The sequence below is a fragment of the Melopsittacus undulatus genome, chromosome 2 (assembly GCF_012275295.1).
Source record: "Melopsittacus undulatus isolate bMelUnd1 chromosome 2, bMelUnd1.mat.Z, whole genome shotgun sequence".
In the NCBI taxonomy this organism is placed as follows: domain Eukaryota; kingdom Metazoa; phylum Chordata; class Aves; order Psittaciformes; family Psittaculidae; genus Melopsittacus; species Melopsittacus undulatus.
Genome location: NC_047528.1, coordinates 113,174,392 through 113,243,984, shown reverse-complemented (window position 1 = coordinate 113,243,984; position 69,593 = coordinate 113,174,392). Strand labels below are relative to the sequence as shown.

At 46.3% G+C, this 69,593-nt stretch overlaps 3 protein-coding genes across 18 annotated transcripts in view; all 3 read left to right on the top strand.

Annotated features, from left to right (window-relative positions):
- The window catches only part of ZNF384 (zinc finger protein 384), a 24,650-nt gene extending 2,410 nt beyond the window's left edge, over nt 1-22,240 (top strand). For 5 of the 12 annotated variants that reach the window (XM_034060219.1, XM_034060213.1, XM_034060218.1 and 2 more), the window contains 8 exons: nt 2,168-2,234; nt 2,364-2,604; nt 2,956-3,286; nt 15,168-15,392; nt 16,040-16,222; nt 17,028-17,106; nt 17,908-18,066; nt 18,233-22,240. In XM_034060219.1, the coding sequence (XP_033916110.1) occupies nt 2,169-2,234; nt 2,364-2,604; nt 2,956-3,286; nt 15,168-15,392; nt 16,040-16,222; nt 17,028-17,106; nt 17,908-18,066; nt 18,233-18,508 (1,560 nt within the window). In that variant the 5' untranslated portion in view covers nt 2,168 and the 3' untranslated portion in view covers nt 18,509-22,240. Of the gene's footprint in view, nt 1-2,163; nt 2,235-2,363; nt 2,605-2,955; nt 3,287-15,167; nt 15,393-16,039; nt 16,223-17,027; nt 17,107-17,907; nt 18,067-18,232 lie in introns of all 12 variants that reach the window. The other 7 variants (XM_034060217.1, XM_034060216.1, XM_034060215.1 and 4 more) reach the window with 3 other exon arrangements.
- Nucleotides 22,241-27,633: 5,393 nt separating this feature from the next.
- On the top strand, nt 27,634-42,188 carry ING4 (inhibitor of growth family member 4). Of its 5 annotated transcripts, none has more exons than XM_034073828.1 (10): nt 27,643-27,709; nt 30,892-31,005; nt 33,375-33,475; nt 39,030-39,101; nt 39,306-39,472; nt 39,664-39,778; nt 40,103-40,211; nt 40,513-40,660; nt 41,044-41,105; nt 41,275-42,188. In XM_034073828.1, the coding sequence occupies exons 3-10, from the start codon at nt 33,436-33,438 to the stop codon at nt 41,312-41,314; spliced, it is 753 nt and encodes a 250-aa protein (XP_033929719.1). In that variant the 5' UTR covers nt 27,643-27,709; nt 30,892-31,005; nt 33,375-33,435; the 3' UTR covers nt 41,315-42,188. The 5 variants fall into 5 exon arrangements, with proteins under 5 accessions (XP_033929722.1, XP_033929710.1, XP_033929719.1 ...); XM_034073806.1 differs by having other exon boundaries at nt 30,892-31,087; XM_031046873.2 differs by lacking the exon at nt 27,643-27,709 and adding an exon at nt 30,031-30,049 and having other exon boundaries at nt 30,892-31,087.
- Nucleotides 42,189-52,999: 10,811 nt separating this feature from the next.
- ACRBP (acrosin binding protein) lies at nt 53,000-66,539 on the top strand. The gene is made up of 9 exons (XM_005146688.2): nt 53,000-53,195; nt 56,539-56,633; nt 56,752-56,833; nt 56,953-57,358; nt 64,903-65,035; nt 65,254-65,433; nt 65,537-65,704; nt 65,779-65,865; nt 66,426-66,539. Exons 1-9 carry the CDS (start codon nt 53,000-53,002, stop codon nt 66,537-66,539), a joined length of 1,461 nt encoding a protein of 486 aa, XP_005146745.2.
- The last annotated feature ends 3,054 nt before the right edge of the window (nt 66,540-69,593 follow it).

Sequence of the window (69,593 nt, the reverse complement as noted above, 5' to 3'; positions counted from 1 at the left end):
TTGTGAGATTTGTGTTTGAATTGGCATCTTTGTTTTGTGCCTGAAGTTTGCAGTTGAATCCAAGGGAGTCTTGGAGAAGTTTATTTGGAAAATGCATCTGATTATTATATGAGACTTTATGTTTTTACAGCATCAGGTTTGCTTTGATGTTTTTGACATGGAAGTAAAGGAAGTAAGGGCTTGTTTATTTCAATAACAAACCCAAACAAACAAAACCCATAAAACCCCCAAACCCAAACATGACATTCCACACAAAACCCCCCTCTTGATTCAGGGGGTGCTCGATTGCCAAGAATGTGTTATCTCTTCATGTGTGCCCATCCTGTGGAAGAAAAAAGTCATGTAATTAAGTGTTACATACACAGGGCCTTGCTGTGGGCAGCGTACTTAATAATTAATTTGGCTCAGAAAAGAAAGCAGAGGAAGGAAGGTAAGAGTCTTGCCCCATCAAGTTCTGATTGAATCACAGCAGTGTAAATCCAGCGTAATTCAGGCAGGCAGCTAGCAGTCTGACTGCATGCCACCGATGGAAGGTAAATAATTCATCCTCAAGTGTGTTTATGGGTTGATTTGGAGTGAGTGAGTGAGGCAGGAATACTTGGCTTTGCTGTTGCATGAGCAATTCATAAAAACAAAATTATCAGGTAATTTGGTTCATTTAAATACTGCTTCACATAGAGGAAAATTACCTTTGCATTTTGGCTCACCCACAGCAATTCCACATGTATTTATTCTGCCCTAATATACTTCTGGAAAGTAAGTGTTTCATGCTACTCGGGGCATGCTTCTCAGCTTATCTGATGATTGAAATGGGCCCTTCAGAAACAATATTTACTCATTAATTAGACTTCTGCCACATCAGAGCAGGAATAGAAGTGGGACAATTTGCAGGTAGCTGCATGAGAAACCTACAGTGGTTGCTTTCTCTAAGCAGCTTGCTCTGCCAGATGTTCTCTGAGCATAGTTTTTTATCATACATCTTGTACCTACCAGGTTTGCCATGCTTGCTCAGGAATAGGTGTGTCTTCTGCTTCAGGAAATATTCATCTTTCTTTCATTTCTTTAGGTTTTGAATAGCGTTTTCATGAGTGTAACAAACTTTTCTGCTAATACTATTACAGAGAGGAATGTAAGGATTAGGGATTAAAAGGCTTCTTCAGCTAGGTGCTCCTAAAGAGATTATGCCTCTGTGTTCAGAGGGCTAACTTTTGGTGTCTAACTGGTCTTCTGGCTGCATAAAGAGTTGTGATGAAGCAGTGGGCACTTGACTGAGGACAGAATTCTACAGAATCCTGTCCAAAGAAGGGAATGGAAATGAGCTATAGAGAGCTGTGATGTGAAGATGCCCTCTTCTCACTTGGGAAGAGGGTATCTTAGGAGCAGGGTAGCCAGGTTATTTTCCCACTGCCTCATCTCATCTAGTTGGATGAGAGTGGAGGATCTTGCCTGTCAGGAGTATTAAGTGATATTTCTGGGCTGCTTTTGAGAGTGGGGCTGGGGTGGGCAATGCGGTGGGCAGCTGGAAGTTAGGAGCCCTAAGTTTGACTTCTTGTTCTGCTGTGGCTGTTTGTTATCTTGGGCAAGTCTGTTTCCCTCTCTCTGCCTGTCTTTCTTCCTGTATAACATAACGCTAATGTCCCCTTGCTGCATCTGGGCCCTTAGTGTTGAGCTGGGGTTGGAAGGACAGGCAAAGTCCACACTTTTCACTGCTTTGGGCTCAGGCTGTCTGTGACAGTGAAAAATGGTTTTCAGCTGTATTTGCCTGGTTGCAGATGCACAGACTTCATCATTGATGCCATGTACTTGGGTGGATGATAATCGGGGAATTCTGGAGATGTTCTGGGTTTGTAGTGAGTCCCTTTTTTGCATGGAGGACTATTGGGCAAGAGGTGTTTGAGGTGGACCCAAGCCTGTGGGAATAGCAGACATCATTTTCCCTTGAAAATTATTTTTGGATTTGGGCAGATAGCTCAAAAGTGGGGAGAAGTTGCTCAAGTAAGACAGGGGAGATTAAGGAACTGTCACAGCATTAGACTGAGTCAGTTCCATATTGGAGTCTCTTTGGGTTTAATGTTCTTTTTGTGTGTCTGTCTGTCTGTCCGTCCGTCTTCCTTCTCCTCCATTCCTCTTCCCTTCCCCCTTCCTCTTCCCCTCTGTGCCCAGCTAGGATGGAAGAATCTCATTTCAACTCCTCCCCGTACTTCTGGCCAGCAGTGCCCACCGTCTCGGGACAGGTAAGTTCTTTGTCTTCCAGCCTCTGTTGCTGGTCTTGCTTCCTGTTAGAAGTTCATGCATGCTACGCATTTCTGTTGTATTTCTTGCTCAGCCAGGTATACTAAAAGCTGTCCTTCCCCCCTGTTTAGATTGAGAACACCATGTTTATTAACAAGATGAAGGAGCAGCTGTTGCCCACAGAGAAGGGCTGCAGCCTGGCTCCCCCCCACTACCCTGCCTTGCTGACAGTACCCACCTCTGTGGCCCTGCCCACTGGTATCTCCATGGACTCAGACACCAAGCCGGAGCAGCTGACGCCACACAGCCAAGCCCCTGTGACTCAGAACATCACCGTGGTACCAGTGCAGTCTGCTGGGCTCATGACAGCAGGTAGGGGACTCCAAGGACTCTGACAGCATAAAAAGGAGACTCTGGGATGGGGGGGACAGGGTCCCAGGGAATCTTTTTGGGCTGTAGATTATTCCTAACCTTACTGATGGTGTGGACTGCCTTGGCATGGTTTCATCATGATTCATGGTGAATCTTTAGGCACTCAGCCACCTTCTTTATGGAAGTTTGACTTCCAGCATTGGAGACTGAGAATGTGTTGGGGAGGGTAAGCTACTCTTCTGTTTGCACTGTAGTCAAAAGTAGGTGTATAAACCTTGCTTCTGTGGGATAATGAGGTTGGGCATAAATAGAAATGTAATAACTGACTTCCTCCATCTTCCTTTGTTGCAGGTCCTGGTCTGGTGATAACTTCCCCATCAGGTTCCCTAGTGACCACAGCCGCCTCTGCCCAAACCTTTCCCATCTCAGCTCCCATGATTGTCTCTGCGCTACCCCCTGGCTCCCAGGCAGCCCTCCAGGTGGTTCCTGACCTGTCCAAGAAAGGGACAACCACCCTCTCTGAAGGTGGTGGGGGTGGCGGGGGTGGGGGAGTTGCCCCCAAACCGCCTCGGGGCCGGAAGAAGAAACGATTGCAGGAGTCAGGGCTGCCAGAGATGAGCGACCCCTTTGTGCTGTCAAACGAGGATGATGAGGACCAGCACAAGGATGGCAAGACATACAGGTGGGAGCAGGTTTAAACCTTGACAGTAGCATTGCATGGGGATGGGGGTGTATTTTACCCTTCAGAAGCTTACATGGGGAGGAAGAGAGAGCTGCTTTTGCCCCATAGTGTCCTTGAGTAGAGAATCTTTCAGCTGTAGAAGGAGTTGAGGTTTTTCTTTCTGATCAGGAGTGTTTGCAGGCTGGTGGGTTGATCCAAAACTAAAGATCTCCTTAGTGAACAGCCTTGATGTCCTGACTATCCAGATGTTAATGTTACCAGGTTAATTAATGACCAGGATGTTATGGAGGTTAAACCATATCCTTGAGGCCACAGCCAGGTAGTATGGCTGGTGTACTGCAGAATGCAGTACTGAACAAGACCCTTAGCATCCCTGGGTGATCCTGAAAGAGGACTCCAGTCTCTCCAGTGTAAAGACTACAAACTGGAGGCACACAGAGCAGGAAGTGAACTGTGATGCTTCTGTGTGCATTGTGATCTCCTATTTCAGCATTCCCAACAGAACAGGGGGGAAAAAAAGTGTATTTCTGAATTTGGTATAAGAGTGTTTGTGAGCCCTGAGGTATCAGGTAACAGGGGGGAGAGTTCTGAGCCCTGAGGCTGGGTTTCTGAGCTTGGAGGGATGTGGCTTGAGTTTACAGATGAGTGGTAGAGGAGGGAGAGATTAACCAAGAGGGAATACTTAAACCAGAGCATGTGGAGTGTAAGTGTTTTAGGGAAGATGGGAGCTGGGCAGAGCAGACAAGTGCTAGGGATGGAATGCAATGGTATGTCTTAGCTGGGAAGCAGGAGCATGAATGGGTGATTTAGTAATGGGTGTTCAGTGTTTAGTGAGGGATGATTAAGATCAGGAAGAGGCAAAGTAGTAGCCATTCTGTAGATGGAAACAGAAATAGAAGATGATCCCTAGCTCTTCTCACTTCTCTGCTGTGTGCCCATGATCCTGTTTCAATTTCCCTTTTACCATCCTAGACCCTCTTTTTTCATACAGATATAGTAACTTTCTGGAATTAAATCATAACAATAGGACAGCATCTACCCAGGATCAGTGCATCTACCCAAGGCACTGTTTCATTTTTAACTATAGCATTTTTTTCAATGTTTACATTTTCAAATCAATACAGTTAAATGAGTACAAACCCAGAGCTTGTCTCATCCTTTTTATTCTCTTAGCCAATGTCCCAGTTCTCCCACTTTGAAAATATAATCAGCGTATGGTGAGGAGGGGTGGGAGTGTTAGGTAGCTTGCTATTTGTAATCCCACCATTTATTTTGGGCTTTAGCCACAATTCCACACTACTCAAGCTGCTTACAGTCTGGGTTGCTAATTAGGTTGTTAAATATGTATTTACAGGGGACACAATTGGCAGTGAACACTAGAATTAAAGCTGAACCAAAGCTTTAATTATAGCTCCTTGTTTACTTGTAAGTTTGGGGAGGAAAAATGCCCAAGACCAGGTGGAGTGACTCAGCAGAAACTTTATGAACATGCTTCATCTGTGTAAGAGCTCATGAAAAAGGGAAAAACCAAATGAGTTTATATGTAGGAACATGTAATCAGGAAGATTTCCTGTGTTCATGTTTAGTTTGAGTGTGATACCTCTGCCTCTTTCTCCAGCCGTCATCCTCAGCAAGCCTTTGAGCAGTGCTGAGGTGCAAGATAGCTAAACTGAGATTTATGAAAGACCACTTTTGTCCTCCTTGGGATCTCTCCTTTAGCTGATGCTTTCTATGTGCAAGTTTGGAACAAAAAATGAGTGTTGAAAAAATAAAGGAAGATGCTATCTCCTCTTGGAGCTGTGGCAGAGAAAAAACCTTTGTGAAATACAGGAGAATTGTATCTCCATAATAGGTGTATGAATAGACTTGCAAGTTAGAACTTTGAGAACTCCCGTGTTTCTGCTGTATTCTAGAGGATGATTTGGGCAGTTCCCGTTACTACAGTATGCAGGCATATCCGAGCTAAATTAAGACTGGGTGAGGTTTATCTACTCCTGCTTCCTTCTCAGGCTGGAGGTGGAGTTGCTTGTGGTATTTATACATCTACATTGGTGCGATTTCACTGATTCTTATGATGATGCACCGAGGACAAGCTAGTAACATGCCTGAAGGAGTTGTACTACATCAATCAATATGAGTTGGCTTTTCTCTTTTTTTTAATGCCCAATTGCTAAAGCCAAGATTATTTTGTCAAATTTAATCATTTGTTGCTTGTTAATTTCTTTTTGAGCTCTGTGAACTCTCCTGTCCTGAGTGCCTGAGCAAATGCTTGGTTGCCATAATTTCTGACTCCTAGTGTGTTGGTGAAGACAGAGCAAGGTCGTGAATGGGCAGCACAGCAAGGCAGACTTGGAAGGAATTGGAGCACAGAGGTGGTATATGTATCGCAGCCCATCCCATTCTCTACTGAACATAGAGATTCCTGCTCCTGTGAATGGCAGCTGTTTTGTTGCTGTGTCATCTCTAGAAATGAATCAGTAGTCTGCTGTGAAAGTGATGCAAGAATCTTTGTAACCAGGTTTCTTGTAAGAAAAGGTGCAAAGCTGTTGCCTTACCAGTGGTGGTGTTGCTTGCAAATCATGGACATCTAGCCTTAGGATTGGTCTAGCAGAGTCCTCAGTGCTTTGCTTCATGCTATTAATGCTTTGCACCTCCAGGGAACAGCATCTAATCCAATCCTGGGAAGTGTTTTCCTTCATAAATAATGTTACTTTAGCTGTGTTCTGGATTCATTGTCAGCCCTTTGTTAATCTTCCCTGACATCTTTGTAGAATTCACTTTTTCTGTGGAAAATGAGCTCGGCATCAAGAGCCTTTCTGGTAAGATGCTGGCAGTGTGAAGCACATGGCTTCTCCTCAGTACTTTAAAAGATGCTGAGGAAGAGCGAGCGAGTGTAGGTCCTGGAGACAGTGTTTTTGTTCTTGGTACCTGTTCCTGTGCTCTTTTAGAAGTTTGTGGTGTGGTGTGAACAGTGGACTTCAAGGCTGATGAAGTGGTTCAGCCTTTTTGGTCCAGATCACCAGTTCTCTCTCTCTGACAAGCGGTTCTCTAAGTAGTTTCTTCTTTGCAAGAGGAAGAGAGCTGTCTTCATGCATTGCTTGGTTCCAGTATTAAGGTTGTAAAGACCTGAATACCAGTTTATAGTCTGGCATAGTTTTGTAAACAGCACTTTAGAGCCTAGGATACCAACAGAAAGGTTGTAGGCTTGAGAAGGGCTTTGCCATCTCATTGTAACCAATCAGCTGTGTTCCCCACCCCTGGTTCTGCATTTCCCTACTTTCACTAGGTTGTGGGAACAGCAGGGGATGTGGGAGACAATAAGCAGCTGAGGACATAGGAAGCTTCTGAGATGAGTATAGGGTACAAAAGTGTACAGAAGTCCTAGCAAGAAGCAGAGCTGAGCTGCAGAAGGTGAAGAAGCGGATGGAGGCCTGCTTTATGAGGAAATTAGACACACAAGGGGAACAGGTGGTTTGAACACAGCAGGTGGGCATGTTCTCATACATATCTCATTTGAAGCCTGTTTTTTCTGCCCTGTATAGGATTTAGCATTGCTGTTGGCTGAACTTCCCATAGTTATGAATAGATTTGAAATCTGGTGCTATGGCTTTTGTAAGCCACATATATCTATGAAATGTGGTCAAATTCGGCCAAGTTGTAAGCTTGGAAAGTATCTGTTAAGTGTGTTCTTTGATGCTTTGTGGCTTGGCAGTTGAAATATGCAAAGATTGTATCCTCCTTGACATTTCTTGAGGCTTGTAGAACTCCAGGCACTGACCAGACTATACAGAAGAGATAAACACACTCTAAACTCTCTCAGCTTCTGTATGAGGCTGAACTACATGTATACTTTCTCTGCAGCAATAAGCGTCATCTAGACTAGTGCTGAAGGGCCAAGCATGCCTTTCCTTCAGTCACAAGTGCTCCTCCTTCTGCTTCAGAACAGAGTCTTTTGCGCCCAGTGTTGACAGTAAGCTCCCCCACCAATGGGCAGAAAGGCAAGGTGGGAGAAGACACTGTTTGTTTCAGATGTAGTAGGGATGAGATTGAGATAACCCTGGAGCTGATTGAGTCCAGAAGTCTGGAAACTGGGTAGAGCAGAGATGGGAATCAGAAGGGAGGAGGGAGAAAAGATAAGAGCCTACAAAGTAGAGAATGGAGCAGAGGATGTGATGGGGAACGTATTTGCAAGGGAGGGATGACACAAAGATAAGCTAGAAGGGGCCAAGAGTGATTGAAGGGAGAGCCAGATCTGCCAGGGGATGAAAAGTGAGGAGATGCCTAGAATTAGCAAAACAGATAGGGGCAAGAGTATGGGATATGGGCAGATAAATAGAAGCGTGGGGCAGAGGAGACATGTTAGGTAATTAAGGGAATGAAACAGGCAAGAGCTACTGCAGTAGAGGATGAAGAGAGTGGTGCATGTGAGTAAAGAGTTTGGGCCTGGGTGTCAGTGCAGGAGGGAGAAGGGATTGCAGCAGGCTGGAAGGCTAAGGGCAAAGGGGGAATTAAGTTTGAAATATCAAGCAGAAAGTTTGACCACATTCCCTCCAAAGCCTAGAATTATTAAACCCAAATTTTGCCATGTTGCTGATGTCAGCACAAGAATGTGACCTCCTCTGGCAAAGAACCTCATCCCCTTCGTAAGGCTAGCAAAAGGTGACACACACTCCTGTTGCTATTATTTATCATCCTAGCTGCAGTGGCAGAGGTCTGTGCAGTGGATCTTAGGATTGCTGATGACCAACGTGGGTGTCAGTACGATGCCACATGTTGGAATTTCTGTTTGCTTTTTTTAACAAGTAGTTCCGTGAGCAGCGGAACTAATGAAGCCTGGTTTCCAGCGGCTCTCTCCTGTGTGGATTCTCTGATGTCTAATCAAGGGTGAGCTTACTAGCCTTTCCCTCAGCAGGGGGCTCCACGAGGGTCTCTCTTCTTTCCTCAGCTGTATGTTTATATGAGACTTGTAGTGACTCTAAGATCCTTACCCCTTTCCCAGATTTGGTTGAAATTGGCTTTAAGGAGCACAGGTGCATATGCGCATCCATATACACACATGCAGTTTGTACCTATATGCTTTGCTTTGTATATGAATGCTGTGCTTGGAGGTTAGAAAATGTCAGAATTAAGACTGACCACATGCCTGAGAGTACAATGAGTTAAAAGCTTGTGTTACGGTAAGTTATCTCCCTTCTGCTGGGATGTTGTAGCTGTGTGTGTGCACGTACTCTCAGTTCATCATGGTGCCAAGCAGAAGGAATTAACAGCAAAGGTTCTGCAGTCACGTGTTTTAATTTTAGCAAATGTCAATGGAATGAGTGTGTGCAATGGAATGAGGGAGACCATTACAGTTTCAACAGGGAGGGAGAACTTCAAAACTCTAGTCATACATCCGATCACACTTTCATTTGGCGTTATTGAGTCAAGGTACTTGATACCATCCTTGATGGTGTGATCATGGTAGTTAGTGTGCACATGGAGGCCTGTCAGTCCTGCATATTTACTCAGAGAAGCTGAAATGAGTGGTTTATTAAAAAAAACAACCACCACAACACAACCATTACCATGGGGTTGCACAATTGAGGAGGATGATTTTGGGGAGGGCATTTACTGGACTCCTAGTCTGAAGGACTGTAGATTCCGCTTGCCTCTGCTGCAGCTGTACTGTGGTATCCTACAGTCATGGGGTTCAGGCCTGCAGATAATCTTGCCTTGCAGTGTGTGCAAATATGAGTTAGGTCTAGTCTTCAGTGGATTTGCATTTGCCACAAGCTAAAAATGACCACAGTTATCCTGAAATAATTAACATTTGGTGTTCCCAAAACTCTAATCTCTCCTCAAATATTGTTGAACAGTCATGTGTTACATCAGACCCTGTTTTGCTTCACACAAGCATTGCATCTCATAGCTGTAGCATAGAAATCTATAGGAGCTGTGATGTGAATGTATATAATAGGCATTTTACTTTAAAGGAAAGGAAATAGTCAGAGGTATCAGTTTGGTCACTCAGAATTAGTGGTTGTGTCAGTGTTTCATTCCTGCCTTTCATCAATCCCAGGGTCATTGTGGAGGTACATGAGTGCTTATGGAGCACTGATACTTCTGTGGTGGGTACAATTCTGCTTCATGAGGTTGGGATTGCATGTGGTCGATGAGGCTTGAGGCTGTACACAGTGGAGATTAAGGAACCTGAATGCTTGCTTGTTAAATATCTGTGCAACACAGTAAGGATGCAGTTCTGTGGAAACAGTCAATAAGGGTATATTATAATGCATCTGCATTGCGGAGCCGAATTATGGTGCCATAGGTGACCTTAATTCTGGCATTTCCAAATTTGCTAGTGCTTTCTTATGGCCTTTTGTATTCTTTTAGGTTGAGCTTTTGCACGTTATCACTCTACTAGAAAACACCTTATTGTGTTTTGTTGTTTCATTGGTCTTTTATGCTAATGGTGACTGATTTCTAAAATTGGTATACAAGGGTTTAGGCTTGATGTTGTTCAATGAATTGGAGGTCAACAGAAAGTCATGGCTGATAATTTACAGATGGAAGCAACGGTGGTGCATAGCTGTAAAAACGTGGAAGCTTTATGTGGTTGCTAAACTGGAACTATTCAAGCAAAATGTATTTTAATACAGCCCAATGGAAGACTCAGCCTTTTGGATAATACTTTGTGCCTTCTCCAGCAGTCAGGGCTGGAGGCCTAGGTGTTTGGACGCAGTGCAGTGTCAGACAGAAGTGGCCTGTTGGATGCAATTGAATGTCTTTGATATAAAGATAAGGAATGTGGGGAAACAGTATCCTGGAAAGCAATGACTGTGAAAGACTTTTAGGAATGGGGTGACATCATATGAGCTCCCAGAGCAAGACTGACAGAAGGGGGTAAATGCATCTGTTAAAAGCATAGATGGAGTCATAAAAAGAAGACAGGCAACTTGTGAGGCATGCTGAAATATCATAACATTCTGGGTCTGGTATTTTTAAGATCATTTGAACAAAAGGACAAAATGCAGGAATGCCCTCAAATCTGAGAACTGGAAAAGCGCTGTATGGTGAGAGCATTTAAAAGCACTTGCTGCCTTGCCGGAAGGGTATGCTTTTCTGTAGCCTTAGCAAGCCATCAAGCAACTGAAGGACTGTGGAAGCAAGTTGACTAAGATCTCTGAGCAAAGCTGATAGATTTGACAGTATATATGCCAGTAGTGTAAAATGGTAAAAGGAAGCACATGTTAACTTCTGAATAGGAATTGATGCTGGGTGGAGAAGTGTGGAAGCAGAGGTACAATTCATGTGCTTGCATTTGGCATCTCATTTTTCTAGCTGTGTGTAGTTCTGTCTCCTCTACCCCTGTCTTTGAAAATACTAGCAATACTAGCAAGAAAATGTTTAACTTAAGCTTTAAGCAAAATAAATAGGGGAATGTGAGGGTTAAAATAGCATTTGTCATGAACTGTGCATCCATTATTATGCTCTGCTTGCATCAGTTACTTCATTAACTCTGCATTGCAAAGGTAGTACATTTCTTTCCTTGCTAAATGAACTGCTGACTTCTACAGCCTAAATTTACTCTTATCATCTAGTTTAAATTCAGACCTTCCTGATTTGTTTCTTTTTTTTTTTAACTTGCAAGTTAAAAAAATACAAACTTGTATTTATAGCCTAAGAGAAGGAGCAGGGGCTCAATTAACTTCTAAGACTAAGCAGATACTAGGAATTTGAATTCTCAAAGCCATGTAAAAGCCTATATAGTTTTCACAACTGTGATACTGATTCATTAAGCACTTGATTGAAGAATGCTGTTAATCCACTTTGGGCAAATTTTACTATGAGTTGGTATTTCAGATGGTATTTTATCTCATAACAGTATCTGATGAATGAAGCAGAACATTCCATGAAAAGTGGAAAAAAATATGGCACTGTGGGCCACAGAATTGTAGTCTGGTTGCTATAAGCATCATTTTGTTTATGAGTCATCATGATGACTTTCATATGGGAGCAGAATTAGAATTGTACATCCACCTTTTACTGGCATTTCATGTTTTTTTGAGGGTGTTTCTGTCTAACATGAACATTCTCTGAATATCTCACTTTATTTCCCTGCAGATTCCCTGTAAAAAGGAAGGATTATCAACATTGGAAGGGGTTACTTTTGATCTCTGGCATATGGCTGGGTACTAAATTAACTATTTGTATGAACCTCTGTGTTATTAAGACTGTGTTCTCCTAGGCTGTCTGAATTTGCAGAGCCATAACTAGCAGGTGTAAGGATGTTGTATCCCACTGTTGATGGGAACGCTGCAGTCATTTCTATTACTTGCTCTCAGAAAAAATATAGTGAAAGTAGTGGTAGTTCAGAGGCACAATGGGGAGAAAACATTAAAAATGGATATTAAACAGAGGGGAAAAAATCAATTATTTCATATAGTATTTTGCTTATTCTTAGCAAGGAGCATTCCCAACTTCTCTTCCCAGCCAGGAGGATTTCACTGGAGTAGAATACCAAAATGCTGCTTAGTATCAGCTGCAATGTTCTCATTATCCGTATGGATTTAACATTTTTTGAATCCATATTTGCCCACTAGAGGGCTGATTGCATCTTCCCCTTTAATATTTGATGTTGTCTGAGGCAGAATGCGAAGCCCTTAATTAAATGGATCATTTGTTCCTTTGAAAATGCCTGATGCCACACAATACGAAACTCTCTGAAATGCAGCTTTCTGCTGTATTCCAAGGCTTTTTTAAATTATAAGGCTCATGAATTTGTTAATGCTACATGATGGTTCTTGCCCTCTCAGGGCTGATGCTAATGAGATGATTGGAAAATGAGTCCTTGCAAGATTTTCTTGTTAAATGTTGTTTGAAAAACAGTACTAGAATGTCAGTAGTGGCTGAATTCAGCCTAGAGGAGTTCGGGTTTGGGGAGCTGGGGGAGGGTGTTTTTGCTAACAGGCAGATTTATCTTTCTTTTTTGTGCAAGTGCAGGAGAGGTTTTGAGCTACCTTCTTTATCCTTTTATTCTGAAAATGGAAAAGGACATTCGGTCTATTTCTCTTCATTAATTTTGGGGAGTTTCTGACCTGAAGGTGGATACCTGACAAAGCAAATAAGTAAAGGAAGGGACGCACAAGAAGTTATGGACCATAAAGTAGATGGCTTTATTACACTACAGGTTTCATGCATGGGACTATTTAGACTTGATGACATAGTAAAGTTCATGAATTTTTCAGACCAGAACAGACTGTTTAAAATATAGTCATGTGTACAGCACAGGAGAGATAAGTGCCCAGCATTGTATTTAAACTACAGCAAAACATTCAGAGAGGTATTTCAGAAAGGTCATTGTATTTTCAAACTACTGATTGTAGGGGCCAGGCGATTAAGACCATACTATAGCCTCTGAGCATTGTTCCAAAGATGCATTATTCTCATGGTTGGAAAGATCCTGTTTCCTCTTGGATTTTTTAGCTTCTAGTGTCAGTTATTGTTTCTCATTATATCTTTTGTGGCTCATAAAACAAGCCCTTAGTAATTGATATTTTTCTCCCTACATAGATTTATATGGGTATTGACTGTGCTATCTTTCAAGCTTTTCTCCAAACCTAGATAGGCTGGGCTCAGTGAATCTTCACTGTGAAGTCGATTTTCCACATGCCAGCATCCTTCAAGTTTACTGCATTTGTCTGAGTTTTTCAATACTTGTCACTTAGATGGACTTCAGAATTAGACACATCGTTGCAAGAATAATCACACTAGTCCTGTTTACAACAACATCCCTGCTATTCCCCTTTGGTTTAGTATGGTTAGCCATGTTAGCACAGCATCCCACTGGGAGCTTATTCTCAATTGAATGTTTCCTTACCAGAGGACTAATATTGTGCAACAGAGTTCAACTGAGAGTAATTGAAGTAAGAATCTGCTGAGGAGCTTGATAGAAATCATGGATGGGGTTATGCCATAATTGCTTGCATTAGCAAGGAACTGGACTTGGGCACTCAGATGTGTTTTTCAGTTCAGTATTCACCTCAAAGTTCTATCTAATGTTGCTGCTTTCAAGGGTACAATCCTCTCACCCTGTAAGTACGACTTGATAACTGCAAAATGTATATGCTGTATTCAAGTCTAGCTTTAAAGATGTCAGAAAGTATGGAACAAACTGCACACCTGTTTAAAGATAGCTCCTTATGATTCTGGTGTTCCTTTTTACTCCTTGCATCTCACATAGACCGAAACAGCCAAATTGCTTCTTGTTGATTCCAGAAGGGATTGTTGTGTGTGTGAGGTGGGATCTAAATAAGGATGCATTTAGCTTGCATATTCTGTTAAGGTTTGCCATTGAAAGTGGATTATGAGAAAGATGAAGGTAGGAAACATGAGAACAACTCTTAGCAATGATAATGAATGTAAAAGAACAGTGATGGATGGGAAGAAAGCGTTATGGCAAGTGTGTGGTAGCATGCTTGCTTGGAAGACATGGCTTCCGCCTAAATGGCTTAAAATCAAGCTGTGGCTTGGAAGGGCCTGTGGAAGTTTAAAGTAGGTGCTGGATAAATACTGCCTACATTACACATGCTAATCAGACTGCACACTTCCTAAAGCTTCTGGCTCTGGTGTAAATAGTCACAATAGCAGATGTAATAAAGTATCTTCCTGGGAGGAGATGGATATGGGGAAGAGCAGGATAATCCTCTGTGGCTTGTAATACCTGCAGGGACTTCTGTCATTGAGCAGTTTTGTAAAGACTTGAAAGCCTGAGGAAATTCCCAGACAAAAACTGAAGTTGACCTGCTGTGAAGGTTGAATTCATGCTAGCCAGACTCTCAGTTGTGGCCCTGGAAGTTCCAAGTGCAGGTTCAGTTTTGTCTTATTTAATTGAAAAGTCTGCAAATGGTAAAACTAAGTTCAGAGAAACCTTTAACTCTGCCCATTGGTTGGCACACATATGGGTAGTGGGGAGGAAGGGGATAAGAAAAAGTCCAGTAACTTGGCTACTGCTTCTATCTGTTATACTGTCAACCACAGAAGCTTTTACTATCTTGAATTGTAAAACAGTGCAAGCTTCTCTTAACAGCATGGTATAATGATGGAGGAACAGTTTTTTACAGCAGCATCCGTAGCAGATAGATGCCAACTGCTTCTTCCTGTTCAAAGAGTCTGTGTGTTACCAAATACACTTCTGATCATTATGGGAACAGATGGATCTTAACTCCTAGACAAAACATTTTGCATCACATCAGTAAGGTTGAAATTATGAAAGCCCATTAGACCAGTGAAATACCACATTTGATACCCAGAGTGTCTTTGTGAGATCCACTAGGAAAGCAGCACTGTTGTTAGTGTCAGCATTTTGTGTTCTAAAGATTCACGTGTTTTCTCCAAAAATGGGAGCAGAGTTAAGTGGATTTGGTTATAACTGCTTTTGCAGACTTTGCAGTACATGGAGTTAATTTTTATGATGAAAATGAACCTTAACCTGGGATTTCCAGGTTTTCCAACCTTTTTTTTACTGAAATAAATCATAGATGAACAAAAAGTGATTTTTGTCTGGGAATTATTATTCTGTCCCCTTCAGACTGCTGTTGGAAGTGCTGCCCTGTCTCCCTTGTAGGTCTAATAAATTAACCTCTTTGATTCTTCTAAGACCTTTACTTGTCTGGCTGTAAGGTATGTTTGGTTTCTTCTGCCAGTTCCTAGCTTAAGTTTGTCCCCTTGGGACTGGAGTACTTGCAGCCAAGCACAGTGTCCCGGGTGAAACCTCCCCAGAGCTACATATAGCAAGAAAACATCCCTTCACTCAGTGTGGAAGACCCTGTCCAGTTAGGGTTGATAGATAGCAGGGCTCGCCCCCATGTGACACTGTCTCTTCCCCTCGCCCCGGTCCCAGGTGCCGGATGTGTTCGCTGACCTTCTACTCCAAGTCGGAGATGCAGATCCACTCCAAGTCCCACACGGAGACAAAGCCACACAAGTGTCCTCACTGCTCCAAGAGCTTCGCCAACAGCTCCTACCTGGCCCAGCACATTCGCATCCACTCAGGGGCCAAGCCCTACACGTGCAGCTACTGCCAGAAGGCCTTCCGCCAGCTCTCCCACCTGCAGCAGCACACACGGTAAGGGCCAGAGAAGGCTGGGGGCCCTCCACACTGCATGTTGCCGTCATCCCAGCATGCTGTGAGCACCCTCAGTGGGCGACTGCCTGGGGAGACCACGCTTGTGGTCCACAGGGTGGTCAGGTCTCGTACACAACAAACGGGCTGTAGTGGTATCTGACATGTGAGACTTGTCACTTGCTGTGAGGGGCTGGGTATGCACAGAGGTTAACACTGCTCACCCTAAGGGGCATCTGCAACGGAGTGATGCTTTCTGATGGAGGGTAGGGCTGGTTGTGTCGAAGCGAGAGTGGGTGTAAGAGGACTGTTTCCTGTCACCCCAGCCTAGTTCTACCAAACGTCTCAGTCCAGGCTTGCAGCCCCCCTGCTATTACAGCTGTAGGCTTCCCACACACAGCTCTGCCAATGCCCCTCAGTCCAAACTCTATAGTTCCTCTCTCTGGATCCTCCCCCGGTGCAGACAGACCATGGTCTCTTGAATCCAAGTGGAGCACGGTTTGAAACCGAGTGAGCTCATGCCGTGTTTGGAGTTCCTCCATGTAGCAGATAGAGTGGTGCTGTCCCACCCCCTTTATGCCCTCATTCCATCAGCACTAGCCAGATGGCGGTCATGTCCAACTGCTGCTGCTCCTCCTCCTCTTCGGCAGGATCCACTCCAAGCTCCACACAGCGATTGTCAAGCCGCACAAGTGTCCTCACTGCTCCAAGAGCTTCGCCAACACATCCTACCTGGCCCAGCACCTCCGCATCCACTCGGGGGCCAAGCCCTACACCTGCCGCTACTGCCAGAAGGCCTTCCGCCAGCTCTCCCACCTGCAGCAGCACACACGGTAAGGGCCAGAGGAGGCTGGGGGCCTGGCCCTGGCCCCCCCGCGCTGCCGGCATGCACCAGTGGAGCACGCGCGCCAAGCATGCGGGGGGCGGGCGGGGAACGCGGCCGGCTGAGCCCTCGCAAGGAGGTGACCCCCAGAGTGGACGGAGTGGAGGCTGCGCAGGAGACATTGACCACGTCAGGGCGGAGGTGGGCACATGCTGGCCCTGGGGATCCTTGGTCTTGCACCGTGGGGGGCACAGAGAGAGAGGCCATAGAGAAGAGAGGCATTGGCCGTAGGGCATCCCAGCCTGGCACCACGGGGGTTGGACTGAGTGTGTGGAAGCTTCTCCTGGCATTGCAGGGGACAGGGACAGATGAATGCTGTACGTGATCTCAGCTTGATAATGTAAAGGGAAAAGCATTGGAGTGTCTATTCCTGAGAAGGAACAGAGCTGCTTTCTTGGCCTTGCAGAAGCAAAAGAACAGACTCTTCTTGGCCATATGGGCCTCCTGAGCTTGGAGCAGGGAGCCTGCACCTCCAGACCCTTTCCCAACCTATTTTCAGGTGGCACATAACACAAAGCTGGCCAGGCATTCATAAGCTTTTGCTCCTCAGTCCTAGTCACTGTCTGAAATCTGCTTGACTGCCTATCTTCTCTAACTTCTAGCTGGACACAGGAGCTGGGCAGAGCTCTTTGTCCAGATAGAACAGCATCTGGAGACAACATGATCCCATTCTCTGCTTTCTTGAGTGACTGAGATTTGATCCTGCTCTACCTGCCTGCTCACTGCCTCCCTTTTGTGCTCTTCCTTCTCAACAGTATCCACACAGGGGACCGGCCCTACAAATGTGCTCACCCTGGGTGTGAAAAGGCTTTCACCCAGCTTTCCAACCTGCAGGTAAGGGGCTGGGCTAGTCCTGCTCACCAGTGTGGGTGGCAAGGGTAGCTGTCAAGTGGTAGGGGAGGCTACTTGCCTGTGGTAGAGTGGATGGAGCAATGGGGACAGCTGGGGAGGAGTGTAAGAATACAGAAAAGCTGTTGAAGCCCTAAGCAGGGGAGAGATTCCTGGCTTTTGTAGCACTAGTGACCCAAAGAAGTCACAAACTTGACTTGAAGGCAATGAGACCTTGGTAAAGTTCCTCCCATCTGTTCTGCAGGGTTTTGTAACTTAGCTGGAGCAAGACTTTTGCTAAATGTCATTCTGAATAAAATCTGGGTATCTGATTGGGTTTTCAGTTTGTTTTACAATGAAATGCAAGACATTCAGGGATTTAGGGAAGCAGAGGTGGTGTGTCTTGTTGCAGTATCCTGGAGGAGGGGAATTGTAGCATGTGCCAAATGGCAAAGAGCTGTAAACTGTGAGCAATTAAAGCAGATCCTGCCCTAAAGGGCAGTGACAGATGCTGGGAACAAATGTGTAGTGGGGCAGAAGAGAGAAATGGAACAGGCTGAGAAAGTTGGGGGGGGGTGAGAAGATGGGGGCTGTGGGGAGTTGGGAGAATCTGATCTTCAAATGCCTAATATGCCTGAGAAAAAAGGGCATCTGTGGGGAAGATGTGGTGGGCTGGAGGGAGAAGCTCTGTCCCCTGCAGTAAGAGCCAGGCAGGAGACCTGGGTATTGGAGGTAAAGCCTTCTACAGTACTAATACTTGCTTCCTCCCCTGCGCTTGCTTTCTTCCACCCTGCTGCTGGTCCCCAGTCCCACAGACGGCAGCACAACAAAGACAAACCTTTCAAGTGCCACAACTGCCACCGTGCATACACGGATGCTGCCTCGTTGGAGGTACACCTGGCTACGCACACAGTGAAACACGCCAAGGTCTACACCTGCTCCATCTGCAGCCGGGCCTACACCTCGGTGAGTGTTTGCTGCTCTGGGGAGTAGCAGGAGTGAATGCACTTCCCAGGGAGTAGCTTTTCCAGATCCAATGGGAGCAGCTGCCTGGGCTGTCGTGTGCCTTCCCATTGGGTTTGGCTTCGGTGAACACTCTCCCCTTCTGTGACCACCATTATTCCTATTGCAGGAGACATACCTGATGAAGCACATGCGGAAACACAACATCCCTGACCCACAGCAGCAGGTGGTTCAGGCGCAAGCCCAAGCCTCTCAGCAGCAGCAGCACTTCCAGCCACAGGGTGGGGGGGCAGCAGGGGGCCCTTCTGGAGACACTAACCAACCCAACCCTCCCCCCCAGTGCTCCTTTGACCTGACTCCTTACAAGACTTCAGAGCATCACAAGGACATCTGCCTCACTGTCAGCACCAGCGCCATCCAAGTGGAGCACCTCTCCAGCTCCTAGAGAGACCTCAACCCAGGGAGCAGAAAGCCTCTTGTGCATAGCCTGCGCCCAGGGGCACTGCTTGTGCAGCGGCCCTCCTTGTGCAACAGTCTCCGGCCTCTCCTCCTGCAACAGCCGTTTCTGGCCGTGTAACCCTGTTCATGGTACCCCCTTGAACAACAGCCTGTCTCAAGGGGGTGCTCCTTCTGTGCAACAGCCTGCCTGGTAGGAGGATGCTTCCTTGTGCAAGAGCCCCTTTCCTGTGCTGGGATCACTTCCTCATGCAAAAGCCCCTCCTTTCAAACCCAAAGAAAGGCCCCTGTTTTGCCTTCTCTCTCACTGTAGGATGTGTATGAAGGGGGGGTGCCTGTTGAGACATGCATGGTGAATGGGATGGAGAGAGGGTCCTTGTATGTACAGGGGCTCGGACACATGTTTTCAGCAGGCCACAGAAGAATGTAGAAGGGTTCATAGCTGGATGGCGTTCTTTGAGGATTTCCTCGAGTGTCTAAGAGAGAAATATCCATTCCTGTCCCTCCTGCTTGTGAAAGGGAGGAGGGGTTGCTCGTCCTGCCCCAAGGACTGGATGGGAGAAAGCTTCTCCCCAGAGGAAGGTGAGACCAGTGTGGGGGGAGAGATGAGGCATGTTCTGTGGGCTGGACCATGCCTACGCTGCCCAAGGGCTGTGGAGTATTGCACTCTTTCTCCTCCCGTGGTGGAGAGCAATAGAGAGGAGTGTGTCTGAACTGGCTGCTGCCTCTCTCTCCCAGCTGTCCGAGCAGCATGGTGGCCAAGGCCCTGTAGGAAGGTGGATTCCTGCTCATTGCTCTTCCTGCCCATTGTGGATGATGTCCTAGCAGCTTGTACTCCTCCTCCTCTCCCTCCTGCCTGCCTCCCCACACCCCCCCCCCCTCAGAAAAGCCTGCAGGCATCAACAACAAACCAAAAAGCAACTGGAGGGAGGGTAAGAGACTGCCAAAATAATCATCACCCATCTCTCTACTCCCTTTCCTGAAAGGCAGAACGACAGCAGTTCTGACTCTCATACCCCCGTCCTGGCCCTAGTTCCCAAAGGGGAGGAGGAGGAGGAGGAATAGCTCAGTCTTTTCAAGGAGCCGGCAGGAGGCAGGGAAAGGCTAGCTTCTCCTGCTCACCTCCCAGCGGAGCGCTCTCCCAGGCTCCCTCTTGCCAAGACGGGCTGGACTCACATGGCAGTGGTGGCCTCTTCTGGACCCTGGTCATGGGAGAGAATCCCCAAAAGGTGGACAGTGGAGAGAAGGGGGTGAAGATCCCCACAGAGAGACCAATCTAATGAGAAGGGGGAGCCAACAAGAATAAACTGAAGGCCCCTTGAATTTATATATATATATATATATATAAATATCTATTCCCCACCCCTGGCCCGCTCTGTCCTTGCTGTAACTGTTTCTATCTCTGTGTTTATAAAACGCATTATCCTGATGAATTTTTATTTTCAATCTTTGTTTGTTTTTCCCTTTCTCTTCATCTTCAATTCTTCTCCCCCCACACCTTTTTTTTATATATATAACTGGTCCACATGACTACTAGTCTTGTGTGTCACTTGTTAGTTCCTTTGGATCATGGAGGCTGACTCGGAAGAGAATGAGAAAGCAAGGGAAAAAAAGCATGTGTTGTTGGGATTTAAAATCAATCGCCCACCCAGAGCCTACAGAATCCCAGACTTGTGTATGAACAACCAATAGGGGCTTTTTTTAACCATCTGTATAGAAATAAATTGGTGTAAAAGGCTCCTGGAAGGTGCTGCTGCGAGCAGCCTGCCCCTGTGACGTGTGTTCCTTCCCCCTGTACCAGACCACTGCACGAGCATCTTGCTGCTGTGTGTCCCAAGTGGGCAGCCTGCCTTTGGGCAGCCTCACTGTTCACACAAGGAAAGTGAGGAGCTCTGTGCTCTGCACCTCTGGAGCCTGTGGCAGAAACCTTTTTCTCTGCATTTAGTCACCAGGGTTGGCTGCAAGTGGTTGTTTTGCTAGATCAATAGGTTTGGCCAGAAGAAGCTGCCTGATTTGGCTTCTGCATTTCACAGGTGACATTTCAACCTGTTCATCCTGTACCGAGCCCCAAGAACTAATGTATATTTGAAGTATGTGTTGACAAATTGCAGTATCTTGATTCTGAGGCACTGGGACACAGAGAATCCCTTCCATTGGTAGCCTACTGCAGGCTTTGTGTTCTCGCTGTGGAAATATTTAAGCCCAGTTTCTCCTTTGGATCTGTTTGGCTTTGGTTTCCTGTAGCTAGTTCTGGATACATCCATCCCATGGATTCAGAGAGCCTTAAAGCACAGTGGGGCTTTTTCCCTTGGACTGGTATTTAAACACTATAATGTCACTTCTCAATCCACTTTTTAGGCAGGCTAAATAGATTAAATTCCTGAAGTCTTCCACTGTAAGGGATTTCCTCCTGCCCATGAATTATTCTTGTCTTTTCTTTCTACATCTTGTCAGATTTTTTCACTATCTTGTAAAAATGTCCCTTTCAGAATGGGGTGTTCAAGCCCCAGTGCCATGGCCAGGGCCCCCCTGCCCCTTTGCCTTAAGTCCGCAGAGGATTATGTTTTGCCCTTTTCTCGCAGCATTATATGGGAGCTCACATTAGCTGCTTGTGTGGTGTGATCCCTGGATCATCCAAAGTCTCATCTTTCTGTTGATAGCATTTCCCCCTTTCTACAGGTATGGTCTGAGTTTTTATTTCTTAGATACTTAACATGAGGCTGTTAACAAAGGCCAGTCTGTGTGAATGGACCTGGCTTACTGATGGACCATGTTACTCGCTGCTCTCCCACTTTTGTCACCTACAAACTGTATCAGTTGTTTCTTGCTTTCAGATCCAGGTTGCAAATGCTATATTGCATCTGACCTACCTTAATTTGAAAAGCATCATTCAGTGCAACTTTTTATTAGCTTCTTTATGAGACTTGCAGGCTAGGCAATTCTTAATCCTCTTAGTATGTGATTATGTACAGTAAATCTTTCTGACTTATGGTGCTAGGTCAATGCCTTACAAAAATTTAAGTATGTTGCACCTATGCAGTCCCCTTTGTTAAACCAAATGTGTAATGATGTCACCTAAGGATGAAATTAGGGTTTGGGGTTTTTTTTTCTATACAAAATCTATATTTCATAAAACCTTTGGGTCAAAGGTTTTCTTTTTCATTCATTAATTCTTCATCTCAACAGCTTTTCAGTAAGTTTGACATGGAGTCATTTCATTTGCCTTTTGGGAGCGTTGTCATGATTGTCTGAAGGTGTTTCTCTAATATCCCAAATTTAATTAAAATCAGAACCAATGGGCTAGAGAGCTTGCTAGTGATCTCTTTTAGGATTCCTGTTTCTTTGCTGACTTAAAAATATGCATCCCTAGTAGATGCTGTCTGATCTCCTACTTTGATACTAAGGTACTGGATAGAAGTTGCTGTTTTCATGTGACTGCCACATCCTGTTTCTTTCTGAATATGGAACTGGAAGTGTTTGTTGACCAGATTTCTCCTGTTAAGTGTCACTAGCATTTTTATTCAGCATGGCTCAGTACGATTAGTAAGATTTCTTTGTTTATTTTTTATTTAAAAAATAATTGAAAGATCCAGAATCCCTTTGCTATTACCAGTGGGTTTCCTAGCCACAAAGCTTTCCTTGAACAGTTTTCTTTATTCTCATAATGGCTTATTTCTGTCGGGTACTGTCTTGGGCTTCTCTTTTTCCATCTATTACGTTTCAGGTTCCTTCTTGCCCACAGACTCTCTTGCTGAACCCAGGATGAGCTTTTACCAAAAGTTTTCCTCTTTGATTGTGGAATTAGGGCTTCTTTGGCCACATAAAACTTTTTTTTTTACAGAAGAGTTTCAGCTTTTTCCTACCTTATTTCTTTTTCTCATGGACAACTCAGTTTATAGTTTTGCTCACCTTGGAAATCAGTACGGGTTTATTACTGCTTGTGACTCTCTTTTGCATGTCCATATTCCATATGAACAGGACAGAATTCCCAGTGTCACTCAAGCTATGATGTCTTGTATGTATCACCCTGAAGTCTGAAAAACTGACTTGTTTTGGGTGCAGTGTCTTGTATTAGGAAACCTACATTTTTAAAAATCAGATGTTTTTTCCAACTGCTTGAATTCCCTGGGGAATGGCTCCCAAGTTAAAATTCCTTGCAGTGGCTTTTCATTTTGTACGTTAAAGGTGCTTGAAATTGCTTTTCCTGGTCCCTGGTTTGATCTGTTGTTTTCTGATGTATGCTATCCTTCCCCTTCTTGGAACCTGCTACCTAGCGTAGGTATGTATGTAAGGCTGTACCATTCATGTATTACCAGTTATTTCAAAGTTATTATTGCTTGTGTTTGTGTAGTTTGCTGCTGCTCCTACGGCTTTTACTTTTGCCTGGGAAGAAACTAATGATATTTTCCCCAAGGGACATTCCCACTGAGTTTCAGAAATGCCAGTTTATTCCAGGCCTCATCAGTGAGGCTTTCTTACTTCTCTGTTTACCCAGAGTCCTGCTGCTAGTGCAGAAGCAACTGAAGAAACCTTATTGTCATCCTTGTTACTTACCTCAGTTTGGATTAAGTCTTCCTCTTTGAATTCCCGAGGCCTTTCTAATATATTCAGAATGCTTCAGGTGGTTTAATAATATAGTCTCTCCCTGCGGGATGCAAGATCTAACATCTATAGAAAATTCCCTATTGAGATGGTGCCTCAGGTTCCACAGTCTGCAGCTTCCCGCTTTGTGCACTTAAGCCAACCATGGTTCAGTTCTTTAACTACCACTCACAAGAGTGGAAGATTCTCTAACAAGATCCTATGGTCCCTCTTCTTCAGCTCCCTTAATTCTTTGACCCTGAATCTTCTCTGTGTCTGTCCGCAAGAAGACTTGACAATGACTCTGGAGTTCTGTATTAGGTCGCATCTTGCATCTTTGCTGGAAAGTGGTAGCACTTTTTCTTCTTGTCCTTTACTGAATCCATTGTCTGTTCATAGCTGTATTTTGCAAATTATCATTGCTTTAAAAGGAAACATCATGTAGGCTGGAAATCATTTAGAAAAGTCACCCACAAACAGTAACTGAATCTCAGCCGTGACTAATGATAGTACTGCTGGTCTATAATTCAGTTAAATCTTCAAGAAAGATTTAAGACTTTCATAATTTAAAGCCTTATGGTCAGTCAACCATGTCCTCTATTAGAGTTGTTTTGTTGGTTATCACTGCCACTGAAACTGCCATTCTATTTTACTACTTTTTTTTTCCTTTTTAATCCATACAGTCTTGTTATGCCTTTGTTCAGTACATTAAAGACTTCTGCTATAAGAAGTCTTTCTTCTTTTGTAATGAATTACAGACCATGATCAGGTCACTGTATTCATCTTTCCAAATGGCTTAATTAAATTGAGCTGGTTTAGGAATCTCACAATAAGGCTTGTCTCCATCATGGAGTTCTTCTCTATTGCCTTTTTCCTTTGTGAATGGCCAGGCTGCGTAATGCTCAGTTACAAGTCTTGCTACATTACACCTAGACAGTTATTCTGAGCCACCAGGCTTACATTGCCATACAAGGATGTGTAGTTCTTTGAATTAGATCTTTTTCTCTAAATAAAAGCAGCATTATGTTTCTTTCCTTAGCTGAGAGCAATCCATATCAGTTACACTGTGATTTTGCCAAATCAGTGTTAGGTTAACTGACTTACAGCAACCTGGATGATCCCATTTACTTTTCAAATACTTTTTAAGTAAAAGTATTTGCTGGTCTTCTGGAACACATTAAGAGCTCCAAAGTTGTTTGGAAGAGAAAGCCCCTAGCTTCCATCTGCTTGCCAGATAATTCTTTTAAAGTTATTGATTGTCAGTTTCTAGCTATGCAACTTCTTGGATGTTTTATTTAATGAGTAGAACTCACTAGATTGGCAAGGTAGTATTTCGTTACTTCACAGATGTGTCTACATCATCCAACTTTCTTCCCAGTATAGAATATAATTATGAGATTCTGCTTGTCTTATATATTTTTATTGATTATTTTATCTTTATATCAACTAAAGGATATATATCATGTTTAGGATTTTCTTCTAATACTTTGCAGGTAATGCACCTGAAAGCTGCCCGAGTTTACTAGCGCAATTTCAGAACATAGAATGAAATTGCTCTGTACACTTCCTTAACTACAAGATAGTTACCTGCTCAATCGTCATTTCAGGTACAACAGATTACATTTGTGTGCATGGTTTCTTGTTTCTGTATAGTAGTACACCAAAGTACTAGAGAGATGTAGTAACTTGGTCCAACAAACATTTCAATTTCATGTAGTATCTATGTAATGGAAAAAAAACCTGCAAGAAAAGAAATCATGACACCAAAGAACTAGAGTGTATGCCTAGTTTTGCTCCTGAATTAGGATATGTTTTGGGAATGTGGACACAACTATAATCTGGGCCCCTTAGTATCCTCTTTCATTTGTGAAGTTGATTTACCACCTTGGGGGCAAGTGCTGCAGATCATTTGTTTGATGTTTATGAGACTTAAATGTGGGTACATCTGGTCTTTCCTGAAGAGAAGGAAATGCAGAGCAGGGACCTCTGAACTGAGAATGTTAAAGAGTGAGAAAAGCTGTATGTGTACCATTGCAGCAGAAAGGGAACCGAACAAGACTCAAGTTGTAGGCCTCCTGCTGCAGTATGCTCTCAAGTATTGGCCTTCACCTTGTGGTCCTTGGACAGCATTTAAGATGTCTGGAAAGTAACAAAAGCTGAAGGCTTAAATTTGGTATGCAGATGTTTACATTTCCAAGGGAAAATATGCAGGCATCTGTAGATCAATAAATGTTGAGAACCACTACTCTAGACTACTTCAGTAGGCTGTTTAGCTTCCCTTTGCCCTGTGGGCAGTAGGCCCTGTTGTCAGCCAGGTCCTTCATCTATCTAGGAGGTATTGGCCCGTTTAACAATAGGATGTAATTGAAGTAGCGAACCCTGGGGTAGAGGGGGTGGTGTGTGATAACCATTGGGGTTGGCATATGTGGCTTTGTTACTAAGTTGTAACAACAGTTACCTAAGTGTCAGTATAGGAGGCTGGGGAGGGCAGACATAAATAGGCATGTACCTCTAGAGTGTATTCCAGTTGGGGAAGCATCTCCTTGCATAATCATCTGTGCCCATTCTAGGATTTGCACTTGGAGAGGTCTTTAAAAACTATTACACCCCTCACCAAGTAACTACCATAGGAACTAAGACACTCCATATGTGAGGATGCTTGTGGAACTCAGCAATCATTTCTCCAGGAACCTCTGCCTCGGTTTTCTAAGGAAAGCAAAAATAGCAAACTTTTCTAAATTCAGAGCCCAGGAACTAGTTTTTGGAAGGGTTTCTACTGCCATGAGACCACACAGGTAACAAAACTGCCTCTTCCCTTTGTTTTCCTACTTCACAGTGGTAGTTAAGGAAGTCAGACACATTTGTACACCACTAAGGTTTACCATTTAGATTTTAGGCAAGAGTCTTCTCTTTTCCCTGTCTTTATCAGCACTGGCAACAAGTCCAAAGAGAGCTTGTCTTTGCATTTCAGGGCTCTAGTGTTTTGACACCTCCTAGCTTTGACTTGGAGAATAAAGTGGGATTCCCAGGTGGCCTCTTAACCAAACTGGTGATGTCTAAGAATGCCTTCTTCTTAACATAGGCTCCATTCAGCCTGGTAGCTTCAAGCTGGATGTGTCTGGGGAATGATGACTTACTCCTGTGACAGGGTATAGGAAACCATTTCTTTTAATGTAGAGGCCACATCCTTCTTAATTAAGAGAGTAAGGCAATTTATACAAGTAAAACCAAGTGTGGTTTAACAGTAATGTTTTGGTAACTGAAGCCAGCTGCTTCATACAGGATTCGAGATGAGTAAGAAATGTGTTTTGAGTCATTAAAAATATGTCATATATAAATGGCTATAGGAATAGGACTGGAAAACATAGAATCTTCAGAACACAGGGGATCTCTAAATTAACCCAATAGTTTAACAGGTAGATGGTTAGTAGTTCTAAGCTGTGATTAATTTTTATAAGAGCACCTCAGTCTTGCATTGCAGGCTGCTGGAGGACTTCATCCCAGTATATCCATATAAATAAGTGTTTTGGAAAACCTTTGGGAGGAAAGAAACAAGGCTGGTCACATCTCATGGCTGGAATCTAGCAGCACCCAATCCTGAGCCATGAGTGTTGTTACACAGTCTGTTAGGGGAAACTTACAGATATAGGGGAGCAGGCAGGAGGAAAGTGGATGAAATGTAACATTTGCCAAAAAAACCCCAGTGCCTCCTAAACTCTATGGGATGCTGAATTAATGCTGACCTATTGACACAACCATCCTGGATATTCCACACCTGAAGGACCAAAAGCAATAAGGTAATTTTGTCTCGGCTCCTTCATAAGGTGTGACCTCATCCTCCTTCCTGAAGAGACCTGGCAGACACCATACCCTGCATGTGCACTCACTAGTAAAGGGCAGGCTGGGGAATGACTCCTGACCGGGAGGATCTCTAACCTAGAGGTGCTAATGATGGATGATCATGAAAGTGTCTGGCGCGGGGGAGAAAAGAGCACGGAGCCACACCTTGAACTTCATTGTTTGTCAGTTGTTAAGTTTGTGCCATGATCATTGTACAGCAAAGGCAGTCTCTGTAGCAGCACAGCAGTAGGTTCTCTTGTCGCTGGCGAGTTACATGGTGAATGAAGAGGACCGTAACAAACTAACAGCACTTCCTCCCCAGATTATCCTCCGGAGTGCCCAGGAGACACCTCCGTAGCCTCCAAAAGACGGAGCCCGTTTCTTTTACTGTGGCGATGAAGGCAGCAGGTATTTACCGGCCTGCTCCCCGCCTCCCCCCGTGCCCTGCAGCCGGGCCGCCCCTCCTAAGCCTCCTGTCTACAACCAGCGGCGGGGCGGCCTGGGCTGCCCCCGCAGGTCACCCTGCCTCCGTCACCCCGGGGCTGCTGAGGCGGCGGCCCGGGAGAAGGGGCAGTCCCACAGGGCCCGAAATGGCGGAGGGAGCGCACGGAAGTGCCCGGGCCGGCGGGCGGAAGCGGCGGCCGCAGCAGGGCAGCGCTGTTTCCGGAGCCGGGGGGGGGGAAGCCCCGGCGTCCGGCTCCCGCCGGAAGCGCCCGTGTGTGCGGGCCCAAGATGGCGGCGGGGATGTACCTGGAGCACTACCTGGATAGTAAGAGCCGCCGGGGGCGGGGCCGGGGCCGCGGCTGGGGCCGCCCTGGCACGGACGGACCGCGGCTCGGGGCGGGGCCCTGCGGGGTCCGAGCTCTGTCTGGGGGCTGACTGCGCCCCTGCCCGCGGCTCTCGCGGCCTGCTCCGAGCCTCACTGGCGGCAGGTAGCCTGGCCCGGCCTGGGGCCTTGCGGAGAGGCCCCGCCCGCCGCGGAGAGGCGACTCGAGGCCGCTTCGAAGTGGCGGCGGTGGCACCGGATGTCCCTGCGCCATGGGGACGGGCTCGGCTGTGGCTCCGATGGTAGCCCAGCCCCGCTGACACCGGCGGCGAGCGTTTGGTTGTCCCCGGAGCAAGGAGCCCAGCGCTGTTTCAGCCGCCTCCTCTCGGGAGCGGCAGCCCGGCTGTCAGTGGCTTTCCCGGGATAGAGTGCCCGGCTGGTGAAATCCAGGCACAGACAGCTTTCGTGTGTGTCGGGAGGTGGTTTAGCTCGCTTCCTGCGCTGTGGTTTTACACGTGCAGTCCTGTCTTGCTGCTCTCTAAACACTAACGGAGTTTGTAGCGTTATCGGAGCCCTTCTTTGAAGTCTTCCTGCCTTACGGTGTTTTGTCAGACTCTGGGGATAAGACTTTTGATGCCTATTTTAGCCCTGTGTTCTTAAAACAGACGAGTAGGCTAATCACAATTGTTTTTGAAGGAATGAACTAACGGTTTAAGAGGTAGTAACCTGTGCTTTGAGGAATGCTGTTTTCACATTTTCATTCTCATCTGCCTCAGCACTAGAGGTGGGGCATCATGTTCATGGGGTGCAGTGGTTAAAGTGTGGTAGTTCTAGTAACGTGTTTTAATTCGCTATACGTGGCCAAGTTAAAGCTCTTGCTATCTATTTGTATATGCTTAGAAACACTGCAGCTTGGTCATTCAGTTGTTTTGCTGCACTGGGTTTCCTCCAGCACAGAGAGGACATGGCATTGATATGGAGGCAAGTGGGTTCAATCTTTGTGTCTGCAGTGCTCCTTTTGTCATTAGGAAAGGAAACCTCTTGAAGATTAAGTTAAGAAAGTTTAAGAACAATAATACATTTAATTGAAAGCTGAAAGAAGCTGGAAGTGAACATGCAAGGATCTAGGAACTGCTAGGAAGGAGGCTGCAAAAGCTAGGAAGAGGAGGTGGATAAGGCAGATTGTTAAGAGGAGCAAGGACTGCTGTTCAAGAGCATATGTTTATCTGCTCTTCTCATTCTGTTGTGGAAGAATGCAGTTGACTCAGGCTCCTCAGCAAAGATGGCCAAGAGCTGGGAGGACAGAGACTAGGCAAGAGAAGAAAGATACAGATGGTGAGGAGTAAGTGTATGGGGTTTGCTATTGAGTGAGCACAAGTGTATTTGGAGTAAGAGCTGCAGTGTGAAGATAAAGAATTGAAAGACAGGGGTTTGCAGATGGTAGGCAAAAATGAGAAATATACACCGCTGAGTTTGGAGGGGTACAGTAGGTACCAAGTCAGAGAGAAAGGAAGTTGTAGAGGAGTTTGCTGGCTAGAGTGCTGCCACCAAAGTCAGACACTTCTGGATTTTGTTGTCACTCTCAGCTACAAGCAGTGACCCCTGTGGAAACTTCTCTGTTCCCCTCAGTAGAAGCATGCAGAGAAAATGTCAGATTTTCTCTCTCAGCTGAAATGTGTGGTCCTGCAATTGTGCTAGACAGTCTTGCCCTGTTGAAGGGTGGATATTAATAAGGGAGTATGGACTGTCATTTTTAAGATGTTTTTCTTTTTTTAAGTATGTGCACAATCTAAAAGTACTTATTTGAGAGAAGAAAAAAGGTTTCTTTCAGAAAAACACGTCATATGAATTGTAATACTTAGAGTTAAAGAACATCTGTCTCAGTCTTCAGTAAGTTAGTTTGCTGATAGGCTTTCCTGGCATGGTTTTGTGATTTTTGACTGTAGTTAATTTTTGCAGTTCCAATAATTAGTCATTGCACCTACAGAGCCTTTCACCTGCCATGCTGAAGTGTTCCCATACTAAAAATTTCTTCTCTGTGTAGATTGCAATTGATGAAATCTGTATCTTCTTTCTGGTAACCTGGGGGGGAGGGGGAGAAGAAAGAAAAGAACTGCCTGTAATAACATCATTTTCAGGTTTCTAATAACCCGTGTTGTTCTTCTCCAAGCCTGCTCTAATCTTCTGACATCCTACTTGAAGTTCTGACTCTCTGAAAATGCATACAGTTCTTTAGTAACCAGTCTTCTTCATGGTACTAACCAAAGTCAGGGTATCGTTCATCTGTTGGGTATGCCCTTATCTCTGTTGACTGTTGCATTTCAGCTGGAAGCTCAGATTCAGGTAACTATCTGCCATGATACTGAAATGATACGGTCTTCTATTTATTAGAAATACAGTCCAGCATCCTTTATCCATCAATTGTATTGCTTGCTCCTAAATGTATTACCCCTGTAAAACTTGATGGAAAGTATTTGCTTGCAGTCAGGCTGTCTCTTGCTGTCCCAGTGGTCTGTTCCTTCCATTCTCGTTCTTCCAGTCTGCAACTCACGTCCAAGTGACTAACTCTTCTTTTGTTGGATCAAGAACTGCTTCTGTGTGATTTGCATGAGTGGTGCAGCCACTGCTGATGGATCTCTATAATGCATTCCAAAGCCTTATGTAGCAGTTTAAAGTCTTTAATATATCTTATGCTTGTTTTCTTATTCTAGCTTGTTATGCATGATACTTCCTGATACCACATCGAGTATTTGATGCAAGCTGTAGTCTTATGACTTAAAAAAGTTATTTTCATTGATGAAATGTATGCTCTTACTACAAAAGGTCCAGTGAGGCAAGTTTACCACTTAGTCTGTGTTGTCGCCCTTGTTTAATTCTTTGAGGTGATCTCAGATCAGCTCTTCCATTTCTTTTCATGCTTGCCTGACAGCATTCAGCCTCCCCCTCCCTCATTCCTTCCCTTTGTTTTTTAAACATTATCTCAGTCTTTAAAAACATTCAGTTCAGTTTTAAAGCAGTTCACTAATGTTAAAAAAAATCCTGAAAATTGAAATAAATAGAGAAGAACCCTTGGTCAGCTCTTCTAAAAATGTCTAATATTTACATGTCCTTCTTGGAATGGAATTCTTTTAGTGTCATAGTGCTAATGCAGACAGTTTTCAGTTATTTTCTTTTTCCTCCCACAGAGATTCTCTTTCATATGGTTTACTGGCTGGATCTGCTCAGGGAATGAATGAGGAGTGTGTGATGAAAGAGGGCAGTTGTTTGTAGGACCTCTTCATATCCTTGAAGAAAGGAAGGTATATAATGAATTAAGTGAAGATTGTAGGAAGAAAAAAAGGTGGTCTCATGGTTGAGGCAGTTGAATACCACTCTGACAAAGTGAGTTTGATGGATTTGTTTATTTGGGGGGGGAGGGGGGTGTCACACTTCTTACAGGTTCTCCTTGCGTGGGCTGTGCTTCCCTCAAATTATGAGTGCAAATTTGTAGTCAGAGCAGCAGATGTGCTGAATGTTCATAGCTGCAACTGAAGTCTGCTCTGAGCAGATAATTCTGAGAAGTCAGGCTATGAAGCATTTTTAGACATTTCAAGAGGTATGTTTGTAATTAGCTGGTCTTCTTGCCTTTAATCTCTTTGCCTCAGTAAATCTCTTGACCTTCATTTTATTGGGAAGGGAAGTAGGCTGCTCCACAGCAGCTTGTGAAAAAGCAGTCTAGTGTCACAATAATGAGCACCTTGAAAAGCTGATTACTAGGTCAGTTTTCAGCTTGGCTTTTGGGCTGTGTATGTGTGACTCTGTATTGAGCAAAGAGAATAAAATAAAACTTTGAATTACTGCTCAGGCCCTAGGGAATGAGAAATACCTTGTATGAAAATCCCATGTGGTTATGTACTTAAAAACTAAATGTCACACTGCACAAGCAGCCTGACAAAGCTCTGTATGCAGCCTCAGTTCATAAATTCTGAGTTTTCTCCTTTGGACATTTAAAGTTCTTTTCCAGGAGATTTTTGTGGAATAGCCAAGTTACCAACAGTTCTCTTAGTAAAAGGTGTCTGGCAGCTTCCTGAGTCTGGTATGTCAGTAGCTTTCATGTCCTTGCTGTAATTTCAAACCTAGGATTAAGCATGCCCTTACCTTTGCTCTAAGCTTTCAATTGCAAAGCGTATCTGTCTGAAATGTATTATGCTCCTAGCAGACGTTTTTGCAGCAGAAAAATATACACATTCCTTCTGTGCTGAACATCCTGATAGGTGAACTCCACTCTGATCACCTTCCTTCCTTCATCCTAGTGAAGCTGCCCCTTCAATGACTATACTGAGCCAAAGGATTTGGGGAAGGGAAAGAAGAGGAATGTTTCTTTTTCCCTTCTTCCCCACTGTTTTTCTTTGAGGAAGTCTTTTTCCTCAGTTTTCTTCAGTGGCTGAAGTTAAGCATGAAAAGATTTCCATCACTTCAAAGATTGTCCTTCTCCTGGTCTCTAAACCATTTTATGCCTGCTTCTGAGGGGAGAAAGCAAGATACTAAAGGGCTTTTCCTCATGCCAAGAAAGCAGTGCAGCTTTAGTAGGGGAATAACTGGGTGCAAAGGAGTTAGAGATGTAGAAAGGAATGGAGGAAGAATAAGAAGGAAACAGTGGTTTGTGATGAGAAGCTTGAATGTGCCTGGAGACTCATTAATTTGTATTTGCTCAAACTTGAGTTACTGTGCTTTGCTTTCATACCGGGTTTAGAAATACTGTAGTGGGGGCTTTGAGGGGGAGAAAGGAAGGGTGACTAATACAGATTTTCCAGATGATGAATTTTCTTCATGTTTGGAATTTTTGAAAGGATTGCAGAGCTTCTTTAGGCACCATTGAAGTACACATATTAGGAAACAGTCCCAAACAGTTTTCTGCAAGTTTCTGTTCATATGTGAATGTGCCATGAGCATAGGGATTGTCTTTACAGTCCAGGGGACTGCTCTACAACCACATATATTTTCTACCCTCAGTGCTTTCTAGGTTTATCCACCTAGTGGGTATTAGAATAAAGTAAGTATACTTAGTGACAACACACAGGTTTATTTTTTTTATGGCCTCAGAATGAAGGCATGTAGCTCTCCTCAACTGTCTGGCATCTGAATTTATTACAAAGTGACATCTCCACTCACCTACCTATGTTCTACTGCTGAGGACGTCTGCCCAGTTGCTCACATAGCTGAGGTGGATGGAAAGGTCATGTTTGTGGGGTGCACTTTCTCAAACAGCACCTTCCCTGCTGGTTCCAGTTAACACTGTCCACAACATATGACCTACCTGGACTGATGAGGCTATTGCTTTAGTTGCCTTGCAAATGGGGAGTACACATTGTGTCAGTTGGGAAGTGTGTGCCAGACTGGAAGGAAGTTCAAATTTCCCTATGGCTGAACTGGTCTGTTACTGAGTAAATGTCACCATGAGATGTTGGTAAGGAATGATAACAAAACAATAAAAAGTGTTTCCATCTTCCTCCACCCCAAACCTCTGAGGAGCTAGATTCTGCAGTCATTTGGTCTAAATTAGACCTAAATGCTTGGGAGAGTAGTGAGCAGAGGGCTAGTAGTAACCTTGGTGAGTTTAAGAAGTAGAAGGATGTCACTGGCCTGTCTACTTGGATGGCTGCTTGATATTAATTCCATTGTCTTGGAGGCCACCAGTCAGGACCTGTTCCAGGAGCAGACACTAGGACATATCTGCCTCAGTGAAGAGGATGATGGAGACAACAGACTTAGATGAGGAGTCCTCAGCTGGTAAGTTACCATGGTACTGTGTAGTAATTTTCTTTTGGATTTTTTCCCTTTTTTATACTGACTAGGGAGGCCTCAGGTTTCCTTTGCTCCTTCCACTTGCGTATGTAAATAGGCACATAGTGTTGCACCAGTCCAGGGCTTGTCAATACTAGGAAACTTCTGTCAACAGAAGCACAGAGCAACAGAAGCAGCATATGCCATCTCGAAAGTCATCTTTTTGTCCTACAACTGACATGGGAATGTCTTTTAATTCCTTGATAACGTTAGTTAACCCTGTAAAATAGGATTATTCTTTTGGAATAGCTGCATCTGTCTGGATTTTCCTCTGTAGAGCCTCATCAAATGAGGGCATGATGTGCATTGTCATCTTAATACAAGATGAGAGGGCATGGGTGTGATGTCAGGACTTGCTGTAGGCCAGCCCTTCATTTATTCCCAGTCCTGGCTGCATTCCAAATTCCACAGCAGTTCTTTTATCCCTTGCTTTGCCTCCTGTCATTACTCTCATCCCCTCTGCAGCGTAGCATGCAGCCATACCCTCCCATTCATGCCTCTACGATTTCTCACGCCATACTGCAGATATGCAAATGTCTTAAGTTGTTATAGCATAGCGAAAGATGCCTTTCACCTTCCTGAGACTTTGGATTAGTTGCATGTATGATGCAGCATACATGATCTGTAGAAAATTACAAAAGATCTCATGCAGGGGAGAGAATTTGGTGATTCATAGTGTGGCGTAGCCCACGCTAAGTGAATACATTTATTATTGTTAATGACCAGCTCATCCAAAATTGGTTTTGTTGTTGACCAGTGTTTTTATCAGAGTTGATGCAAGATGGCTTTACAAGACAAAGCATACTACATTTCCTCTGCATTTTTTCACTTGCCCAACAGCAAATGTGATGTGACCATTTTGGCAAACAGCCCTGTGATCTCTTTGGTGGTGGTCCCTGCCTTTGCAGGTCTGTTACTGGCTGGGAATGCCTGGGGTGGTGCAAGTCTCATTTGACATGTCAGTCTTCCAGTCCCTCCAAGCTTCTGAAATCAAAGGTTAATCTTTAACACAGCAAGAAAGATCTCTTTTGTGAGACTTAACAACATTGCCTACTGTTTTGGCTTTGGATACTGTAGCATTAAACTAATAATAAGACAACAAAAGGAGCCCTCTCTCCTCAAGAAAAGGGTCCACTCTCTGAGGTAGTATTAGGTTTCTGTGGCTGGTATATTGACTGTCCTTGCTGACTGATACCTGTTTCTTTGGACAGATCCTGAAGCAGATGCACCTCATGACACCCCACATGTGTTTTTATAAAGAAATAGATAAAATGATAGTAATTGGAGGGGAAGGAGGGTGGTGATGGATTCTGACTTTTGGAGAGTGAGAATGTGTGTTTCTGAAGGGACAAGGCATCATGGTTACGGATGCCTGCAGAGGAATGAATGAGGGAAGGAATGATAAGGAAAGAATAAAATATATTAGAAAAGAAAGGGAGTAGTGAAGGGTTAAGAATTAAGGAAAGGAAAGATGAAGTTAGGTAGAGAGACCTTAGCTTGTGTCAACTTAAAACAGGGTAAGAAAAGGAAGAAGTGGGAAGAATCTCAGTGAGAGACCTGTGCTGATGATTTTCAGGCTAATCATGCTGTGGGAGGAATGAGTGGGGCACAGTGGGGCTGCACGTGGCTGTATGGACCTGTGCACATGGACATAGTTGCACTGATGCCAGCCCACACTTTGGGCCAGGCTGCCAGCCGCTTTCTTCACTGTACATCTTCACCATCCTCCTCTTCCTCTCCTGCTGCCATTTCATGTAAAAAGAGGCTCTCAATTTTCTTTAGTTTTCTGTGGGGTTGTTGCCTGTCTGACGCAGAGTGACTGCTGCCTGCTGTAGTGATCAAGGAGGCCTCGAGGGTGGTTTTCCTTTACTGTGATCCATTTCAGAATGTGAGAATTATCTGGGTATTTTATGATAGATAGTATTCAGTCATTTAAAGTTCAGGTGCATCTTACAATAAGAGCACATTCACTGTAAAAAGAGGAGGAAGCAAAATTCCATAAGTAACAGGAATGTTTTGAAAAAGACTGAGTAAAGTGTTGCACTGGTAGGAATAAGGAAATGGAAACTTAACTCTTAGGCTTGTTTTGGTTTTTTCAATGGGACTGTAAGGGTGGTGATGTCCAGTCACTAGCACAGCACAAGCCAAGCAATTCCAGCAAGTGTTCTGACCAGTGTAATAAAATTCTGTGATGCAGAGCATCACTTCTGTATAAGAGTATGCAAGAGCTTTTGAGTTAAGCTGCAGACAGCAGAAAACTTTCTCATAGTTAGACAAAACTATATACAATACAAATAGTTTGTTGCTCAGTTAAAACTTGCTTAGTTGCAGCTTTATCTTGCTGTGCTTTTTGTTCTTGCCACACTCTCCAGATCATAATTTGTAGTTGTGCACTCGGCTTCCTCCCTCTTTCAGATGAATAGATAAAGTGTCTTTATACCAGTTCTGATTGTAAAGTCACTGTACTGTCACTTGTTTCATTTTCTCCCAATTTACTGATGAAGCAATTACAGAACATTGGTCCAATAACAGAGTTGCAGGTGGAACATTTTGCTGCAGTTTTAGGAAATCTTGCTGGGTTTAGCAGAGGAGGAATTCAAATGACAGGGGTTTGTCTCATCAGTCCCTGTGGAAACCTTGCCCAGCTAATGAGCCTCTGGAAGATCAGTGCTCATACATGTTTAACTGTGTCTGTGCTCAGTGTCTGCTAGGCCAGAGACGGAGCTGGGTGAAGCCTCACTGGTGCTGCCAAGGGCTGCTGGGAGCAGAGGGCTCTGCATGTGGGGAGAAGGGGTAACCAGGCTGCAGGCACTGGGATAGGTGGCATGTGCTCTGAAGGATTGATGACATGGGCTGAAAAGATGAGACCAGGCATGTAGAGGCAAAGGGAAGACAGAGGCTTCCCAGATGAGGGCATCTGCTGGTGGCACATTTTTTACACTAACAGCTCGAAAAACTAGAGCATAGAATAATAGAATGGTTAGGGTTGGAAAGGACCTTAAAGATCATCCAACCTCCCTGGTCCCTTTCAGGTTCTGGCACAGAAGCAAAGTCCTGCCTGTGTTTCTGCTGTGAAAAGATCACTGTGATATGTGACCAGAACCTTATGTAGAGTGGTTCTGCTCGGACAATAGCATCCTACTGGTTTTTGTGCAAGCTCAGGTGCTCACTGTCTAAAGGTTTCTAGCCTGGCTGAGGGAAAACTGGCTACACCCAGCAGAATTTGTGCTTTTACCGATTTTCCTTTTTAGAAAAAGAAATTACATTAATCCTTTTCTAAAACTACAAAATCAAGAATTCAGAAGTTGAGATCTTCCAGCATTGATAAACTCAGTGTACACTTGACATATTGTGTACAGTCCAAGAACAGAAGCTGTTTTTCTCTAGAGAATACCTGTCTTGTCTTCTGCAGGGGGTGCTTTGGAGAGGAATGGAAAGTAGCATGCTGCAGTATAATCCATGTTTCGTTTGTTGTATACACTGAGAGGTTTGGACTTAACAAGACTGGGGATTGCGGGAAAGAAAAAGGCATGGTCTTGAGATTCCTAAACTGGATTTCATCCTTGCCATACATTCCCTTTGTAAGCAATGATAATCTTCAGCACTGTCTCCCTTTTGTCTTCTGAGTTGTGTTTTTGAGCTGTAGGGATGTGATCTGGTAGTCAGCTGCTTGCACCTTGTGTGAAGTCCGTCATGGACAAACATGGAAGTATTGTATTTGGGAATGCACAGCCTTCAGTTTGCCACTTCCTCATTTTTTGGTTTTGTTCTGTTAACTGTCCCTGAATGTAGGGGCCAATGTGTATTGTATGTGCTGTGTGATTGTGTGCTTGAGGACACCTGCTATCTGAGCATTGTTAAGATGTTTACATTAGAAATGACAACAAAACTCTGTTGAAGTAATAGCTTCATTACTTAGAAGGATTCTGTATGTAATTTTGTATGTTCCATTTGTGCAAGAAAGAAGTTAAAGGACCAGCTTCTGAGCAGAGTGAGGCACACACAGTGGGCTTACTTCATGGCCCTGTGTAGTGCTTGTTACAACCTGCCATTTGCATACAGACCTTTCAGGGGAGTGCCTCTGCTGTAGAAACATGTGGCAGGGACAGTAGAGACTGCTGCTGGGAATGATGTCTTGGATGGTTTTGATGCTGGGTAGACACAGTTCACACTCCCTATGTATTGGAGAGTGGGTTCAGGAAGCAGACATGCTTGTGTTTCTGAAAAGGTTTTTCCCCAACCTTTCTGTATTTTATTTGTTTTTAATTAGGTATAAAGGTGACAATAACCAAGCTTGGACTTGAGGTCAGTGCAGTGACACCAGCTCTTGCTTTAATTAGACAGGCATGGAAAAATGAGAATTGTTTTTGTCAGCTTTGTCACTTGAGCATCTGGTGATGCCTAGGGCGTGAGTAGCATAGCACACTGAAAATTAACTATCAACTTCACATTGCTCATTCTGAGCTCTACAAACATTTATTATTCACAATGTATAGTAGCATCCTTCCAGGTGTTGGACAGACCACACTGAGATTACAGTGCAGAAGGCAAAACAAGGAACATGTGACATAGGGTTAAGACTGCTGTTCACCACTCCTTGTCCTGTCCCAGATTTGGTCTTTGGCTCTTCACAAAGTGTCTCCTGTCCCCAATATGTAAAATGGATGCACTAAAATGGACTCACTTTTCAGTGAATTAGCATTCAGTCAACTTCAATTTGTACATCCTTGTATAGAAATAACTAAATGGCATTAGTTACCAGCTGCTGTACTATTTTTTTCCATTATTGAATGGAGTTCTCGTATGGATACATTGGACTTTTTCAGCCTGGAGAAGGCTCCAGGGAGACCTTAGAGCAGCTCCCAGTGCCTAAAGGGGTTACAAGAAACGTGGGGAGGGGCTTTGAACAAAGGCCTGTAGGGACAGGCCAAGGGGAATGGCTTTAACCTGACAGAGGGGAGATTTAGATGGTCTCTTAGGCAGAAGCTCTTCCCTGTGGGGGTGTTGAGGCGCTGGCACAGGGTGCCCAAAGAAGCTGTGGCTGCCCTGTCCCTGGCAGTGTTCAAGGCCAGGTTGGATGGGGTGTGGAGGAAGCTGCTCTAATGGAAGGTGTCCCTGCCCATGGCAGGGGGTTGGAACTGGATGAGCTTCAAGGTCTGTCCCAACCCAAGCCAGTCTGGGATTCTATGATTCTATATTATAATGACTGACTTTACAAATTCTGGTTTTCTGCTTTCTTAATGTAGGCCTTTATGCTTGACAGCAGTTTTCCGTTATCTAATATTTATTATAGAACTATGCTCCTGGATTAAATACATCATGTTTTTATAATCTGTCTCCTTTAGAGTTGACAACAAAGGGAAGCACACTACTGTGCACCAGGAAAGGGTGTTGGGAATCACTGGAGTAGTGTATGTGTTGTTATATCAGTTACCTTTGTTCCTGCCTTCACATCATGGACAGGAACCTGACTTCTCCGTGTATCCTCCTTTCCCTGCAGGTATTGAGAACCTGCCATTTGAATTGCAGAGAAACTTCCAGCTCATGCGAGACCTGGATCAGAGAACAGAAGGTGAGGCTTAGAGATGGTTTTGTTGGTGAGACAGGAAGGATGCAGCTTGGCTAGTTTTTTCCTTTCTTTGCCTTGATCAGTGGAGATCTCAGGGCAGGGGAGGAAGCCTACAGCTGCTCTTGATCCTTCAGCCTCTCTTAATGGAGGGCTGTAGTGTATGGGCATATGTGTGTACATATGTATTTAATGGTGAACTTGTTTCAGACCTCAAGTCGGAGATCGATAAGTTGGCCACAGAGTATATCAGCAATGCACGGACTTTGTCTTCGGAGGAAAAACTGGGGCTTCTCAAGCAAATCCAGGAGGCCTATGGGAAATGCAAGGAGTTTGGGGACGACAAGGTTCAGCTGGCTATGCAGACCTATGAGATGGTATGGATGGAAGTGTCTAGTGTTTACCGTGTGAAAGGCTGTGCTAAAGACCCCAGTCTTGGAAGGCCCTGATCTCTTTTTAGGCCCTACCCACTCTTGCTTCTCAGCTCTTTAGTGCAAGCCCCATGCCCTCTCCTCTTTGCCCTCTTGGGCTGTGTTGTGTGGTAGCTCACGGTCCCTCATCTTTGCAGGTGGATAAGCACATCCGTCGGCTGGACACAGACCTCGCTCGCTTTGAAGCAGACCTGAAGGAGAAGCAGATAGAGTCGAGTGACTATGACAGTTCTTCCAGCAAGGGCAAGAAGAGTGAGTACCACCACTGGGCTGCAGATTGATACAGGAGGCAGCCAAGTGACTATGGAAGTGGTGGGGATGAAGGCAGGCACTGGAATGGTACAGATCAAAGACTGTTACGCTGGAATCTGAAGGACAGGTAAAAAGATGGTGACCTGGGCTCTTCTTGGGTGTGAGCATATTCAAGGCTGCTAGATAAAATTAAGATGGGGTGCATGGCCCAAAGCCAATATACACTCTGAAATGGGAGTGTATTTTAGTGATGGAGAGGTTGTTACTATCAGGTGTCTATTTTGGTAGGGTGGCAGTTGAACCACCTTTGTTTCTTCTTACCAGAGGGCCGAGCCCAAAAAGAGAAGAAAGCTGCCCGTGCTCGCTCTAAAGGGAAAAACTCTGATGAGGAAGCACCAAAAGCTGCCCAAAAGAAACTGAAGCTTGTCCGCACGTAAGTGTTTTAAGAGATTTGTGGGAATGAGGAGCAGCACTACAAATCAGACCAAGGAGGCCTAGCCAACCTCCCTGCAAAGGATCTGGCCCACACCCAAACTAGACAGTGTCTGTTTTGGGGAAGCAGGATGAAGGAGACCTTTTAATTCTTTCAGAGGAGTGTGGCATGAAGGGGAAGGCAGGTCACTCAGTGAACTTGGGTGTATGAACTGTCTCTAGCAAACAAGGACATTGTCTTGGGAGAAATGAAGGGACACAAAGCCAGTTATTTTGCTGACCTACTTTATTCCTGTCTACAGTAGCACAGAGTATGGGATGCCTTCAGTCACCTTTGGAAATGTGCACCCTTCGGATGTACTGGATATGCCGGTTGACCCCAATGAGCCTACTTACTGCCTCTGCCACCAGGTCTCCTATGGGGAGATGATTGGCTGCGACAACCCAGATGTAAGAGCCTGCTCTTGGTGTAAATGGTGGAGAGAGTCTTGCACAGAAAGTCTTGTCCTGCTCAGGCAGGGCCTGATACAGCAAGCAGTGACAAGAAGAGGGCTTACCTCAGGTGGTGTGGACGGGTGGAAGAGTGGTTTACTAGGACTTAAGTGCCTCTTCAAGTTTTCCTTGAAATGATAGGTTGTTTTCTTGCCCCCACACTTAGAAAGAGAAAAGGGGAGTTCTTGCTAACAATGTATAGGTTGGGTTTGAGTCTTCATTCCCTGATCACTGCTAGGGATTTAGGAGTCTGTGATCTAATGTTGGGAAATTCTTGTAGCCCAGAAGGAATGATTTCAGAAGACAATGGCTTTTTAACTGACTGCTCTCTGTCCCAACAGTGTTCCATTGAATGGTTTCATTTTGCTTGTGTGGGTCTGACAACAAAACCAAGAGGAAAATGGTAAGTGAACAAGCAACATGGAGAGCACATTGGTCTTTGGGAAGGGGAGGTCCTGAGTGGCAGAAGAGAGGCTTTGTCAGGGACCTTGGAAAAGGTCCTTTGGGACTGTATGTTCACGGTTCATGTCATGCCCTAAAATCCTAAAGGCTTTTACTTCCCTTTCTATCAGGTTCTGCCCTCGCTGTTCCCAGGAGAGGAAGAAGAAGTAAAATCCCATGAGCCCTCAGTCCTGCTGCAGGAGCTTTCTTCCCCCTGTCAGGGCCTCGTCCCAGCTCCCCCAGCCCTTGAGGCCTTGGCTGGGGGGAGTCTTGCCCTGTTTGTGGTTTGGGCCCTTCCTGGAATGGTGTGTACCCTCGCGGTGGCTTCTGTGTTCTGTATCCCTGGGTGCTTCCGAATCCTTAAGAGGGGTCTTCTCTGTGTACTATTCCAAACAGGTCTCTGAGCCTCAAAGGGAATGAATGAGGGCACCAGGGTAGCCACCAGATTCCCAGGGATTCAGGTAGCCCCTGATTTTCCTTGGCTTTCCTTCAGCCTCCTCAGAGTTCATTGCCTACTCTCTGCTTAGAGAACAAGGCTATGGGATGGGGGAAGGAAAGGAGGTAAGTCTTCAGCATTTTAGGTCTTTGATTTTCCTGGATTTTTTTTTTCAGGAGAGAGGGAGTAACCAGGCCACTTCTTAATCTAGTGGGCTGGTTGAGAGAATGCAAACCTAATGTACTCCCTATCTTTAACCATTCCACTACTGGCATTGAGCAGCCTCTTTTGTTGGGGAGAGGAGGAAAGAAAGTGTTTAGAACTAGTTTTGTCTCTCTTATTCCTGGGGTAAAACCTGCGGGTCTGGGAATCACATTATGTGAAGAAGGAAGAATTTCTGACCACACAGGGAGAAACGGCTTGATCTAGCCTGTCTTCCAGCTCCAAAATTCTGCCTTCCTTATTGTGCAGTGGTGCTTCTCCATTATGTTGATGATGGGAAGTTTAGGGATTCAGATCCCACTTGTATAATACAGAGTTAAATAAAGTTCATTGAAACAAATACTCTTGTTTGCCTTGCTGTCACCTCCAAAATAAACTGCAGCAATTAGTCTCTTCAGTTATTCCTTCTCTTGCAGCTCTGCTTTTGCATTAAATTATGAATGTGGTACAGCTTTTTCATCTAATAATCCTGAACAGTGTTATAAGTGACATTCTGCCTAAATCAGGCTTGGAAATGTCCTAATGTACTTAGAATCATAGAATAGTTAGGGTTGGAAAGGACCGTAAGATCATCCAGTTCCAACCCCCCTGCCATGGGCAGGGACACCTCACACTAAACCATATCACCCAAGGCTTTATCCAACCTGGTCTTGAACACTGCCAGGGATGGAGCATTCACAACCTCCCTGGGCAACCCATTCCAGTACCTCACCACCTTAACAGTAAAGAATTTCTTCCTTAAATCCAATCTAAACCTCTGCTGTTTAAGTTTCAACCCGTTACCCCTTGTCCTGTCACTACAGTCCCTAATGAATAGTCCCTCACCACCATCCCTGTAGGCTCCCTTCAGACACTGGAATGCTGCTATGAGGTCTCTACGCAGCCTTCTCTTCTCCAGGCTGAACAGCCCCAACTTTCTCAGCCTGTCTTCATATGGGAGGTGCTCCAGTCCCCTGATCATCCTCGTGGCCTCCTCTGGACTTGTTCCAACAGTTCCATGTCCTTTTTATGTTGAGGACACCAGAACTGCACACAATACTCCAAGTGACGTCACACGAGAGCAGAGTAGAGGGGCAGGATCACCTCCTTTGACCTGCTGGTCACACTCCTTTTGATGCAGCCCAGGATACAGTTGCTTTCTGGGCTGTGAGTGCACACTGAAGCTGGCTCATGTTCATTTTCTCATCAATCAACACCCCCAAGTCCTTCTCCACAGGGCTGCTCTGAATTTCCTTTTTGCCCAACCTGTAGCTGTGCCTGGGATTGCTCCGACCCAGGTGTAGGATCTTGCACTTGGCTTGGTTAAACTTCATGAGGTTGGCATCAGCCCACCTCAGAAGTGTGTCAAGGTCCCTCTGGATGGCATTCCTTCCCTCCAGCGTATCAGCTGAACCACACAGCTTGGTGTCATTGGCAAACTTGCAGAGGGCACACTCAATCCCACTGTCCATGTCACTGACAAAGATGTTGAACAAGACCAGTCCCAACACCGATCCCTGAGGGACACCACTCGTTACTGGTCTCCAGCCAGACATTGAGCCATTGACCACAACTCTTTGCTTGTGGCCATCCAGCCAGTTCTTTATCCACCAAGTGGTCCACCTATCAAATTGATGTCTCTCCAATTTAGAGACAAGGATGTCGTGTGGGACAGTGTCAAACGCTTTGCACAAGTCCAGGTCGATGATGTCAACTGCTCCACCCCTGTCCATCAGTTCCATAGCCCCATCATAGAAGGCCACCACATTGGTCAGGCAGGATTTCCCCCTAGTGAAGCCCTGCTGGCTGTCACCAAGCACCTTGTTGTTTTACATGTGCCCTAGCATGCCTTCCAGGAGAATCTGCTCCAAGATTTTGCCAGGCACAGAGGTGAGACTGACTGGTCTGTAGCTCCCTGGGTCATCCATTTTCCTCTTCTTGAAAATGGGGGTTATATTTCCCTTTTTCCAGTCATCGGGAACTTCACCTGACTGCCATGATTTTTCAAATCTGATGGCCAGTGGCTTAGCAGCTTCATTCACCAGCTCCTTCAGGACCCACGGATGGATTTCATCAGGTCCCATGGACTTGTGCACGTTCAGGTTCTTAAGATGGTCTCGAACCAGATCCTCTCGTACAGTGGGCCCAAGGTCTTCATTCTCACAATCCCTGTGTCCGCCTTCCAAGACTTGGGTGCTGCGTTCCCTAGGCAGGATTTTAACCAATCAGGGCTGGTGCTGCTCCTCCTGGCCCCGCCCCCAGTGAGTCAGCTCTCGCGTGAGCTGAGCTGAGGCTCCTGGGTAAGTTCTGGCGGGAACTTGAGGCTCTCTCCTCAGCGGCTCTTGTCGCTCTGAGGTGAGGCTCCTGGACGCTGATCTCCCGCCGCTCCGCTCTGGTGTTGCAGGTGTCCTCTCACAAGGTACTCACCTCAGCAACTTGGAAAAGGTTCCTAAGCTTTCTAGTGACTGTGAAAAATATCTGCCCCTTCAGTCATGCCCTCACAAGGTACATTTATTGCATTTCTGTTGGTGTTTACTTCATCAGTTGTCTTCTCTTAATTGAGGAGAGGTGGAGGTTATAGAAGGCCAACCCTCACTGTGGCTGTTGGGCAGTACAGCTGAGAAAACAAGCCAGCAGCACAAACCACACACATCCAAGAACGTGGGTAGGTTTTCCAGATATCCCGATAGCTTCCACCTTGGATCATCTTGGTGCCAGAAACTCCAGCTGCTGTTACCAAGATAATGTAAGGCTCCGAAACAATTACTGAAGATGAGTCTCTCTGTGTAGTGTGTGGTGACTGTGAGGAGATGATCCATACTGAAGTGCCCCTTTATCAGCTCCGTAGGCATGGCCTAGAGATTGATGAGCTTGAATCTCTCTTTCCTGCTTGTTTCTGCTACTTAAGAGGGTTTAAGCTTTTCGCCTGAAATATGAAGTGGTTTTTCCTCATAGCTAACTTGTATGAGGACTATGCATTTTTCTTCTTGCAGTCATGAAGCCAAAGTTCTTCTAGGGGTTCATTATTAAGACCAGTCAGAGGACTGTGTAGGTAAAAAGCAATGCTACTCTAACCTTGTACGGCCACCATGCCCAAGCCTTCAGCTCACAAGCTGGTGTTGAGTCTTCTGTTCCAGTGAGTTAGCATTCAGGCAGTCTTCGCTTTTGTGTCGAAGAGAGGTGCTCGGCTTCCCATTTTGCACAGAAGTAAAACAGAGGTAAGTTCTTACCCAGGCTACAGCTCATACAGTCTGTGGTGCTACAGTCTGGATCCCAGTCCCCAGATTGTCTTAGACCATTTTTTGGGGGCTTCCTCCCTGAAACAGACAGGAAGTATATTCTGGAAGATGTTGGTTGTGTGTCTGGTACAGCCTTTGTAACAGGAGGCACTGTGCCATCTTAAAATAGGTGAGAAGGCTGTGGGTGCTCAACTAACAGCAAATGGAGGATGTGGTCTGAACTTGGGAATGGGCTTTGGACAAAGTGAGAGGGTGATAACAGATGCCAGCACTCCTCTTAAGTGGTTTGGTTTTGATGGACACTGGATTGTAGTGGCCTCTAATAGCCATGCAATGGCTATAGTTCTCTAGGAGCTGTGTGCCAGAGAGGTGTTTGAAGAGGTGGCCATGTAATGAAGTCTCTGCTGCACACCACACCGGGAAGGTGATGGCCTATTCAGGTGCTGCTTACTTGGCAGGATTAACTGTCCAGAGTAATACAAGTCTCGGGTCTTCTACAGTCAGTGTAGGATGATGAGAGGGGGGAGCTACACCAGAATACTCCTGTTTTCAGGCCAAAGCTTGGCCACAGGGTTACTATGGTGCTTCCTGGCACACTGAGAATTGGAACATTCTGATGGCTTGATGCAAAACGCCCCAGGAACATCTAGGCTGGGTTCTGATTCAGCGCCAGAAAATGTTGCGGGGGGAGGCTCCACTGACCTGCCATTCTGCCATTGCATCTTGCCTCTGTCCAACAAAGAGATGCTTCAACCAGCAGCATTCAAGGCACATTTACTGTAGCTGAGGGAATGCTCTGACATAGGAAGAGGAAACTTGGACTAAAAATTGAGACTTTTTTAATGGCTGACAAGTATAAATGCAAATGAAAGGATGTTAAAAGCTAACCTTGGAAGAGAGGGGAGAAGAGCAATAACTGTGCAGTCTTTAATCACCAAAGGAAGAAAATAAAAGAATCAGTAGAAGTCAAAAATGGCAAAGTACAAAAATGAAGCCATTGGGAACAAAGCCTGTAAGCGACAAGGCTACAAACATAAGCAGCTTTTTTTAGAATGCCTTTTGTTCTGGGTATAATTGAACATGGCACGTGTCCATTACCAACTGCAGCCAGCAGAATTGTTTCTAATGAGAGGAGGGGGAAGTGTTCTGTAAATATTTATTCTGTGTTGGTGCTGGTGTCCTATGGGATGAGGCACTTCCTAGGCAAACAGTAAGGAAGATTTTAAATAGCATCTACTGGGGCAAAGGCTTTTTTTGATCAGTGTTCTTCAGTAAATGGTGCTTGTCAGCCTGTGAAAGCCACCCGAAGGCATCCATGGTCTGCTCTCTGTCAGGTTCTGGCCTGCCAAGGAAAGCCTACAAGGCTGGAAAAGAGCCAACTCTGTGCTGGCCCTTAACAATGGATGTGTAGAAGGCTGCCACTGCAGTCCAGATGTGAAATACTGAAACAACAGAGAAGTAAATTGCTTCTTTCTAAACCAAGCAGGAAATCCAGGTCAACAACAAAATAAAATCAGGTTAAGTAGAAGTAGCAAAAAATGGTCAGTCAAAAATGACTTGATTTATTTTTAAGATCACTGTAAATCATTACCTGTATCACTGCAGTGGTATGAGATCTGAAAAAGTTTACTTCTAGACTTAAAGTGCTTAAAGAGGGGATACACTAAGTTAAAGTAATCATGAAGTCCTTTAAAGAACTGTCTAGCTTGCAGATTTCTGGAACAGCTGTCAGTGCAACATAAACACTTTCTAAAATGGAGCTGGAGAAATTGCCCTTTAGAGTGATTGGAAATAACCTAGTTGATGAGTAAAGTCAAGTCTGGATTTCAGAAAGCTGGAGCCATGCAGGAAGACAAGAGGAAAGGCTTTTGTCAGCCTCTTTGAGCCCACTTATTAATAATAATTGACCATGCACTCAGGTAACCAGTTTATCTTGTCCAGCTGTGTTTGCCCCAACTGTGAGCACCATTCCTAGGAAGATGGGCAAATGTGGCTCATCCTACTGTTCAGCAAAGTATTCCTCTTTCCAGCAAGCAGATGCACTCAGCAAGCTCTGTTCCCTGGGCTCTGCCACCACTGTGTACGTTGTGTGATGTGCACCATCTGTTGCCTTCCACTGGTGGGACCACCTTCTTGTTCCAAACAACAAGCAATTAAACTAGTACCCTAGCTCAGCAACATTCAGCCTGTCATTAAATGCTCTTAAGGTATTATTTACCTAACTCTACGCTCAGAGCCATGTGGTAGCCACTATCTTATTGTTTATTGAACAGGTTGACTAAGGCTTCTGTGCTTAAGCAGGCTATTTGAGGCTCAATTATAGGCTGTGTTTCAGTGATGCTCACTTGATTTTGGGGGATCAATTCTTGTGAGACAGTTACTGCATATGAATACATATATCTTGGAATTGGAAGGTACCCCTGGAGGTCACCTGGTTCAGCTTTCACTTCAAAGTAGGGCTGCTGTCAGTCCTAAATCAGGTCAGATATATGCTGGGTAGCGACACTCACTGCAGCATTACAACAGTTAAGGACTAATAGAAGGAAACAAAATGTCTCATCTTGCTTTCCAAAGACAAGTGAACATTTCTTCAGTGGAGCTCACAGTTAGAGTATTAGAAGAAATATAGCTGCTTTTATCAAATAAAATACATTTCATTTATAAAAATAGCCAAACATCTTCATTTCTGATAATTTATGGTTCCTCTTCTGAGCACATGGAAGAAATGGGAGAGTTAGTTTAAAAAATACATTTTTGCCCAAGTCTTGAGGACAGGCAAACCCATGGCAAACGCTCAGCTCCTGAAGTCTGGTGTGAAAAAGTATTCAGCAAGTTGCCCACTTCGGTCTGTTTTTGCAGATGTACCATGTAATTTCAGTGCTTTGTGTTGCTGCCATTGAAGGAATAACTCATTCAACACCAGGCTGGGAGGAGAAAAGGCTGAAGTTATATTTTACACATCAACAGCAAGCAAGAAAGGAAAGTTTGACCCCATGAGATCTCCTCACTCCAAAAGCCTGAAGAATCCAGTCATTGGAATAACCCATTCAGTTACCATGGAAAGATTTAGGTTGGAAGAGACCTCTCTGGAACTCTGTAGACCAAGACCCCGCTCTCACTAGGAATAACCTTGTGCTTAGATCAGGTTGTTCTTGCACTAAACAAGAGTCCTTAAAAAGACCAGAGCTGTTCATTCAAGCACACTTTTATGAATCCACTCCATTAGAGGCTGTGTCACGAATTCAAGAAACCATTTTTAAATGCTGGGTTTGCAATCAATTAAATATTCCATTTTCTAAATTACAAGTAAAAAATTGCTTCATTCACTATTTCCTAACAAAATAAAATGTAAATTGTCTGAATTAATGCATGTTATAACTGTACAGTGCTTGAATAAATGTGAATAGATTAACATATCCAGCAAATTAAAATGAGTGCCAATTTTAATGTAAAGTCTATATTTATCAGCATATCACATAGCTCTCAACCAGTGACAGTAAACCTACCAAAATAAAGTACAAATGTGGAATGAAGACTATTTAACCTGTGATTAAAGTCAGCAATTCATAACATTTTGGTTCAAATGAGAACCCTCTTTGATGCTTTTGTCTGTGGAGATGGAGAACTCAGCCCTTGTCTGAGTGGGCTGGTACCCACATCCCTTCACACAGGCCCATAGCTACCAGGATGAAGGTGTTATGAATCGAGCTCTTGAAGCAGTTTCTGCCTTATGGAAGCCCTAGAGCTGAACTGGAAGAGGACCTTTACTCAGCTGCTGTACAATGGCTCTGATGTCTTCATGGCTGGGCTGTCCACTCTTCCCTAAGTACCAGGTGGCAGCTGGTCTAGAGCCCAGTCATGCTCCTGAGAAGCAGCTCTGCATCCTCCAGATGCAGCACTGGAGGACACCTCAATCCACCTCTTATAGGTGCTGGGGGGGTGCAGTGCTCTCTCAGCCAGTGGCTTCATTGTCCCACATCTCAGTCTAGCACTACTGCCATCTTCTGCCTCTCCTTGAGGTTCACCCACCAGGATACTTGATTTAGGGGCAGACAGCTGAATTCTGGCTCTGAAGCTGGTTTTTCTTGTGACTTTATTGCTGCTGGTGGGGCCTGTGCTGTAAACACAGACAAGCCAGGACACAGGGGCCCAGTTTTCAGACATTGCTGCTGGTGGTGGAGTTTGTAGTGGAATGCACGGAGTGGGAAACGCTGTGAAACAGCCGCAGTAACAGAACAAGGCTCACTTGCAAGAGAAGCTTGTCTGCCAGAGGGTGGCCCCTCAAAAACCAGACAGGCCCTCCCAAAGCTGAGAAGCGACACAGCAATCAGATAGCGACATGGAAAACACAACTCCAGTGAGTTGTTATCCTGCTGTTACACATCTCTGCTGCTGGCATCAGGTACACTGATGTGGGCCCCGGGGGTTACAGCCGTGTACATCAGCTCAGGAACAGCATCTGCGGGAAACTCCGTTTCATGGTGGCTCTGAGAACAAGATTGCAAATCTGCTTCAGTGCAAAAATGACACAGCTTCTACTGCATCCTCAGGGATGGAGGCTTAAAGGTGCCAAGTTAACCCTTGGGAATCAGAAAATACTGGATTAACATCCCCACATTACTGACCCCTCTCATTGCTTGATGCAGCAGAAAGGAACAGACTCCCCCATAGCTTGCAGCACTGATGTGTCCTGTCCAAAGGACTGTTCCTCCCGCAGAAAATGACTTCTTTTTTTGTGGTGACTTAAAACACAAATGCCCCATAGCAACAAACCAGGCTGAACAACACATCACAGCAGTGCCTCCTGTGCTCACAGTCTCCCAAGCCTGCTGTGTGCACGCTGCAGACCAGCTTCTCAATACATGTGGTGTAAGAGTTCCTTGAAGGATTCAGACAACCTGAACCAAATGCAGGGCATGCCACAGTGCATGAGAAGTGCTAAGTGGCCAACCTGTCCTCACATCGCTAACCACTTTCTTCCCAAATATACAGTAGATCTCCCAGGCATTGCTACTTAGAGCACCAACCAAGCATCAAGCTCTGACAGCTCCTTCATCTTCTGCCTTGTGTTTGAGTTCTCAGTGTATGTCCAGGGACTCTGGTCCATTCATTCTTTTTTCCTGTTTTCATAAGCCATAAATCTCTTTCTGGCACATGTACACACAGATTGTGTAGCCAGCACCTGCCAGACATTAATAACACTGTATGACATGACACATTAGTGTGCTTCCCTACATCATGTATTTCCATCAGCCACTGAGGTCAGCACTGAGCAACCCTGAGAAGCTGCTCAAGAACTCAGCCTGGGCTCTGTTGCCATGTGGGAGCAGAGGGGATTAGCAGAGCTGGGCAGCTGAAGGACCTGGAATTGTCTCACATCAGCTAATAAGCAATATGTCTCAAGCTAAGCAATGGAAAACTAGGAACTGGCTATAATTTGTGAGTGCCAGCAGCGTTGCTTGGTTTAATGTGAGCAGCAGGAGGTGGCTGGGAGATCTCTCCTGCTCTTTGTCTTTCTAAGAAGCTGCAAAAAAATCCTAAAGCTCAATGCTGTTGATAAATGGTCAGGCTTCAAGCATCTCAGACACGTTACCTTCCAACAAGGCATCTTACAGCAAACCACAGCCTGTCTCCTGCAGGGACCAGCAAAGACACATGCTTTTGCTGGACACCTTTTTAATGGACTGGAGTGATTTGAGCTTTCACCATGATAGCCTGTATGGCTTCTCAGGGGACTGGCAGGTGATGTGCCAGCCTTGCAATCACAGCCAGGGCATCTGCAGCACTCTGCTGCCGTTGCATGCATTGCAGTATACACTGCATACTGCTCGAATCTCCTGGGCTTCATGATAGAAGTGACTCCTTCAGCAGCACCCTGCTACATGGTGAAAACTCTCTCTGCTTTGCCTGCATCTCCTCTTTGGTTCTGTAAGGGTGTCAATTCCCAGCCAAGCGGAGGCTGTGGGGTGATGCTGCGGCTGCACAAAGCCACTGTGCTGCCCTGCATTCTGCTTACAGCTGCACTTGTAGCTGCTGTGCCAGGCGTTTTCTTTCCAACCTCCCTGACAGCTGCTTGCCCGTGGTGGTGATGGTTGTGTCTTTCCCTCTCACATCACAAAGTGCCCAGCCATGGGAAGTGCTGTGTTGGTGGCAATCAACAGCGTGCACACGTGGGTCACTGTGTCTGTGCCTCACGCATTGGTCTCTGCAGTAAGAACTGGCATGGGCACATGGATGTGGGTGTCCCTCAAAATCAGCCCTGTGGGGTTCTGGGCACCTCTGCACCGGTGGCCCCAAAGCCTCTTTTGCTGGCACCATTCCCACTTTTGCCCAAGAAAGCTTTTCCATGCAGAGAGCGGTGCTCAGGGCACCCGTGCTGGAGGCAGATGGAGACCAGTGGGTGCTCCATGACTCACTGGGTGTTCAGAAAGTGGCATGGCTGCCCAGAAAAGATCAAGCCAGCTTCCCACTGCATCCCAAAGCAAGCCGGTGCTGGGATGCGTCCTGGGGAGGCATGGGGGGTGTCTCAATCCCCTGCCATTGGAAGAGATTTTTTCACCTTTGCTCTGCAGAAGAGCACAAAATGCTTTGGGATATAAGGTACCCCAAAGGTATCACTTTTGGGGCACCCTCAGCACAGGAGTAGCCTGGCCATGCCTCAGATGCTGTTGCAGGTTGCTGCCAGCCACCACTGTGTCAGTGAGCAGAGGGGTAAGCTCCCTGCTTGGCTCCCATTCCTCTTGCTTGCCTTGTCCCCGTAGTGGAACCCAGGTTTGCCTTCCTCATGGGATGCCCATCTCCCCCCAGCCCTGTGCTTCAGCTCCCCTCCATCTGTCCTTCCCCAGCCCTACTGTGATGCCATCCCCTTCTCATTCTGATGCCACACCCTTCTCATTCCACCACCATCCCCTTCTCATTCCATTGTTGCCCCAGGCCACCAGTGCTGACGCCTAGGCAGACATGCTGAGGTTGCTGTGCCTCGTGGGTGAGTGTCCCTGCCTGATCCCTGCCCACCTTCCTTGGGCCACCACTGAATCAGCCCCTGCTGATGCCACCCTTCATTCCTGCCCCACTAGACCTCCCCACTGGGACCACAGGCTTTGCCTCACCCAGGAGGGTGGCTGGAGGGACATGGGACTGGGGCAGAGCATCCCTGTGGGTGGTGCTGAAGGCAGTTGGAAAGGACCCAGCTGAAGGCAAAGGAGAGAAGGGAGAAGATGGAGGGATGTCCCCATGGAGGGGGTCAGACCCCTGGTGTGGTGGAGTGGGCAGCTCACAGAGGTGGGAGCGGAGCCTGTATCACTGTGGGTGCCTCCAGAGGCACCAGGCAAGTAAGAAATTTGTAGGGGAAGAACCCAAAAAACCCTCAAACTAAACAAAACCAAAAGAAAAAATCTCTCTCTATCCAAATCAAACTCCCCAACTTCTAACATTTTAATTTTTACCTTTTTTTCTTTTAAAATTTTTCCTTTTTCTTATTTTTCTTTTTTATTTTTTTCTTTTTGCTTGTTTCTTCTCTTTTTCTCTCTTTTTCCCTTTATTTGTTTTTCCATGTAATTTTTTTTCCTTTTTTTTCTCTTCTCTTCTGTTCTCTTTTTCTCCATTTTCTTTATTTCTTCTTTTTAAACTTTTCCCTTTTTTCTTGTTTTTCTTTTTCCTTTATTATTTTATCTTTTTTTCTTATTTCTTTGCCTTTTTTCTCTTTTTCTCTTTTTTTAATTTCCTTTTCTATTTTTTTCTTTCTTTTCTTCTGTTTTTTCACTGTTTGTGGGTTTTTTTATTTCCTTCTTTCCCTCATTTTTCCGAGGGGTCCCTGTTCCCCCAGAGTCCTGCAAACAGGGGTGATGGAGCTGATACCCCACAGCCCACTCACCACCAGCAGACAGGAGCAGGCTGCTCATTCCATTTCCCCTCCCCGCTTGTTCCCATGCAGAAGGGTTAAGCACAGCCTGCATTCCCCTAGGTCTGCTGGCCTCGCTCATGCCCTGTGTCGCCCCTCCGGTGCACCCTGCTCCGGGCAGCCCCCTGTCAGACAGAGAGTACCAGTTCTTCTTCGCCCACCTGCAGCCACCCTGGAAGGCAGAGGTGTCCTGCCAGCAGCGCCAGGTACACGGCTGCCTCAGCCCCGTCATCCTGCAGCTGGACCAGGAGGAGAACCATGGCCACGTCCCCAACGGTAGGGACATTGTTCCACATGGAGCAGCGCCTGCTGTTTCTATGCCCCATAGAATGCCCCAGGATTGAGGGAATGGGGATGGGTTGCAATGGGTTGGTTTGGGGTCTCTAGCCCAAAGTCCAGTGTGGAGAAGGACACTCACAGCACTAGAGCACCCTGGCTACTGAGTTTGGTTTTGTGGCCTCTCTGGGCACCCCTTCCCGTGTTGCACTGCTCTCCTGGAATAAAAAAAAGGCTTTTCCTAATGGGCATTCCGAACCTCCCAAACAGGAATTTGCAGTTTCTTCCCTCTTGTGTTGTCTGGCACCACCAAGAAGAGGTTGATTTTGTCATCTTGTAGATTTCCTACAGCTCCTTGTGGGTTGCTGTTAACTCAGCAGCAACTTCCCACCTCCTCTTCACCCAGCTGAGGAAGCACAGCTGCCCTGGACTCTTCACGGGTCACGGACTGAAGGCCACAGCCACTTTGTTGGCCCTTCATTGTGCTCTTTGTCTTCTCCACATCTCCATTGGTGGGGTAAAAAACTGGCCAGGGTTTTCTGGAGCTTGCTGCAGCTCATGTCTTCCCAACAGTTCATCTTGCAACCTGACTGCCTGCTTCCAGCTTGATGTGGGGTTTAACACAGAAGCTTGGTGTATAGACTCCTATGGGCCTTTAAGAAAGCTTGAGCTGATAAGCTGCTTTTTTAAGTGTTGAACATTTCAGGAGCCAAGAAACATCCCAGTTCAGAAAGCGCCATAGCAACAAGCACCCTTTAAATCTCTGCAGAGATACTTTCCCTGCACCCCTGCATCAGAGGATTTAAGTGGCATAATTATATCTGTGCAGCTGAAAAACTTGGGACTACTTCTGTTGTATTTTTCTTCAGAGGAAAAAAAAATAGGAACAATTTTCTCATAAAAAATATGTCTTTATATTTAGCTATGAACGTCAATGAACTGAATGATCAGCCAACTGTGCTTATTTGGACTGCAGCTTGAGGGCAACTATTTCTTGCTTGTTTCTGCAGCTGTGTCAGGGGAATGGGTCCCACTCTGCATCACCAGACCCAGGGATGAGTCCTGGCCTCCACGCTTGCTTGTGGGCACCTGCAATCGACAGTGCCGTGGCACTAGGTGCATCCAGGCTTCCAGGGCACCATCTGTCCGTGGTTCCTCATCTGGCGATGCCCTTCACCCTGGCACTGCTTTTTGGCATATCCAGCCACATTCCCACTGCTGCTGCCTTTGGAGACTCAGTTGCTAAGAGCAGGAACACCTGGGAATTCCAGGAGATGTGACAATTTTGCAGGATGCCCTCTTTGCCTTCTTTTCCTTCATCCCTCAGCCCCACACCCCCATCTGGCAGACTTTATTCCCCTCCATAGTCCCTTTTTTCCAGCTTTGGGGCTATTTTGGCATATGTTGAGGTTGGGCTGAGAGGATGAGCAGACACAGCAGAGCACATGCCCTCATGTTTTGTCTCTAGCGTTCTCACAGCTAAAATGGCAGTGCTGTCTATATCCAAATATTCATGAGCCTCTTCAGGTGTGGTGCTGAGGAAAGCAGTTACCTTGTGTTTCAAATAAGGAAAGCCTACATGAAGCCTTTTAACACTCTTTGTTGTGGAAGATGAGTCCGGAAGATGTTTTCCTGATGAGTGCATGCAGATATCTTGGCTGGTTCCATCCCTTTAGTGATTGTTAATTAATTGCCCCAGTTACCTTCCTTTCCCCCATGCTGGGAGCTCCTGTGAGCTGACCACAAAGCCCAGCAGCCTCCTGACACCCAGCAGAAGCTGTAGCTGTTTGCAGCAGACCAGCGAACACATGGGCAGGAGGAGCAGAGGAAGAAGGCAGAAGATAATATTGATTAAACCAAGCAGCTACTGCTGGGAGAGGCTGCTCTCAGCAGGAAAGTCAGAGGATTGAAAGCTGGGCAAGAATTTCCACAGGGGAGATGAGCTGGGAGAGAAGAGGGATCAGTGCTAAAGGAGGCAAGCTGCTCATCAGGCCATGCCATCAGTGTTCAACAGACTGTGGGAGAGCTGAGCCATCGTGGAAATAAAGGAACCAGCAAAGAGAGCCCACGGGGAACTTCATCTGTGTCAAGTTTTTCTTCGCTTCCCAGACACTGGAATGAAAATGTGCTTCTTCCCCCACACCAAAATGGAAAGTTTCTGTATCATCACAGGAATGGTTTGTGGCAGGACATAGCAAACTGTAATACTCAAAGCCTGGCCTGCTGTGCATTGCTGGGAATGCTGGGAGAGCCAGGCTAACACTGGGTTTAGCAAATGGTTGAGCTTCCTTCCCTGCCCAACAGCAGCAGTGTTCCTTTGCAAGTAGCGGCTCTGTGATGGAGTGGAACTCTGCAGCTCCCAGTCCACACAGAACAGCATTGCACTGGCTGAGTCCATGTCCCCCACATCCTGGAGAGGTTCCACAGAGCATCACCAAAGGACACGGTGGGGATCTGGCATGTCCCCTGCAATCTGGGCACTTTTCTAGGCTGGGATCCTGGTGGATACCTGAAATCTGACTTCTGCTAGTGAATCCATATGCTTAGGCCAAGAGAAGTACATACAGTGTAAAAGATGGTATACAAGCAACTAAGAGGAGAGCAGTGCAATTCCACTACTAACCTCCTCTGCCTCAGCCAGCGCTTAACCCATTTGGTGTGTGGAATGGGCTAGCCAGGCTGTGTACTTATAGAGCAGAGAGAGCACAAGATTACCTGCTCCCCACACCTCCTAGGGTTTTCAGCTCTCCTGCACGACCTCAGCTATTCTGCAATCACTGCAGGAAGAGCTGCAGCTTTTCAGCCAGTAGTGTCAGCAGTGCTGGTCAAGACCATGGTGCATGTGTGAACAGGCAGAGACTTTGCCAGTGATATCTTGGCCCTGTGGACTTTGCTCCATCCCCTGCACAGATGGAATCAAACTATTTTGCCCTGAAGAGGTTGTCTCCTCCAGTGTTACTAGGCCCAGTCCAGTCACCTTTTTAACCCATCACATCTCTGCTTGACTTTTTCCTTTTTTTAAATCCTTCAAGGACTGATAATAGAGTCCTTATCAGGAACTGGAAACAGCAGGTTTGAGTCTCTGTAAAAGGGAAGATAACCATGTGAAAAAGGGCAGAAGTGCGAATGGAAAAGCTGGGTAGTTTGGAGGTACATGTGTCACCTGGGATTGGGAGCTGCAATAGCACAAGACTGTGGTCTCCACTTGGAGGCACAGCTTCAAGCACAGGCTGCTCTGAAAACAGCTGTCCAGGGGTCCCCATCTCTTGCTGCACCCAGCCCAATGGGACCAATAAGCCTGCATCCTGCCCCCATCCCACATCTGTCTCTCACCTTTCTCCAGGGCCAGTCTGCTCTGACTTCCAGGATGTACCATGGTTTCAGACCTTCTGCCACTTCGCCCAGTACCGCTGCTTCACACGCCAGTTCTACATCAAGGTGTGGTGCAGAATTCCAGACAGGGTGGGGGGCAGTATCTCTTGGGAAATGGAAGGAGTGAGGAGGAAGGGAACGTAGCACAGTGGGACTCATGTTTCTCCCTCTCTCTTCTGCTCAGCGAATCCCATGCCTGCATTTGTCTCCAAAAAACCTTCTCCCAACGGAGCAAACTCACATGGTGGACTCCCCTGCAGAAGGAGGTATGGCTGCACCTATCTGTGCTGGGCATCCCTGCTCTCCTGCTGATATCCCATAGCTGTTCTCCCCCCTACAGCAGCTTTCTGGCTGGCTCAGTACCCCCATCCCACTCTCTCCCCAGCTCCAGGGCCAGCTTTCTTGCCTGCTGACAGCCTGCTTCACACCAGCGTGGACAGTCTCCTGAGATACTCCTATGCACTGTCAAATCAGAAACCAGTGCAGAGGAACCTTGCCCTGAGCACAACAAAGCTGCCAAGAACCCAGCAACCCAACAACCCACTGACCCTGCCAGTCCCACCTACCCCTGCCTCAGTGCCTCCCTGGCTGGAATCCCCTCACCAGCAAGAGCAAGCCTGGGAGCAGCGCCTGCAGAAGGGCATCTTGCAGCTGATCCACATGGCCCTCGACTTGGAGACATCCCAAGTGGGCAGGAAGGGCTTTTCTCTGAACCCCAGCACCCAGCCAGACTCAGAGAGCACAACAGGCAGCCCTGAGGAGGAGGTGCAGGAAACGGCATCCCGTGGCAGGTAAGGTGAAGACCCATCTCCCTCCCTGGCAGGGTACCACACATCACCCCTGCAGGGATGTCCTAATGCGTACCGGTACATGGTATTCACGCTCCTGCCCTCAGCTGGTGAGTGCAGGCAGGCTTTCTGGTCCCATACAGAGCAGGACTGCAGCCGGGGAGTCCCCCCTCCAGCACAGAGTGAGCAGGGAGAGGGTGACCCAGCACTGATAGCGCTTGACAATGCTATTGCCTTTGCAGGCTAAGCAAAGGGCATTCAGGCCTTCGCTGCAGGCAGGGCTTTCTCCTCTGCACGTGTATCCCCACCCTGTGGTTATCTGCAGTGTGCAATCACCATCCTCCCAGCTCCTGGCTCTCTGGGTGACCTGCAAGAAAGAGCTTCCTTGGGGTAAAAGTATCTCACTGTGCGATGTGAAGCAGATGTTTCTCAAAACAGTCTGTCTTGAGGAGTGCTCTGCAGAGTGCTCTGTCCTCACCCAGGTAGAGCAAAAGCAGCCCTGGGATAGAAGCCAGAGCCAGGAATACAGAACTTTGCTCCTGGCTGTGCAGGACCACTACTACTCGTGAGCACGTCTCTGTGTTCTGGATCTGTGCATTGCTCCTCTTACAGAGTTTCTGGTTCCAGGTTCTGGCTTTGAAAGCAGCTGCATGCCCTGTGACAGTCCAGCTTACTGCAATTCCTTTACACACCCCTCTTAGATCCTCTGGTCTAGGGATGCTCTAGGAGCTTGTCAAGCATCTTGATTTCTTCTCAGCTGATGTGCTAGGATTCCCTTGCATCTGTCCTCAAACAGCTGAGGTGAGTCCAAACAGAAAAGACCTGCAAAAGGATTACTGTTTTCATTCAAATTTACTTTTAGGTCATTTAGTCCTTTGTGGCTGAGGACTGTTTGCTTTGACTGAGTTGCAAAGATTACTTTCCTTGCCAAAAGGAAAACAAAAATGCTGTGTAGGTGTGTTTTTCATGGAGAAATCATGTTGTTTTCAAGTCTGTTGCTGGCTAGTGATGTTTCTGTAAGCACAAATGTTTTGCGCATGATTGTACATCTGTGGGGTCTATTAAACACAGTGCATGTTACTACAGTTAACCAGAGGTCCCACTTCTGCATGTAAAAATGAATTGCATCCTATTGTTAAAGCTTTAACTGTCCTTGTGCAAGGCTGTAACTTATGTCATCCTACTTCCTAATATTATTCCTATTATATTCCTAATTTACTGCTTGACAAACTTCTTCTTGTGTATATACTCTAGGGAAAATTCCATTTCATTGAGGACATGTTCATTTTCCCTGCCTGTGAAATTGAGCCTTGTTCTGATTTAGTTACATTGGGATTATTGAGGGTCTGCTGTGATTGCAGATGACACTCACTATGCTGCTGCAGAGTTTCTCAAAGACACTGATGCTGACTGTGTGCCTGTAACCTGGCAGCCGAGCTCCATCAATCATGCTAAGCAAAGCTTAAACCCAAGTGAGGATTAGAAAGCAAGATAGACTATGTCTGTCGGCTTTCTGCTCACCACATCCTGCTTCCTGGCAAAGGGACTTCAAAGCATGACCTAAAAAGGGGGCAAAATGCTTTGAGGCATTTCCACTCCAGCAAGAGGAGCAGTGCTCTGTGGGACTGGTCACCTTGCAGAGGTGCCATTCAGCGCCTGGTTTAATGCAAGGTGCACACAGCTGAGACAGGCACAAACCAGGACTGCATGTCTTCCCTAAGATCTTATGTCCAGCAGGACACAGATCCCTTCTTGCTCACTCCTTGTGGTGGCTGCTCTGGTAGCTCTACCAGCTCTCATAGTACCTGATGAAGCCAGCTGTGACCTTTAGAGAGAAACAGGGCAAAGGCAGTAATACAACAAGGTGAGGAATTTGCAGCAGTGTTTTGTGGTCTTTCTGCTAGCAGTGAATCATTATGGGAGGCAAATGTCTCTTAGTGCACTTACTTTCCATTTCTAGTCCTTATTGTGCTTTCTGCCCCACAATTAATGAGCTATTTATTTCCCAGCATTTCCTCTCCACAAAGTTACCTATACAGGATGATTCAACCTTCCTAAAAAGAGCTCTGTAGCTCTTCCATTGTAAAGCCCATCCAACTCTCATTTTCTGTGGCAATTTTCAGTGTCCTTTCAAAACATCCACACACTCCAGCTCTGCATGCACCATTCAGCAGCAGGTTTTGGCAGTTGGGTATCCAGAAGAAGATCAACCTCCTTCCCCTGCTCTTCTGTTTGCACACAAGAATTGCATTTGCCCTTTTGCCCAGGGCTTTCTGCTGGCACGTTGTTTGTCTGCTATGATCCCTACACCTCTTGCAGTGTCACAGCTGTCCTGGATACAGCCCTTACCCTGTTGGTATTTGTGTGTGGATGCTCATGAGCCCAGCATCCCCAGCAAGGCTGAGCAGAGCCCTCCCAGTGGCTGCACCCTCCTCCTCCTGTTTTACCCCTCCAAGCAGTTCTTGTGGTGCTTACATACTTCATTCCCAGCAGCTTTAGGATCAGATCGTTCATTTAAAATACCATCCCCAGAAAAAAAACCCACTCTTTTTTGACTTAGCATTACCTGTCTGCAATTCCTTTTTTTACTTTGATCTGGTGGTACAGGATAGGACCCATTCCCCTCACATTTCTCAGCTGCTTCAGGAACTAGCTGTGACTTGGGGATTATGTAGTGGTATCTTTTGACCATTCAGCGAGTCCAGGGACCAATTTAGTGTCTCACTGTTGCTACTATGCACAACTAACTGCGAAAGAGGGGTCATAACAAGGCAGGTTTGCCTCTCACTACCAGGCTAGATGAAATTCAAATGCTCCCAGGCTTCTGGGACTCTCAAAGCAGGGGTCTCTCAGTGTCTCGGGGGCAGAGGTAAAGGACTGTAATATGAGCACGTCAGCAGGAGAGATGTGTTTACATCCCCATTCTCCCAATAGCTCCTGTGTCAGGTTACTTTCTGGGTTTGATCTGCCAGGTACCTAGCCAGCCTGCCTGTCTTCTTGGCATGCAGGCCAAGATCTCTTTTGTTTCTGAAAATGCTAAGAATGGCTATTTCCTTAGTGGTTTTAGTTTCCTGCAGCAGCTGCCCTAAATCAGAGGTTACAAAGTGCTAGAGAGCTGCTGTTTGCTCCTTGTCTTCTTTTTTGCTTGCCTCAGGTATTCACTCTATCTCACACAGCCAGCCAATATTGGAGAGGTTCAGCAGCTGAAAGTTAATGGCCCAAATCCTTGTCACCATGATGAGGGAAAGGTGGATGTTGTTCGCTAGCACTCTTCAGAGATACGCTGAAGTAGGCTCTGTGTGTATCACTCCATGTCTTGAGACATTAGAGCAAGACAGGATTTTACCTGACTTCTTCTCTTTTTGCCTTTGAGCAATTACTGATCTTGGCCCACAGATTCTTCTTAATTACATTTTTTCACATTCCCTTTGAAACACTGCCTCCAAGTAACTGTTGGTCTTTTTCCAGGTTAGGCCACCAATGTGCAGAGGTACTAAACTAGAGAGGGATCTGCATTAGGAAATTGCTTTAGACCTGTGACTTTCCCTGATGCATGGTGGAACTTCTGCACATCCACAGATGTACTCAGCACCATGTCAACGAGTGCAGGGGACCAGCAGCAGTGCTGTTATACTCTGCAGGGTCCATACCATTTGTCTATAATACCACTGTGATGGGACACAAAGCCCCAGAACTGCCACAAGGCAGCAGAAGTGGGAGAGTGGCTGAATACACCAAAGACCAGTGCCCGGGTGCTGGGCATTGCCAGGAGAGAAACCAGGGACAGCCCTGGGGTGTAGGTAGTGGCACGGCATTGTGGTTTGCAGGTGCCCACAAGCAAGGAAGGAGCCCAGGACTTCTCCTTGGGTCTGGTGATGTAGAATGGGACCCATTCTCCTGACACTTCACAGCTGCTTTCAGGAGCTGGCTGTCACTTGGGGATGATACAGATGCATCTCACTCACCCAGAGGTGGCAAACCAGCTGCTGGTTTTGCAACCTTGAGGAGGCCAGAAAGCCTCACAGCAGAGATGGAGAACAGAGATAGAGGAAGATGTGGCAGGCAGGGCAATAGAATTTCTTGGTAACCTCAACCCAATGGCACAACTCAGTTTCTTGGGTGGGTGAGTGGATGTTACAGACACAATTCATGTGCACCTGCATATAGGGCCAACAGCAAAGTGTCGGTAGGTAGTGAGTAGGAATGCAAGAGCAGATCATACCAGACGTGGTCTACAAATCCAAAGTTTGCTGTGCAGCAGAGGCTCCTGCCCACATCTGACTTGGCATCTGTTCTGAACAAGTAGGTCATCAATACTCAGCAGATGTTTCATCGCTGCTTATGGAAACACTCTTTATAGAAAAGTTCCCTTTTATGCCTCTTTTGCCTGTAATCTATTTGTGTCTTGTTTGGGCTGCACTTCTTGGACCAGTACGTGCACTGGAGGAAGCAAAGGCTGTTAAACCCTTTTAATGGGAGTTGCTTTCTAAGCCTCAGGTTGTTATTTATTTGCTATTTTTAAAAAGTACAGCAAGCTGGACAGTTCTTCTTCTTTTTTTTAATACCTCAGTGATGAAAACACCAGAGCCATTCATATCACTTTAATGACTGTTAATATGCCTCTCACTTTACTGGCCTGACCATCCTGATGTGATGAAGAAGCAACTGAATCACAATGTGCCACTGAAATAACAAGCAAGTAGTGGAACAATAGCCAGTAGTGACGTATTTGTGAGTAAATACTTTCAGAGGACTTAGGGGGATAATATCAGGGTCATTAACTGAAATGTGTGAGTCCCATCGGGATGCCCCAGCCAGTTTAACAAATCTTGCAGGTGAAGATCCAACTGCGCCTAAGCAGTCGGGCATCTGAGTGGTGGCAGGGACTCCCTTTGGCTGTCACGGATTTATCAGCAAAGTGAACTGAGCACTTGTTCTCCTGGCTTAAAGAGAGAAGCTGTCAGTGTCAGGTAATTCACACACAAAGAGCAATCCTTTAGAGAAGAGAAATGCTAGGTGTGCCTTGGAGGCTGTCACTGGTTCTTCTCTCAGTGATGTTCAGCTCCCAGTCACAGAAAAAAGCTGAGAGGGTTGAACTGAACAAGCTTAGACAGGATTTTAGTGTGGGATCAGCAGAGACTTTCTGGTCTAAATTTAAAACTTCCTGTTCTTCTTGGTATCCTAAATGGTCTGAATGTTTACAGAGGAAACCAAAATACCCCCTAGATTTAATGTATCATGTGGAGCCATGGAATGGAGGAATGAACATAAAGGATCTTAAGAGGCTGTGGAAGGATATGGGATATGGGGGGTTTGTTTCTGTTTTTTGCTGGCACATTTTAATTCCTTTCAACTTTGCCTGAAAGAGTTAGTGTGTGTCACTGCTCTCCTCAGTGTGCATTCTATTGTCCTTTCTGAACTCAGACCTTTCTTCACAAACCTCTGCCCAGTTTGGTCACACTGTGGTGCATTGCAGTATGAGATGCACAGGCTTGGGATATGTAGATTTACAGGTACTCAGCTGTCCTCAGTTTTCCAGTGAATGCGGTTGACATGCAGTGGGCTGGCAGCACAGTAATTGTTCCCATGTTTGTATCTACAGAACAGCATTTGCAGCATGTCCACAGTACAGTACAGGATGGTGTGCTGAAGTAACGTCTTTGCTTGCCTGGATGCAGGCTCAGAGCAGCATCTGCTGCACTGTGATAAAACAAGCCTGACTGTAATGTCTTTTTTAAAGAAAAAACTAATATGCATATTTTTCATTACTAAGACTTTCAAGGTTCTCTTTTAGTAGGGAGAGATGCCCTCAGAGATTCTGACACACTCATTTGCTGCTGGCTAGTGTTTGGATACAGCATCACTTCTTTCTGACTCACTGCAAGTACACAGCACATGCTGTAAGCGCCTTCATCCACGGTGTATGGCAGGGTATGCACAAAAGGACGTGCACACTAAGGAGGTGCACAAAACTTCTTAGTACCCTAATGCTCACTCCTGTTCTCCTATGTGAGTGCACACCCAAACTCAATGCAAATGCCAAGCATCTCTGTGTTCCTGTGCATGCTGTATATGACTCTTATATATCTCACGTATTCTAGTCATTCCTTACATCTCCATTTCTTCACACACCACATAACTGCAGGAGCTTAACAGTGGGGAGGCTGATCTCTTTTAGCCTTCAGGCCTGACAATTACTCTGAACGTTCACCCTGGCCTTCCTGCTCAGTGCAGGATGGAGAGCCCTGACTGATGAACCCTGAAGAAAAAACAGTATCATGTGGCCCTTCTACTAAGATAAATTTGTGATACCTTTTTTGAAGTCTCCAAGCTGTGGAGAAACCACCCCATCAGTTGCTCCCGTGGTACATACCCTTTGTGACATGAAAATGCAGCTGATTTCTGGTTTGAATGAATCTCATCCCAAATTCTAGTCACCCAAAGTCATTGCTGTTCCATCTGCTAATGAAAAGAGCCTTCCAGATGATCCCCACCTTGGTGGTACTGCCTGCCTGCCTGAATGGCCACTCACTAGTGTCTTTGCTCAGCCAAGTAAAGCTTTTTTAGCTTCTCACCCTAGGTGAATGTTTTTCAAGCCTTGGGAAATCTAATGCTAATCTGAAGGTCTCCAGAAGGTTTAAACTACTCTTAGGAAAACTTCTCTAGACAGGTTAGCCCATGTATGGGGTTTAAGAGCATTTTAACATAAGCAATTTCTGTTCTTACGTTCTGCCAGATCAGAAACTAAACCGGTTGCTTTATTTATCACTGGTTTTATTTCCAGACACAGAAGACAAATATTGAATGAGCATTTTTATCTCTTATGCTTCATTACTGATAACTGGCACCATTTTACCATGTCTACAATTTCTACTGTTCCTAAGAAATGCGAAATATTGTCCTTATCCCACCGGCATTAATCTGCCGCTTTTAGTTTCCCATGCTGGTTTGGATGAACAGTTAATTCATTGTTACCTTTTTTTCCACCCATTCTGACAAATATATTGGTTCAAGCAGGAAGGAGCCTTAATAAGTTCCATACTGCAGACCCAAATGGCGCTGCCCTATAGCCAACACTCAGCAGACCTCTAACACCTCCTTGGTGTACACCCAGATGGACAAAAAAGGACCTTATGGGAAGGTTTCTGAAGCTGTTCTCCTTGTCCAGTCCCTCTCACATACTCCTGAACCATGGAATCATAGAATCACAGAATGGATTGGGTTGGAAAGGACCTTAAGACCATCCAGTTCCAATCCCCTGCCATGGGCAGGGACACCTCACACTAAACCATGTCACCCTAGGCCCTGTCCAGCCTTGCCTTGAACACTACCACCACAACTTCCTTGGGCAACCCATTCCATGTGCACATCTTCTGTAGATACCCACATTTCTCTGTGCAGCTTGGCCAAGAGTCAAGGTTTCTTTGGGACGGGTTTTTTTGTTATGCCTTGGGGTTGTTTTTCCTCCTTCGGTTTTTAACTAAAGGTCTCTCTTCAGCTCGTGATAAGAGATGAGTCTTGACTTCCTCTGTCCTTTCTTCTGTCAGCCTTTTAGCCCTGACGACGGATGAGGCAGTGCTGATCCTGTGCTATGCAATGCTGGAGGGAAACTGTCTCTCGTCGGTGATCACTCAGGCTTGGAAGGAGATGGAAGAAGGAGTCTTTGGGTTCGGAGATTCGGTAAAGATGTTGATGTCCACCTTGACTCTGTGTGCCAGGCTCCCTGCAGTGCTGCCCACAGTGCTCTGGCAGCCAGAGTTCATCAGTACTGGTCTTTCAGGTGCCACCTCATGGGAGAAGCTGACCTGGTGACCAGGGAGGCAAGCTTCAAGCCAGGGATATGGGAGCTCCTCAGTCTCCTTTTTTGCCCGCTGACCTCCTGACTGCATCCATCCTAGGTGTGTGACAGCCTCGGGAGGCATCACATGGACCTGTGTCCTGACTGCGCTTTCTGCTCACTGAAGAGGGAGCAATGTCAAAACATCCATACCCTGAACCGTGTTCACTGCGAGACAGGCAGCTTCTCCCCTTACATCAACCCTCAGATCTCAGCCCAGCACCAGGCTGCAAGCAACAAGGTACTGAGCATGCTGCATGTCCTGCTGGCCTCTGAGGAAGAGCCTAGGCTGGGTGGTGGGGAGGGGAGGAAGAAGCATAGCTCTCTTTATCCCATTTTTGCAGACCAGCTTCCCAGAGACCTCAATGTACTATGGCATGGAGGTTTTCAGAGGGCTGAGGGCAGAGTACTGGTGCAGCCGGTTGGCCACTTATGGCTGTGAGGATGCTCGTGTGGCCCTCTGGCTGAAGGCAGAGTACAGTGCCTTCAAAGATGGAGATGTCCCAAATCAGGTGGGTGCCCACTGAATGCTCCCATCCCTCTTTCTCCTCTTTTTCCTCTGGTGTTCATTCACATCTCCCCCCAGATCTGTGACTCAGATGGAATTCAGCACCCTAGCTACTGCGGGTTCAAAAGCCACCAGTGTCTCCAGCAGAGCCTCAAAAACCAGAGGGTAAGAAGCAGCCTGCACTTCCCTTTACACAGCCTTCTCCATCACTGGTCCTTCCACAGCCTGCCCAAGTCCCTGCAGGACTCACAAGCACACTGCTTTTACCTCCAGCAAGACAGAATTGTGTGTGTTTGGAGGGGGTGACAAATAGTGACCCAAGTGCAGCTGGTGTGTAATTGAGGCCATGGGATTTGCACAGATGCTGTAAGAGATGGCAGCAGAGACAGACACTGATGTTGAGAGAGAGAGGAGCTGTGGGGACACCCCATCTGTTGGGGTATACCTGTCTATCCCTGCAGGGGAAGGTCTCCCTCAGCTGCTGGGTGCTTCCTAGGTGGTAACAAAACCCAAACACAAGAGCAGCACAGAACACTAGCCCACATCTCAGCTAAACACACATTTAGATATCAGCCTCTCATCCTGCTTCCCAGCTGGTTCTCCCCTCTTTCCCCTGGTGCCCCCATCATCCCAGTCTCCCAATGCCATCCATCACGGGTATCCTCTTTTCCTGGGGGAGGGATGGGCAGTGGTATCAGTCCCATGATCTCAGGCTGTCCCTGCAGGTGTTTCGCCGCAGCTGCCGCAGGAACAAGACATACCGGGTGCTGAGTGAGAAGGAGGGAGAGGAGGAGGTGGAGCTGTGGCACCAGAGGTTCCTCGACCTCTCCAGGGGGTGATGCATGGTAGCGGTGACATATGCAGGAAGCACAGGGCTCCATCAGGCTCTTTGGGGCTGTGGTGGGATGTAGTAACCTGGATAGACTTGGACAGCTCTTCCCAGACCCCTGGGTTACGGCAGCTCATCATGGCCAGATCTCACCCTCTGAGCATCTGCTCTGCACCAGTGGCAGCAGCACACCAGGAGGGGAGCCTCACTCAACAGCATTTCACTGTGGCACCTGCTGGAACCCCTGGAAACATCTTCCTCCAGCCAAAGGAGCAGCTGAGCATTGGAGAAGGCATCAGCCCTGGGAACCTGGATTTAGAATCTTTGGCCCAAGCATCCTTGTCTGACATCCCATCCACCTCTTGCCTCCCTCCCTCCCTGCAGGTCTATACCAGTTAGGAGGTCTCCCAACGATGTATAAAGAGCCCATTGTTCCCATAAACCTAACTCGCTTCCTTCTCTCTGATGCCACTGCTCTATTATACCGCCCAGTGACCCCCCTGATGTCCGAGGTGGGTCCCTATGGCTCCCTGCTCTGCACCATGGTGTTTCTCACTTGCTGTAGCCCATGTAAGCCCTGAGCATGAGGATTCCACTACGGCCTTTTCTCCTCCCAGCCCATGGGGAGGAGCAGAGCCAGGTACCCTCAGATCCCAAAAGCAGCATCAGGAAGGAGTTGACATATGCCTTTGGCTTTCCATTGCAGATGGTTTATTTCTCAAGTTGAAGGGTTTATTGGGCCTGTGTTCTCCCACCCTCCACCTGGAAAAACAATTCAAACAACAGAAACCCCAATGAGGCTGGCAAGGGGGTGTCATGCAGGCAGCACAGGGGAGCTGGTGGCACCCCTGGAGCCGGGGGCTCCTCTTTGTCAGGACAGCAGAACCCCACTCCCCCCCAGGCTGTGTGTCTCCCCACACCTTCCCCTGCTCCCCATGTCCCTCCCCAGTCTGTCCCTCAGTGGCAGCAGTGCAACTCCAAGAGGTGCTGGCACTGCTTGCACTTGATGGTGCAGCACCAGCAGAACTTACAGCTGCAGCACTCCACCACCTCAGCCTGCACCCTGTGATAGCCCCTGCTGCAGCACATGAGCTCGCAGCCATCCATGACCACTGAGGGCCGGTTGCACTGGCGGCCAAAGACCCCGAGCAGGGGGTCCCAGTCACAGAAATCTGGGCTGGCCAACAGAATGGACTGCAGTTGCAAAGCAAAAGGGTTGACTTGAGCTACTACTCCAAAGGGCTGGGTTGGTCAGTCTGCACCAGCTGGTACCCACAATAGTCCACATGGGACTGAAAAGCCAAATTGGGCCAAATGAGGAAGCAGTTTAGCCAGAATACTAATATTTGTAATAACATAGGCATTTGGTTCCATCAACATGCAGCAAACCCACAGGGAAGTCTGCTTGGCCAGGTACCTGTGGGGCATGGGAGAGTCAGTCACAGATATGAGAGAGCCAGAGCCATGCCTGCCCCCTGTAGACTAGCCCTCTGTAGCCTTATTTTAGAGCAGAAATGGTGCAGGGAAGGGGATGTGCTGCCTCTTGTCTGTACCAAGTTGGACATTCCTGCTCCTCATCTTGGTCTGCACCTCTCCAGCTTTGCTGTCCCTCCTCCCTTCATGCTCTCAGAGATGCCCCTCTTTAATGTGCTGCCTTTGGGCTGCCCAGTTCTTTCTTCCACCCTTTCTCACAGATCTGCCTGTTTTCTTGGGAGACAGCACCTCCCCAGGTGACTTTCCAATCCAGACAGTACAAGTACATGGCATACTTACAGCCAGGTCACAGCAAGGACGTGCTGCACCAGGATCAGCACCACATACAGCCACACCATCTCCATCCTGTCCCTGGTGAAACTCCACCTTGATCCACTGTGCAGGAGCACCTGAATCCCCTCTTGAGACCTCCAACTGCCTCTGCCCAACAGTCACTCTCACAGCAGCTCCAGCCCAGCACTGCAGCACATGGGTATCCCCTGCCCTGGGTAATGACCGTGGGCTGCCTTGGTGTTCAGTGCTGGCATCAAAGACCTGATATCCCACAGAAACCTGACAGGTTGGCCCTGAAGAGCCTCCACGCTGGTGCCGTTGCCTACCTACAGCTCAGGCAGCATCATGAACTAGGGGTCTGGGGCAGACATCTGTCAGAAGGAGCTCACATGGCTGGGGACAGCTTCAGTGTCAGAGCCCTGGTCTCTGCCAGCAGTTGATCTGGTTGTCTTCATCCACAGTCAAGTCACCCCATCAGTAAGAAGCAGCCAGAGACGCAGCCAACAGCAGAGCCTTCCACACAAGAAAAACCTGGCAGCACCAAGCTGGTTGTTAGACCCACCAGCTCATCACTGCTCTGTCACCAAGTACTTTGGAGAGATGGCGTTTCCCTGCAGTAACAGCTCATGGGAGCAAACAGGGGAAGGACTGCAGCCTCCCTCATCCCCAGTCACCGTCCTTGGGGACCCTCCCTCCTCTGCCTCCTCCAGGCTGGAGATTCTTCTTTTCCACCCTGCAGCCCACATAGCTACAGCAAACAAACACAGCCTGGCTGATCCCTGGCTCTCTTAACTCTTTCTCTGCCAGGTCTCTCTTCACCCCTCTCATTTTCTTCCCCATGGCAAGAGGTTCAGTCCTTGCCCTCTCCCTAAGCAGGCATGATGAGGGGGCTGCCCCTCTTCTCAGTGGGTAGGATTTTCCTACGAGCTCCTGAGAGCCCAGGAAAATGTGAGTTGTGTGACCAGAATGTCCTAGGAGAAAAAAGCCTCACATTCCCTAGCATCCTGCCCCCACCATTCTGGAGGGTGAAACTCCTCACACAGCCTGGAAGTTTCTGCTTTTCTGTCTGAATCATTCAGAAAGTGAAGCATGGCTGCTCCAGCCTTGCTATGGCTCTTCCACCCTGGCCCCCCTTTGCTGTGCTCTTCCACATTTCCCTGCACAAAGAGATATGAAGAGTACTAGGGTTTATCAGTCATCCTTTCAAATCTGAGCAGCCCCTCTGCTGTAGCACGTTTTCCACCTCTCTCCTTGCCTTCCCAGCAGCCTGCATCCCTAGGTCTGTTGGGTCCTTGTT

Bases quoted from the DNA above. Each gene is read 5' to 3' on its own strand.
- ING4 (XM_034073819.1), top strand. From the start codon at position 33,436: ATGATGGAGACAACAGACTTAGATGAGGAGTCCTCAGCTG. The intron at 39,779-40,102 runs GTGAGTACCACC...TCTTCTTACCAG, and splicing joins TTCCAGCAAGGGCAAGAAGA to AGGGCCGAGCCCAAAAAGAG. The intron at 40,212-40,512 runs GTAAGTGTTTTA...TCCTGTCTACAG, and splicing joins AAACTGAAGCTTGTCCGCAC to TAGCACAGAGTATGGGATGC.
- ACRBP (XM_005146688.2), top strand. From the start codon at position 53,000: ATGCCCTGTGTCGCCCCTCCGGTGCACCCTGCTCCGGGCAGCCCCCTG. The intron at 65,705-65,778 runs GTGGGTGCCCAC...ATCTCCCCCCAG, and splicing joins ATGGAGATGTCCCAAATCAG to ATCTGTGACTCAGATGGAAT. The intron at 65,866-66,425 runs GTAAGAAGCAGC...CTGTCCCTGCAG, and splicing joins AGAGCCTCAAAAACCAGAGG to GTGTTTCGCCGCAGCTGCCG.